At 32.1% G+C, this 60,948-nt stretch overlaps 8 protein-coding genes across 15 annotated transcripts in view; 3 read left to right on the top strand and 5 right to left on the bottom strand.

Moving 5' to 3' along the window:
* Positions 1-2,990: 2,990 nt before the first annotated feature.
* On the bottom strand, positions 2,991-6,693 carry LOC106761215 (probable folate-biopterin transporter 8, chloroplastic). The gene is made up of 2 exons (XM_014644743.2): positions 5,745-6,693; positions 2,991-4,378 (listed from the first exon to the last, which is right to left on the bottom strand). Exons 1-2 carry the CDS (start codon positions 6,238-6,240, stop codon positions 3,243-3,245), a joined length of 1,632 nt encoding a protein of 543 aa, XP_014500229.1. The 5' UTR covers positions 6,241-6,693; the 3' UTR covers positions 2,991-3,242.
* Positions 6,694-8,391: 1,698 nt separating this feature from the next.
* On the bottom strand, positions 8,392-11,531 carry LOC106759892 (F-box protein At5g07670). Its single transcript, XM_014643272.2, has 2 exons — positions 10,136-11,531; positions 8,392-9,041 (listed from the first exon to the last, which is right to left on the bottom strand). Exons 1-2 carry the CDS (start codon positions 11,290-11,292, stop codon positions 8,777-8,779), a joined length of 1,422 nt encoding a protein of 473 aa, XP_014498758.1. The 5' UTR covers positions 11,293-11,531; the 3' UTR covers positions 8,392-8,776.
* Positions 11,532-17,123: 5,592 nt separating this feature from the next.
* On the top strand, positions 17,124-19,037 carry LOC106760638 (QWRF motif-containing protein 7). Its single transcript, XM_014644055.1, has 5 exons — positions 17,124-17,786; positions 17,979-18,212; positions 18,457-18,546; positions 18,666-18,776; positions 18,951-19,037. Exons 1-5 carry the CDS (start codon positions 17,124-17,126, stop codon positions 19,035-19,037), a joined length of 1,185 nt encoding a protein of 394 aa, XP_014499541.1.
* A 1,472-nt stretch (positions 19,038-20,509) lies between these two features.
* On the bottom strand, positions 20,510-23,914 carry LOC106759821 (cell number regulator 6). 2 transcript variants are annotated; one of them, XM_014643168.2, is made up of 5 exons: positions 23,812-23,914; positions 23,118-23,280; positions 21,927-22,041; positions 21,380-21,648; positions 20,510-20,912 (listed from the first exon to the last, which is right to left on the bottom strand). In XM_014643168.2, exons 2-5 carry the CDS (start codon positions 23,220-23,222, stop codon positions 20,676-20,678), a joined length of 726 nt encoding a protein of 241 aa, XP_014498654.1. In that variant the 5' UTR covers positions 23,223-23,280; positions 23,812-23,914; the 3' UTR covers positions 20,510-20,675. The 2 variants fall into 2 exon arrangements, with proteins under 2 accessions (XP_014498654.1, XP_022637253.1); XM_022781532.1 differs by lacking the exon at positions 23,812-23,914 and adding an exon at positions 23,377-23,406.
* On the top strand, positions 23,904-28,564 carry LOC106759820 (derlin-1.1). 2 transcript variants are annotated; one of them, XM_014643167.2, is made up of 8 exons: positions 23,904-24,020; positions 24,119-24,182; positions 26,221-26,356; positions 27,371-27,444; positions 27,533-27,626; positions 27,711-27,839; positions 27,974-28,134; positions 28,229-28,564. In XM_014643167.2, exons 3-8 carry the CDS (start codon positions 26,273-26,275, stop codon positions 28,464-28,466), a joined length of 780 nt encoding a protein of 259 aa, XP_014498653.1. In that variant the 5' UTR covers positions 23,904-24,020; positions 24,119-24,182; positions 26,221-26,272; the 3' UTR covers positions 28,467-28,564. The 2 variants fall into 2 exon arrangements, with proteins under 2 accessions (XP_014498653.1, XP_014498652.1); XM_014643166.2 differs by lacking the exons at positions 23,904-24,020; positions 24,119-24,182 and adding an exon at positions 25,801-25,918.
* A 2,408-nt stretch (positions 28,565-30,972) lies between these two features.
* LOC106762418 (U-box domain-containing protein 35) lies at positions 30,973-39,633 on the top strand. Of its 3 annotated transcripts, none has more exons than XM_014646320.2 (10): positions 30,973-31,380; positions 32,270-32,477; positions 32,930-33,051; positions 33,132-33,253; positions 35,267-35,457; positions 35,957-36,279; positions 36,674-36,775; positions 37,025-37,453; positions 37,758-38,510; positions 39,191-39,633. In XM_014646320.2, exons 2-10 carry the CDS (start codon positions 32,279-32,281, stop codon positions 39,371-39,373), a joined length of 2,424 nt encoding a protein of 807 aa, XP_014501806.1. In that variant the 5' UTR covers positions 30,973-31,380; positions 32,270-32,278; the 3' UTR covers positions 39,374-39,633. The 3 variants fall into 3 exon arrangements, with proteins under 3 accessions (XP_014501806.1, XP_014501808.1, XP_014501805.1); XM_014646322.2 differs by having other exon boundaries at positions 32,247-32,477; positions 32,972-33,051; XM_014646319.2 differs by having other exon boundaries at positions 32,247-32,477.
* A 450-nt stretch (positions 39,634-40,083) lies between these two features.
* LOC106762464 (ceramide kinase) lies at positions 40,084-54,631 on the bottom strand. 4 transcript variants are annotated; one of them, XM_022781529.1, is made up of 12 exons: positions 54,245-54,631; positions 48,596-48,754; positions 48,339-48,506; positions 48,148-48,240; positions 46,966-47,058; positions 45,627-45,852; positions 44,974-45,067; positions 43,448-43,597; positions 42,290-42,391; positions 41,252-41,632; positions 40,554-40,620; positions 40,084-40,486 (listed from the first exon to the last, which is right to left on the bottom strand). In XM_022781529.1, exons 1-12 carry the CDS (start codon positions 54,416-54,418, stop codon positions 40,340-40,342), a joined length of 1,854 nt encoding a protein of 617 aa, XP_022637250.1. In that variant the 5' UTR covers positions 54,419-54,631; the 3' UTR covers positions 40,084-40,339. The 4 variants fall into 4 exon arrangements, with proteins under 4 accessions (XP_022637250.1, XP_022637251.1, XP_014501877.1 ...); XM_022781530.1 differs by having other exon boundaries at positions 48,596-48,715; XM_014646391.2 differs by having other exon boundaries at positions 40,084-40,477; positions 54,245-54,630.
* A 1,113-nt stretch (positions 54,632-55,744) lies between these two features.
* The window catches only part of LOC106762710 (COP9 signalosome complex subunit 3), a 6,034-nt gene continuing 830 nt past the window's right edge, over positions 55,745-60,948 (bottom strand). The window contains exons 3-11 of the mRNA XM_014646748.2: positions 60,064-60,310; positions 59,474-59,531; positions 59,299-59,388; positions 59,046-59,111; positions 56,877-56,966; positions 56,588-56,746; positions 56,388-56,509; positions 56,120-56,192; positions 55,745-56,042 (exon numbers count right to left, since the gene is read on the bottom strand). Coding sequence (XP_014502234.1) covers positions 55,977-56,042; positions 56,120-56,192; positions 56,388-56,509; positions 56,588-56,746; positions 56,877-56,966; positions 59,046-59,111; positions 59,299-59,388; positions 59,474-59,531; positions 60,064-60,310 — 971 coding nt within the window. The 3' untranslated portion in view covers positions 55,745-55,976. The remainder of the gene's footprint in view (positions 56,043-56,119; positions 56,193-56,387; positions 56,510-56,587; positions 56,747-56,876; positions 56,967-59,045; positions 59,112-59,298; positions 59,389-59,473; positions 59,532-60,063; positions 60,311-60,948) is intronic.

Raw genomic sequence — 60,948 nt, 5'->3', positions numbered from 1 at the left:
CTGTGCATTTGTCTTCTTTTATTTGGCCACGCACATCACTAAAGTGGTCCACACTATTACTTCATTTTAAAATTGTCTTTTTTTTTTCATTATTATTTTTTTAATTTAAAGACACATTTTCCTACTATTTTTTAAAATATTTTAAGGATAAACTAATTTTAAATGTCCATTTGTTGTTCAAGTACACGATTTCAAATCACTCAAATTAATTAACTAAATTACATATGAAAAAATAATATATATATATATATATATATATATATATATATATATATATATAAATAAATCATGATAGTTCGATTCGCCACGAACCGAAGGTTAACAAGTCTATAGTTTTATGAAGGTTTAAACCATTTAGTTGTTCCTATTTTCGGGAGGTTTTCCCATTTTGATCCCCGTCTTATTAGAATCTCCAATTGAGTCCCTATAAGTGTTAATTTCAATCAATTAAGTCTCTGCCGTTAAATTTAGTTAACGGGATTCACTTTTTTGCACAGTTGGAAGGATGACTTGTTAATTTCTGTAAACGTGGCCTATTTAGAGTTGAAATGTAGCATGAATTAGAGTTGAAATTGATTGAAATTAGCACTTATGAGACTCAATTCATGCCACGTTTCAACTCTAAATAGGCCAAGTTTATAGAAATTAACAGGTCATCCTTCCAGCTGTCCAAAAAAGTTGACTCCGTTAACTAAATTTAACGGCAGGGGCTTAATTGATTGAAATTAGCACTTATAGGGACTCAATTGGGGATTCGAATAAGACGGGATCAAAATGGAAAAACCTCCCAAAAATAGGAGCAACTAAATAGTTTAAACCTTTTATGAATTTGTCCATAAATTGATCGATCAATTTATAATAAGAATTAACATTAAAAATAATTACATTTATTCTAAGTTAAATCATCACCATTTGGACGGTAATTAAATTAGTATTATATATATATATATTCATAATGTATAAAATTAAATTTAGCATAATTATCAAATTTTAATCCATTAAAACAGAGTGATAGAAATATTACTCGGATATATTTATAGGTTTGAAAAAAATTAAAATAAAAATGGATATATTTATAAATGAAAACTTAAATAATTAGTTCTCTATTTATTAAAAGTACAATCTTTCCGCGACTCGTTTTCTCCATTTCTTTCTAAAATTGTGATAAAACTATTAATAATTATTCTGATTTGACTAACCTTTAAGTCTATTCAATAATTTCTTTTAGATGTACCACCATGCATTTTATTCCAGTAGCGATAAGAATATATTTTTCCTTTTGATTTAACTCATCTTGATGTTTAGGGTTTTGTTTTAAAATCTATTCTTTTGTACAAAATTATTTGTCCCATTAAGATATATTATAAAAAATATGTCTAACGTATTTCAAATTTTTGTGAATTAATTTTGAAACCAAAAACATAATGACATGTTAAAATATCATAAAAATAATTTTCAAAGTATTGTTATCTTAATAAAAATTGAGATTTCTGTACAATTCTATAATGATAATATATCAATAATCATGAGCATTCTTTATAAATCCAATATAATATAATAAGACAAAATATATTGAAATTTATAGACATTATATTAAAGATTCTCTGGACAAAGATTTAGTAGTTAGATTCATGTCCCTCCATGACTTTAGTTAGCATACTTTTTATTAAGATACTTTCTCAAAGCAAATTCCAGTCATCAATATATTATTGATTACTATTTCTATAAAGATATAAAGTTATTAGCACTCTGCAAAAATAATTGATTTGTACTATACTTAACTGTATTATATTATATTAAAAATAACTGATTTATTTTTAGTATATTATTTTATAGTTCAGTTTTTAAAAACTGAAGTTATAATAGTTACAGTTAAGTGTGAGAATTGTATCTACTCTTACATCTTCTCTAATTCCAGTTCAACTGGTTCAACTAAAACTTTATTTAATAATAAAATATTAATAAAAAAATTATTCACATAAAAGTAATAATAATTTTTTAAGACAATTTGTTTATCACAAAATTTATATTTTTTATCAATAAAAATAAAAAATATAATTTATATTTTTATATTTTTTAAGTTATATATATATATATATATATATATATATATATATATTTTATGTTAGTGTATGATGTTATTTTTTAGGGTTAAATATGTTTTTAGTCCCTATACTTTTGGGCGATTTTGGTTTTAGTCCCTCTTTCAAACTATAGTACAATTTAGTCCTTCAACTTTAGAAAATTCTGGTTTTAGTCATTTTTATCAAATTTTTTAAACTTTATTTGCTGTTTCAAGCATGTTACATTATAGCATTTGGATTGTTTATACTGTTTGACATATTTTTGCTTCAATGTTAACTGAGAAACGCGTTTGAAACAGCAAATAAAGTTAAAAAAATTTGGTAAAAAGGACTAAAACCAGAGTTTTCTAAAATTGAAGGACTAAATTGTATTATAGTTTGAAAGAGGGACTAAAACCAAAATCNAAGAAATATAAATAAAATAGAAAATAATAATATTAAATAATAAAAATCAATTTATTAGACATTTATGAATAAAATAAAATAAATATTAAAATAATTTTCAATTAAAAAGAACATGTTATACTATTTAGTTTAAAAATTAGTACAATTCAGTTTAAAATTAGTATAGTCAATTCAGTTTATATTGTAATTTAGTTAAAATTAATATAGTTTACAATTTAGCTAATAATTCAGTTAGTATAATTTATAATTCAGTTAATAGTTCAATTTAGTTAGTATAGTTTACAGTTCAGTTAGTGTAGTTTACATTTCAATTAATAATTCAATTAGTGTAGTTTATAATTCAGTTAATAGTTCAATTCAGTTCATACTGTAATTTTGTACAATTTAGTATAGTTCAGTTTAGTTTAATAAAACAAAAGACAATTTTTGTCTAAACTGTTTAGTTCAATTTTTGTCTGTTTGTTCAATTTGTCTGAACTGTTACAGTTCCATTTTTAGTAATGCAGTACAATTCAATTTGATTTGCTCATCCCTAAAAGTTACACAACAAAACATTTGAACAATATCAGCGAGATTGCAGAATCAAGAACTAAACATTGAGCAAAAATCTTAGTTTTGTGGCAGAAATGAACCATCTTTTGGACCATGACGATGATGAATTTGTGGCAGAATTCTAGTACTACCATTCATCATTCATTGCATAAGCATTGAAGCTGCATAGGTAGGAAGAGATTTGCTTCAGGTATGTGACTTTCATTCTCTCTCACGTCTGTAGATGTTAGCAGAACCAAGTACAACTTTTCCAACTCTTCTGTTTCTACGTGCCCTTCTGCTCATGCTTCTTTTCCTTCTCTTTTCAAGAGGTTGTGAAATAGGCAAAGAATGAATCCATCTTAATGGCACTAGAGCTGCAAGAAACTGTGCAAGAATTCCCATTGTTAAACCTGAGAAATCACCAGATGAAACACCAAGACAAGAGGCCAATCCAACACCCAGAAAGGCACTAGCTATTGATGACAGACACAGAGCTGATGCAAGGAAAGCTGTAAGAGATCCTTCACACCCCTTTGGACATAAACTTGCAAATAGAACTGAGAAAGGAAGGAGCTTGAAATGAGCCACAATTTCTGCTAAACCAGAGAAGCAAAGAGCAAACACCTCATTGGGAATTCCCCATTTCAGATTTATCTGTCTAACCAAAATGAGATCAAGAAGTAGAGATGAAGCATATAGAATCTGCACAATGCCTATCAGCTTTCTCATTGAAATTTTTTTCCAGAAACGGTTGTAAAGCACAGTTCCTGAAAGAAGCAAAAACTGGCCAATCACCCGAGACAACCCGATTACTGTAGGATCAAGATTTAGGCACTGTGTCTGATAGCAGAATATAGAACCTGAAAGCATTGGGACCATGGCGATTGACCCAATAATCCATACAAGAGGCTGGAAAATGCTCTTGTCACTGATAGCAACGACAAGATCAGAGACTTGTTTCTTGATGTTCTCTGAGATGGATTGCCTAGAAAGTTTTTTACCTGAAAGTTTTGATATGCCTAAAGATTCCTCTCTTGTTGAGAGAGAAATCACTAAGTGTAGAGACAGTAAGGATGAAAATATTGCAAACATTGTTCTGGGAGGCATTTTCTGTAAGAAATAACCACCAATCAAGTTGCCTAAGATTCCACCTGCTGCTAATGCCATGAATGCATATGCCTGCAGGCCACCAATTTTGTGCTTCTTGCCATACTCTGCTACAAGAGCATCCTGTGCTACTTCTGCAATGGATGCTCCCAAATTACTAATAAGCACAGAGGCAATTAAGTAGGGAAGCACTTCCTGTGCAACGGGGACCAATGCCAGCAGACTCCAAGAAAGAACTTGCAGAAAACCTGAAGATTGAACCAAAAAGATTTTATTAAACTTTTTAAATCTTTGGGGGGGGCAAAAGCAGAAACTAATTCAGAAGGAAATATCTAACCTTCATACAAAGAAAAAGAACAACCTGAGTTGCAATAACAGAACAAAACAAACTTATAGATTTCGTTCTAGAATCTCAAAACTCATGAATTAGATTTTCACTTTCATGATTCATAACCTGTGTTTGGTCTATCTTATTTAATACATTTTCTTACCGACCACAAAATTCCTATGACCTAATCAGCATGCTAGAGATAAGAGATTTAAATTCTGATCCTGGACTTTGCACTTGTTTGCTCTGTATTCAAACTTATCTCACTTCACTCATAAAGCTCAAAATAACCAAAGAAAAAATTAATCAAATCTTACAAAACATCAATATTCCCATAGTCATTCAAAATACCTTAGATATGCATACAAAAGAGAATGATAATGAAATTAAAAGATATATTCCAACTAGTGGCTGCATACAGAAAGGTCAGGATCTCCTTGGTCTGTAACTACTGCTTTTATAGCACCAACTGAATTACACAGAAATTAAAAGACACAAGCTTGCCAAATAAAACAAATAGATAAAACATTATTCACTAGGAAACCAAAATTACAAAAACTTCAGGCCACTTTGATTCTCTTCTCCCTCTTTTATTTAAAAAACTGGTTCTTAAAACAATTCCTTACTACTCAGTAATCAAATTCCCATCCAAAACCAAAAAATAAAAACATATAGGAGATTTTTGTCTTCCTTTACTTATACTTTCCTAAAGTGTTCGAGTGTTTAAGGGACAAAGGCTTAAAAAATAGAAAGGCGTCGAGGGACAAACCCTTCCAAATATGCTCACAAAACAAACAAATTTTACAAAATAGCAAAAGTTTTTCTAGAAATAGCAAATAAAAAAAAAATGCTAGCAACACACCCTTTAAAACACACTATCTATTGTTGACTAAATTCTTTCCCGTAACCCCAAAATTGAGTCTGTTTCAAAAAGAAGTGTTGTCAACTCTGTTCTACAAAACATACACGACCTTAATGTTGTTTCTACCCTCTTCCAATCTGAGTTACAATTTTAATCATAATCTAAATGAAACTCTAATTCTAGTAAAGCATCTACGCAAGTGTATATACAAACAACAAAACATGGCTAACAAGTTACTGGTATGAGAAGAACTCAACTCAACTCAACCCTCTAAAAGCAAGGTCTTAGATTCAATCCTAATGGTAGCTAACCAGGAATTTTACGTGATAAAAGTCATCCAGAAAACTAGTGAGCAATTGGTAACATTAACACGATTGATTACACATAAAAACAAACAACATAAAGACATGATGGTTAACCATACCCCCCATGGCAAGATAAGGAATTCTGCGAGCCCCATTGATATAGATAGCATCCGAAAGGATTCCATAGAGTGGCTTAGCCACCATGGGGAGGTTGGCAGTGTTCTGCACGAGCTGCAACGTGGAGGGGTGCAAGTTGAGGTTAGTAGCCATGTGAAAGTTCAGTGCCAGCCACGGAAAACACCTGAAACCTTGCACCCAATAACCCAACCCACACAGCAGCACCAAGTATCTGTTCCCAACATCCTCGCTCTTTTTCTCCTCGTACCTCTCCTTAACCACAACGCGCCTCGGCATCACCGTCAACATTGGTCTCTCATTGACGGCGTTGCGCCTCGTCATCACCGTCAATGCGGGTCGCTCATTGCCGGCGTTGCTGGTGGGGTTGCCGTGGTTCAGGAAAAAATCCACAGGTGGCAGAGGAGGTTTTGTCCGAGGTATGCGGAATGATGGCATGTTCCGCACCAATGGGTTCTGGGAAGAAACAGCGTAAATCATGGTTTCGGGATTCAGAACTTCCCAGTGAAAAGGAACAATGGCTAATGTTCTTGCTTATGTTCTTGTTCAGCAGGGATAAAAAAAACCAGCCACCCAGTGGATAAAAAACCAAACTTTGAAAGAAAAGAAAGAAAAGCTTTTACATTTTGTGATTAACACATGATGATTGTAGAGTTGAAAGGGTGAGCAAGAGAAAAGAGGTAAATGGGTAACCTTTTGTGTGTCATGGTGTGTGTATGGTTTGAGTAAGTGGAACAAAAGATGAAAGTGGTGAAAGAAAGAATATATACCAGAGAGGAGAGAAGGGGTAATGGGAGAGGGATCTAGAAGAGTGTATTGTGGGTTTTTTCTAGGAAAGATTAAGTCTTTTTATATTTATTTATGTGAGTGTCGTTTGTTTTTGAGAGGGTTGAAGAGGGTTCCAGGTTTGAGATTTGGTTGGGAAGTGAAGGATGATGACAATGTAGAACAAACTGGTATGTGTGTGACACTGTGATGTGTTGTTTTCTGAGGGATTTGTGTTAAAAATTGTGAGGGTTTTTTGGGGTCCCAAGCGTGTGATGGAAGGGTTTGTTTGGTTGTTTGTCTGGTTTTGTGTGGTGTGGACGTGATTATTGATGGGAAATCTGCGGCAAAGGAGTGAATTCACGGTTTTTGTCAGACTGAATGGGACCGTTTTGTGCAGTGCAGATGTTTGTTGTTCTTATTTTTATCAGTAACAGGTGTTTGGTTTTTCTTATTAAGTTATAACTAAATTAGTTAGTTAGTTATATTTAGCTGACACTAACACTAGATTAAGTTTTTAATATTAATTAACATGTTTGATTCTGTTTAGTCAATTAAAAAAATGCAGATTATATTAAAAATAGGAGTCTATTATGAAGTTTGATTCTTAGATGAGTTAGATCATGTTTTCAGGGAATGACAATGATGTTATCAAGGTAAAACATTTGAAGATTTTAATCTTTATTTTTTATCTTATTTTAGCTTATTTTTATAGTGAATAAATTGTGGAATGTTATTAATTCCACTGTTCTCTTATTAGTAAGGTGTATTCAAAATGTGATCTTAGGTGATACAAAATAAATGGAAAATGTAACAAAATGGGAATGGGTCATACGACAATTTTGATAATAATTTAAAAAAAAAAAGTCTCTTTGGTTAATCCTATTAAGTATATTTTAGATAAAAAAATATATATAATGGCAATATTCGATTTTCTTGAAACAATGTAATGTAAAATCCGCATAAAATTTAAAACATAAATATCAAAATTGGTCTTTTATTTTTTATTTTTTCACTAACATTTTATTTTAATTTACCTTCATACTTACTTTTCACGACCTAATTATTTCATATTAATAGGACAATTCTCTCAATCGATATCAAAAGCTATTTTACTATTCATTTATTTATATCCGTAGGGCATGAATTAAGTTTACAATATTAAATTTTCCTCCTACGTAATTCAAATAATTTATTTTTTTTAATATATTGTCTAAATATAATTAATTCAGTACCAATATTGTCTAAATAATTTATTTTTTAAGATAAATTTTGTGATAATTTTAATTATTTAAACTATTAACTTGAAATACAAGTTTTCAGAGAATTAATTCCATGAGAAAGAGTTCAAGATTATTGGATTGAAAAATTAAAATTTCAGAAAATTTTAAACATAAATTGCTAACTTATGTGTTATTTCGTAGATGTTTTGTTTGGATAAATCAATTAAAAGTTTTACATCTAAATTAAATTATTAATTGGGTAGGATAATTTAATTTATTCATTATGAAAAAAAAAAATGAAAGATACATTTTACATGTTGAACTTTATTAATAAACCTGAACAGAGTGATTTAAATCCTCTAAAATACAAAATACCTGTTAAAAATTCCTGGTGCAGACAATGATTATCTTGATAATTTATCTTTCTGTACACTAATTGGAGTTCATATATAAGACAAATGGATTATCATTAAATGTCAATGATGGTTTACTTAATCATCCAAAGTTCAATTACTAATCACATCTTCAAAAGCATCCCTTGCAAACTTTATGACATCCAAAATATGCCATAGGCCCACATACAACGGTTGCAATGCTTCTACCAAACTCAACAGTTACTCATCAAGAAATGAATAAATAAATAGAATCTATGAAACAAAGGGGTCCAATTCTCAACTTGAAGTCATCTGTGTGTTCTGCATACATACAATTACATCTTTGGTTATGTTCCTTATTCTAGTTGCAGAAACAAAAGAACAGTAAAAGCTGCAGAGGAACATGTTACCCTATTTCAACATGGAATCAAGTGGGTTGGGCTTATAGGTAATTACACTGTTGGTGAAAGGGTAGAAATAGAAGTAACAATCTCCCCTTATCAATGATATATTCTAGTTATGAATCATCTAAACTAAACTACGTGATCACAAAATGGTACAAATTTCACTATAATCAGTGAGTGAGAATATATATGATATGTTCCTAATACCATGGCCTAGATTCTGCTACACAGTGAATAAGGATGTATCATATCATGTTCTCTTAAAAAATTTACCACCTTTCTTTCCCATGCCAATGCCCATATCAGAAGGGAACAGGTATTTTGTATCTGGCCTCCATTTCAACTCTTTCAGAGTAGAAAACAAGGTTGCAAGTTCAGGAGAGATATCACTATCCTTTATATTTTTACATGACTCTACTCTAAGGCACTCTAGCTCTTTCCAATGCTCAATTACGGACTCCAAACCTTCTGTTGTAAGCAACGAGCATCCTTCCACGTAAAACAATTTCACCCGCCTGAAAATAGACCAGTAACAACTGTAATGTAATTAACAAATAATCTCAGTTTATCGACAACACATCTGTATAACTTATCCACTAAGGATTGCATAACTGTTCTTTGATGATAAACAATTCAATGCTGCAATAAAGTAAAGATATGTTATATGATAAATAATTTAAGCATAAAGATATCAGTACTATCTGTGTCTTTGATGCTGCAAGAAATCGTACGTTTTAAAATAAAGTGATCCCCGATTGAAGATCACAAAAAGGAAAACTTTAAGATAAACTCTAAAAAGTAATATAAACTCCTGGACCACAATGAAACCACAAGTTACAAGTACTTATTTTCAACTTCATAAAGCTTTAAGATTTCTCGCTATAGACGATGCCATGCTAGTAACACAATTTTACACCTACACACTACAAAAATTTCATCAATTTGACTTTATTGAAGCGGGAAAATGTTTAAAGCAGGAAAACAAAAGTACATTATCCATAATTTAAAAAGTGTCGATTTAATAAACTATTATAATTCAAAAATTCAAATCAACATACATAAATTTTAAAAAATGCTATAATATATATAAGCTTAGTATACTACAAGAATTCAGCTAAAATATATAAATTTTAAAGTAATTATTACAAAAAACAATAATTTTACAAATACACGACAATCCTTCCTAATACTGGCAACCCATTTGCAGAACAAGAACTCTTTACCCTGCTCAATGCATTTTAATTCAATCCTGATTCCTGTCTTTGTTTTCTCATATTACAATTTTTTTAAAATTTTATTAGAAAAAGGAAAACCCAATTTTACCACGGGGCAAATCCATTTGCACATTTACAAATTCAAATTCAAAGGAAAAATTAACCTGAGAAAAAAATTAGGACAAAACTTAGATCCAGTTTCTGAAGTGTTTTTCACATAGTTCTCCGATCAGAATAATAATTCCACTTCAGTTACACATGTTAGCATTTAATGCAAACAATCATTACACTAATTACCGAAATAAAACTGCAATTCTAATTGAAAAGAATTGAAAACCTAACAAACTGCATCCAAGTTGAAAAGATAATAAAAGATCCCCAATTAAATACATTACCTGCAAACAATAGCCAAACTCAAGGTGCTATTATCCAACCCCCAGCAATCCTGAAGAACAATGTCCCTAGCATTCCTACACACCGAAAACAACGCTCCCACGCCATTCCTATCCCTTAACTGGCATTGCTGCAAATGCAACCTTTCAAGGGCCTCACAGCACCCCAAATGCTCCTCCAATCCAGGACTTCTATCAATCACTTTACACGACTGAATCCTCAAAGTCTTCAAATTTTCGCAAAACGAAAGCCCCGCGAGCCACCCATCATCCATCCTATGATCAACAATCACCAACTCCTCCAACATCACACAGCACTGCCCAATCGCCTTAACCCCATCGAAACTCCCCTCACACCCAACAAGCTCCAACTTCACCAGCCTCCTACACCCCTGCGCCAGAATCGTTAACCCAATATCCGAAACCACGGAATCATAGAACCCTTTCAAACTCCCAACCAATTTCAAAATCTGCAAATTCCGACACGCCGCAACGCCGCGCAAGACGGCGTCGTCGCACCGCTGCAGCTCGAGCTCCTGCAGCGTGGCGCACTCAGAACCGACAGTCGAAATCCCAGCCTCGCTAGCACCGGCGACCTCGAGCTTCCGTAGATTGGGGCAGCCGCCCGAGAGCGATCTGAGACCCGCGTCAACGGCCTCACTAGGCAACAGATTTCCCACGCTCCACGTGGAATCCACGCGCAGCGAAACCTGCTTGTGACTCACTACAATGTTGGCCAAGTCTTGCGGTGAAGCGAACGAACCCGGAACCAAATCGACGTGGTTGAGGTTCGGGAAGCGGTGGGTTAACCGACCCGAGAGCACGAAGTTCCAGTCGAGGACCCGCAAGGTTCGGACCAACCGACCCTGGAGGTTCATCCAGCGCTTGCAGACGAGAGAATTCGAGTTTCGCTGCGAATCAGGAAGCTTCTGGAAGATTCTGATGAGAATCTCGTCGGAGAGCAGCAGTGTTCGGTCCATTAGTATCAGCGTGGAATTGGGGATTAGGGTTTTGGATTTGGGGTCGGAGAGGTGCATGGCGAGGACCATAGGGTTGAGTGGTTCAGCTACGGCGGCGGCGGCGGCGGAGTTGAGCCAGGGATTTAACGGTGGCTGAGGAGCGAAACTAGGGTTGGTTTTGGAGTTGGAGTGAAACGACATCGTTTGGAGGAAGAGGTGGTGGTGTTAAGAAGCTTCGCATTCCCGATTATCAGTGAAGGGGAGCAGAGTGTTGTTGTTGTTGGGGCGTGTTTGGCGTTCGGCATTGTTTGTGTAGCTTTCTCCCTATAATCTATATCTATATCTTAACAACCTTTTTTTTCTTGTGGGTCTCTATTTTCTTTTTATTATTTTCCAATCATTTTCTTTTTTTTCTTTTTGTTTTCTTCTTCCACTACAGACAAATTTCACCATTCTTCCTCTTTTTTTCCTTTTTTTTTCTAATTTTTAATTAATGAATTTACCAATAATGACACTAAAGTTATACCAAATTAGTATATAATAAGAGTTTTACAACATATTCATTAAACTCACCTTACTATATTTTTTACCATATTTTCAACTCACCACTTTGTTATCTTTTGATATACATCTTCATAAATTTAATTTTTTTCTTTATATTTCATGTTGTTTATTTTCTATTTAATTACTCAATTTGTTCTCTACCATTTAATATGGATTATATTTCCTTTTAGAAATTGAATTATTGATATGATTATGAGTACACAAACAATAATCAACATCTACAAGCTAAGTTACAAGGTACAAAGTTCTAATATATGTATTTCCTTTAAGAAAATACATAGGTTGGAGAAATTAAATTAAGATTAATATTTTTATATGTGATTATAAATCTATCACATGTCAAGTGCTATCTAATTATCTAATTTGTAAGGTTGGGTTACAAATAAATATATATAGGAAGAAGAACAGTTTATAGATATTGAGTTTATTGATTATATATATGTTGATTATGTATTAATTAACATGGGAGAGAATCGATTACGTAATATATATATATATATAATTAATAAATTCAGGTCCTTTCTCTATATATATTTCAAGTTTAATAATTTTTTAAAAATTTAATAAATAAATTTAAGACACAGGTGTTTTTATAATAATTGCAGGTTAAATATAACATTTCATTAAACAATAATAATTTATTAAATTATTCAATTATGATTAATTATATTGAAAATGAAAAATGGAAATGATTTTTTTTTTCAGATTTGGTCTAACCTTTGTAAATTTTATTCTATTACCGTTAAAATGATAATAAAATAAACATAAATATTAAATTTCAATTTTATTAAAAAAAATAATTTGAACTGTATATCCATTAAATTGTTTCCGTATCATTGTTATAAAAATGAGATTTTCAAATTTTTTGTAGGTATAATGTTTTTGTTGAAAAAAATTAAATTATATAAGTATGACTAATTATTTAAATTAATTTTTTACATAAATGTTTTACGTAATTAAACATTGAAAAATACATATTAACCCTTATCTCATTCATTTAAATCGATTCATTGAACTTTAAATTATCTATTAAAATTAACAATAGCATATATCTTATATCAATTAGTTATGTAAATAAAATAGATCAAACAAAATAATTTCTCAAATATGTATACATTATTCCAAATTTTATATAATTAAGCTACAACTTCATTTAATTATAAATTCATTTAATCACTAATTTAATTCAACATTTAAATTTTGAAGTTTTATTATAATTAAAAATTTTATTGTATTTAAAACTTATAAAACAAAGTCTTAATATTTATTATAATTATAAATTTATTTAAATACTCAAAATACTAAAAATATATTTAAAATATTATTTTTTTAATTAATCAATTTCTTTAATTTTTCTTTTTAATTTAAACAATGTGACTGGAATTCGATTGGACAATGATATTTTAACATCATTTTTTGACACTATTTTGACACTGCACACGTGTTAAGATGTGATTGGACAATTTCAAATTAAAAAAGTTGAGGCACGGATATATTTGGAAGAGAAAAACCAAAGTTTGTTTTTTAATTTGAAATCATCCAATCATATTTTGACACGTGTGCAATGTCAAAATGGTGTCAAAAAATGGTGTTAAAATTTTACTTTCCATTCTGTAAAAACCGAATTCTAGGTTTGTAGTGTAACATGTGTTAACTTTGTGTTAAATATGGTATGTGGGCATTTTTTGGTGCAAAATGTGGCACCTACGAAGAAAATTTTGTCACTGGTTTATAGCCACTCTGTAAGTCAAAATAATAATAAATATGTACGGATTCAGTTATTTGTTATAGCACTAACCGTTATCATTAATTATATATTATATAATTCCTTTTTTTATTCACATTTTTTTAATTTTACCTTTTAAGTGATTATTTTTTTAAAAAAATTAATCATTTTAAAAATAAATAATGGTAAAAAATAACTATCCGTTATTCTAATAATGTACTATGATCATGTTTCTATTGTTGGTAGGAACAAATTAAGTATCTTGAGTTTTTGGAGTTGTTTGAAGATTTTTAAAATTGCTTGGTAAGAAAGTCAATTATCTTGTTTTAGAACTTTAGACGGTTGTAAATTGTGGGATCGTATGTTTATTTGTATGAGATTGATTGAATTACTAGTTGAATTCTTAGTAATTTATATGTGTTGCATTTGTTGTATATTGCTTATAATTTGTTTGAATTGGTATTGAACTGAAGGACTAAGAATTTGACTATTTGAGCAAGTTGGTATGCACTCCGACATTGGAACCTGTTTTTGAACCAAATATTAAGTCAGAAATACCAATTTGATCATCTGGACAAATATCTGTTTTCCCAAATCACATATATGAGTTGGTTGTTTTCTTATATGGTGTTGAGTGGTGCTAGTATGGCGTTGAACACAAGCTTGGTTATGCAAGTCTGGAAACAATTTTTTCCAAACCACTAAGCGCCTATTTTTATCGTTGAGCAACCATTTTGCGAATGGTTTGAGGCTAAGCGATGACAAGGCATCGTTGAGCGTCACTTTTCACTACAGGTTTGAAACCATTTTACTTTATATCATTGAGCGACAAAATGATGTCGTTAGGCGAGACATTTTGCAAGAGGAATGACGTTGAGCGTCAGGACTGTTACTGATCACAAACCTTTTGCAAAAGGTTTGATGCTAAGCACTCTCTTTTGCAAGAGGTATTGCGCTAAGTATTACTATGAGCATCAATGTGTATTTCTGTAATTTTCTGATTCTTTGATTTGTTTGAAGTGGATTACCATGGATGTTTGAAATAAAATTACAATGTACTTGTTGTATGTCTAAGTATACATGGTGTTTATTCATGTATTGAGATGTGATGATGATGGGTATGGTATATGTGTTGGCATAATTCCCTGGACCTCTTAGGGAGATTCTGCGGTGATGTTTCAATAGTGTATGTATTGATGTATAGATTCCATATTGAGAGTTATCTTGACACTCTAATAACCATCCAATTTTAAGTAGAGAAGGGGGAGGTATGTGATTATAGAGGAGCAAAAGGTCCTAATTTAAGGGTTTTACCTTGGCCAAAGGTGTTAACGGACTAACCCTGTGCGTGGTAGGATGAAACTCATTGACAATGACTTTGTAGAGTTGTAGAGGTCACCACAATTGCATAACTTGCCAGAGTCTGATATCAATATATGTATCTAGATGATTCAATCTAGTATGAATGATTGCATGTCTTATGATTTGTTGACATGAATGTTGTTTGTGTTAATATCTATATAAATGTTGTATTATTTGTCTTTGTGACAATTATCTTAACAAATTACAAATAGAGCAATGCAAGACTCACAACAATCATCATAAATTATAAAAAAAGGGACAACCTTAGCGGACTATTCTCCAAAGTGAGGTAGAATATGGAATCCCCATCGTCATTGATGTCCCACTTATCCTACAATGACGTGTGTGCATTGGGACAACCTTAGCGATCTTTGCTCCCTATGATGACATGCTAGCAAATGAAAGAATGGTGAGACATTACAAACCAATTGCTCGGTTGAGAGTGCCATTAGAAAGTCCTAGAGACGCCAATGCCGACACCTATAATCACTCTTAACAATGCCAAAACCTCACTCAAAGTTGGGTTTTTGAAGACCATATTGAGTGAAAAACGAAAGTATGGGAAGTTGGGACATTGGAAAGGAAGAATTTAAGGCAATTTTTTAGAAAATGGAAGATTTTGAGAAATACAAGAAAGAGGAAAATCAAGCTTCTCATCAAATCGAAAATGGAAAAAATATCTCATTTGAATCTGAAAATTTCATTTTAATTCTCCCACTTAATTATTGATAATTACATCTACTAATAAGCAACTGTGATAATCATATTGACGAAATTTACTAATGGATAATTGGTTTACAATTAGTCAATTTACTAATCGACAAAACTTTTCATCGATAAATTTAATATTTCTAATAATACAAATTGATAAAAAGTAAATTAATTACCAATAGATTTTAATTATAAATAACATAGAAATCATAGAATAAAACAAACTTATTTTGAAATAGAAATTATTTAGATAAAAGTTCTTTCCAGCTACCTCTAGCTAGTAATATCTTCTAGAAAACCATAAGAATTAAAATTTGATGACTTTGAGAGAGAAAAGAAAAGAGATGCAAATTGGAAAAGGGAGAAAAAAAAATGAAATTAAAAGAAGAAGGACGAGAGAAAGGATGATATGGGCTTGGCCCAATGGCCTTACATTTCTATCGCTTTTAATATAAAAAATGAAAAAAAGAGTACCTAGTCATTTTAACCGTCTTCATATATCTTTTATTTTGAAATGTATAATTTAAAATATGAAAAATATAAAATATAAAATATATTTTAGATTGTATCGCAATACAATTTTTTTTTATATTGTATACAAAAACTTGTGTATTCTAGATTGAATATTATAGAAAGAAAATTGTACATTTCAAATATAAAATTTTACATTTTTTAACTTCACAATTTAAAACATAAACATTTACGCAAAAGAAGAAATTCAGGAAGAAATTGCCAAGAATGTTGGGAGGGTTTATAAGGAGAGGCCGAGAACTACACAATTTTTTTTATGCACTTAATTTTTTTTTATCTTAGATAACCAATTTATCACAATAAATTACGTGTTTTTATTTTATTGATTTGCTTGTTTAAAACGAACCAATCCTAAACTATTATCATGTATGTTGTAAAAAATTGTTAAAAGAATATTTTTTTATTTTTTTTCCTCTAACACTAATTAGACAATAATAACTACATAGAAAAATGTGAGGATCATAAAAACCAATATTTTGAAGGACTATTAAATGTTAACAACTTCTTTTAACAATTTTTTAATAATAAATTATATGTTACTATTTTATTGGTCCATATATTTGAAATAATCAATAACTGACACATAAATTATTGTAAAAAAATTATAAAAAAAAAGGCTGTTAGAAAATTATTTTTCTACTGCGAAATCACTAATTTCTGACCACAAATTTTTGAGGAAACAAATATTTTTTTTACAAAGTCAAACACGTATAGGTCGAATTAAAAATATTACTACCCATCCACACGACTCAAGTCATAAAGTTTATTTTAAAAGTTCAGAAAAAAAAAATGTTTTTGATCGTATTAAACAAATTAACTAATGATTGCTTATTCATGAATTATATATTATATACAAATTATTAATTATAGATGAAAAAATAGTATATATATTAAGACATTTCAACTTCCATAGTATACGTGCAAACACTTTTGCATGGCGTGGAGACATCTACGTATTCAACGTTCTTCCTACTTAACGTGCTTCCAACTTCTAATTAACCTCTCTATTCTATCACACACACACACATACATATATATATATATATATATATATATATATATATATATGTATGTATGTATGTATGTATATATATATATATTTTGAATGATATTCGTACCAAAACCATATACACTATCAATGGACAAACCTTTCCACAGTTGTTCTTGCCGGAACCACCTCACGGTGGTGCCACCATCACCTCGGCTCGTCCGGAGTCGAAGTGGCAATGGCTCTGCCGCCGCAGCTACAACTACTCCGGAGAGAAGTTCTGGTAGGTTCAGCTCTAGTGAAAGATTCACCATGACTGGTATACAACGTTCGAAGTCGACATCAAGAACAAGAACAACCAACGACAATGAAGGGAACAACATGAACCTAAAACCTACATCCAACAAGCAAACAAATACTAGGGTTCAAGACAAGAAACATAAAGATGACAGCTTTGGCAAGTTCTTGCAACGAGGTGTTAGCCCTGATAATAATAATAATAATAACGTTGGAGCTTCAAAGAGGAGCTCATCATCAGTAAAATCTCCTTCGGCATGGGCGCTTTCGCCGGGAAGATGGTCATTGGGATCTCCGATATGGCCTCAACCACAGACTAAAACATCATTTAGTGTTAACAATGGTGTTGGTGGCAGTGTTAATAAGGTTTTGAAGTACTTCAAGCAAAAGAAAGTGTCACCGGTGCAAGAGGAAGAGTACCATCAGTTTAGGGTTTTGCATAATAGACTTTTGCAATGGAGGTTTATCAATGCCAGAGCAAACGTTTCCATGGCTAATGTCAAGACTATGGTCGAGGTAAGTTCTTTCTGCATTTATGCTACTATTTTATTAGTAGTTGTATATTTAAAACGGATCAATCAGAAACTAAACGATGTATAACGTAGACGATTGTAAAAAAATTGTTAAAAACATATTTTCTTTTATATATATATATGTAAATATAATGATTAATGGTTTTAAAATACAAATTTTTGTATATTATTTCAGATACAATTGTTTGCAGTATGGGTTGGAATTGTGAAACTGAGAAAGATAAGAACAGAAAAAAGAGTTGAACTGCGAAAGGTGAAAGATGTGATGAAGCTTTATAAAATTCTGAATGGACAACTGTATCTTCTGAGTGAATGGGCTCAATTAGAGAGAAGAAATCAAGAATCTGTTGCCAAATTGACAAGAAAATTGTCAGCATTCTCCAACATAATCCCTTTGACCTACCTTAAGGTAATGTTCATTATGTTTAATTATGTTTTTAATTATTTTCTAATATTTAGAACAATTTTGGTCGAAATATTGAAGCTAAAGTGATTTTCCTATTTGATTTTCAAGATAAAATAGTCATAAAAATATATATTTTATATATTTTTATATTTTTTCAAAATAAAAAATAAAAAATAACTAAAAATAATATTAAATAAATGTAAAAAAATTAGATATATCAACTAATATTTTCTTTCTTTGTCGACAGGTAGACACAGAATCCATTTCTGATGCACTGAATTCAGCCATTACAGTAATGGAGAATTTGGAACCATTGATCACAAAATACCACACAAAGGTATATATATATATATATATATACCTTTTTCTTTTCTTTCATTATCATTGCCTTATTTTTATTCAAGAAATAAAAACAAAATAGATAATTAATTATAGAACTTGTGTTATTCATTTCAGCAGGTTGAAAGAATTCTTTATCAAATTACAGAACTAACCACAACCTTAAAAGAGGAAGAAGAGTACTTACAAGAACTTCTCATCCTTCTTCCAATTATTTCTACTTCATTGGTAACCTTTCACCCTCCTAATCACTTTTTTTTTTTTTAATTTCTTAAACTTTAGTTTTGTAAAATTAAAATTTATTATTTATTAAGTTTGTTATACTACTGCTATTAAATTATTATTTGATTATATTAATTAAAGAAAGTAAATAATGATTTTGATTGATTTCACATACTACAGGAGAATGAGAAAAGCATTGGAGTGCATCTTATTCAAACAGCAATGGAGTCCAATACCACAAACTATATCCATGGCATTGCTTATTGATGTCTCACTACAGAAGGACCAATATTTTATTTTCCCTGTACTTTTATTTTTATTTTCCATTTTATGTATTTACTTTTTAATTACAAAACTTGGCCTATACTATAACTTTTTTTTTTTAATGAAAACCAATGATATACTTAGAAGTAATGTTGATAAACTATAATGATAAAAACTCATGAGTTTTTAATTTATAGTAAACTTTGCTTTATTTTTAGTTTTGAAAATGTTCAGTTTTGCTCAATGTTGACTATTTAAGTATTGTTTAATATGATAACTTGAAAATTAAATAAGTACATATTTTAATTCATTAAAATGTCAAAAGGAAAGTAATAAATAAAAATATTCAAAATATATTGAAGGTAAAAGAAATAATTATACTTTTGAGCCTCTTTATCAATGTTTCTCATTATTTTAAACACACTAGATTTTCTTAGTTCTTTTATATATATATATATATATATATATATATATATATATATATTAGTTTTATTTTCAAACTTATTATGTAATAATCGTCCATGTTTTCAAAATAGCAAATCAAACAAAATTACAAATACTTAAAAAAAAAGGGGGACTAAAATTGTAAAATGATAGACCAAAACTGTAATTTTATAAAATGTAATTATCAAAACTATAATTAAGCCTAAAATATTTTAATTTCTAACACAGTTGTCTCCAAAATCATACTAACAACCTTTTTAAATAATTGACAGTATATTTTATTACATAAAATTTCACAACAATTGAACTTTTTAAAATACAGTGTAAACATAATTATATTATATTATTTTCTTAATGAATTAGGGGTCGCATTCGAGTTAAAATATGCATATTTGTCTTTAAGGATCTCATTAAGTTAAACACGCAATTAATAAAAAAACATTGAAGTAAGGAAAATGATATTTTAACATCATTTTTTGACACTATTTTGACACTGCACACGTGTCAAAATGTGATTGGACGATTTCAAATTAAAAAAGTTGAGACAGGAGTATGTTTGGAAGAAAAATACTAAAGTTTGTTTTTTAATTTGAAATCGTCCAATCACATTTTGACATGTGTGCAGTGCCAAAATGGTGTTAAAAAAATGGTGTTAAAATTTCATTTTCCTTGAAGTAAACACTTTTTAACTATATTCTAGATTAAGAAAGGAAAATGATATTTTGACACCATTTTGACACTATACACGTGTCAAAATGTGGTTGGACGATTTCAAATTAAAAAAGTTGAAGCAGGAGTATATTTGGAAGAGAAAATCTAAAGTTTGTTTTTTTAATTTGAAATCGTCCAACCATATTTTGACACGTGTACAGTGTGAAAATATTGTCAAAAAATAGTGTTAAAATATCATTTTTCATTAAGAAATTTTGTTTCAAATTACTTAATCTTACTCGATCTTTGTAGTCTAATTATGCAAGCTCACGAACTACCCTGCAATGTTCTGATTGAATTTGAGAGGACTCACTCCGAAAATAACACCAAACATTAGGATTTAATGTGTAAGGTAAATATTATATTGTTTTTTCTGATGCCGTAATAAATAATTTAACATTTAACTACCTTACCTTGTACTTATAATGTTGCCATAATTTGTAGGGAAAGAAGATGAGAAATGTAAAAATGGTGAACACCAAAACCCTATACAACTTGCAGTTCCAAACCAGTATGGTCATGGTTCTTGTCAGAAGAAGAAGAAGAGGTTTCAGGATTATCCTTGTTATCACCAGACTTCATCTCTTGAATGGGAGGAGCACTTACAATGGTTGTCCCTGAGAGAGCATTTTCAGAGAGCCTTCCCTTCATCTCCCTATGCTCTTGACACAAGGCACACCAGTGCATGCAGCAGTGTACACAACATGGATCACAAGGTGAGTTCTGCAGACATCAAAACCAAAACAGTGTTTATGCTCTGGGGAAAACATAAAAGCAAAAGGAGACTAAATTATTAAGAAAACACAAACTACATGTTACTAGGTAACACAAGCATCACAATGCACTTTATATACAGAATTCTATCATTAAGAAAACATAGTTTTCCAAACAGCATGGTTGGTTGAAGATTGCTGACATTTGACACTAAAATTGTGTTCATAAGGTTTTCATTGCTATAGATTACACATCATCAAGCACATCTGTGTTTCTCTTTGAACCAATGTTGTTCAAAATATGCATGTAAAAAAGGACTTATGGCATCATGTTTTTTGTTTTCAGCATCTAATGAATTCTACATTACAAATCTGCAATAAGAAGAAGCAATATTCTCTCAGCAGATCAACATCTGATACATACCATTCCATCTTTTATGTTTTCTTGTTCAGTTGGAAAAGACATTCAACACATACCTTCAAGTGATACTTCTTCTGTAAGTTTTGCCGAACCTGACCAGTGTAAATGCCACACATCCACCAGGTAAAAAACAAGCCTTCAAGAATGAGAAATGATGTCCCTGGATCAATGTAACCATTAAAGATCGCGGTTGCACTTGCCAGAGCAATGCCACCTTCGATGAAAATAGCATGACAAACGCATGGTCCAGTCCAAGGAGTTTCTTCATGCAAGCTTTCTACATTGCGCCCAAATAATACACAAGGACAAAACAGTCCTGTCAAACCTGCAATGAACGCTAAATAGCATAACAACCACAACTTTCTGCTTACTCATTGCAACTATGAATGCTTCTAATATAGCCATTTAAGTAACTCCTCCAAATTCTAGCGCTCGGCGTGTTCACTCTCAACTTAACATATTAAATACGAAGAAATTTTGATAATAAGGATTGATTAGTGCTCAAAGGAATCATATGACACTGGATTAGTTTTAGTTTCATTAGAACAATTTGACTAGTTCGATATAGATAACATTTGACAGCTTGGTCATGCATTAACTTACAATTTTCCCTATCTTCAGCGCATCCAAAGATCCCAGTCATCCATGCTTCATCAGCAGGAGGTGTATAGCTTTCAGGCAATGGCTGCCCACATTCCATGCACTTGTGAACAGCCAACTGCAAAGAATTAAAAACCATAAACAAATAGCTATTCACTAACTTGTATCAAAACTCACCAAACAAAGTGCAAGCAAAATCTTTTCAAATTTTCATTTTTGTTTTCTCTTGTAATGTTTCAACAAATTTCACATGGTTTTAAACACAGCCTTTCTCCCTATGATAAGATGCAAATGGAATACTAACCCCTGTTTGGAATTCTAAAAATTTTAGAAGTTCAACCTGATAGTTGAGATTGCACATCAATTAGATATTAGTGGCTCCAAATTTCCAATAATGATATACACAGCAATTTTGGCTTTTACTTAGAGCCTTGATTTAATTTTCAAATGGGTAAAAGTTCCAAACCAGTGATTCAAAACACGCTAACACAGATTCAGGACAAACAATACACAAATTTACTTCAGAATTCACATTCCCAACACACACGACATAACAACATTATGTGTGAACAGAATGTAAACTGATTATATGACATCTTCAATCAAGCATCTGCAACCTGATCTCCCCGCCCAATTTCACATTCCACTTCTGCATCTCGAGAAATGCAAACGCACACAACACAGACCACTTTCTGCTTTCTTCATTCACACGACAAGGATTCATGAATAAGCAAAACTACACTAATATTGCACCTAAAAACCCTTCAGCAAGGTTTCCTCATGAATATTGGGAGATTTTATAAAACAGTTTTGCTAGTGCAAATTATCAGCCAAAAAATCAAGGCTTTATGGTCCCTGTGATCACAATTGCGACTACACCAGCCAACATTAACAAGGTTTTCTCATGATATCTCTGTTAGTATATTTAAATAAGAATTTGCTACCACAATTTGGTCACATCACACCACAAAGGTTTTTAGAGAGTCCACAACCACAATTGCAACAACATCAACCCACATTGTCCACAATTTCCCAAAATATTGAGGATCATCCCAAAATCAAGACAGCCACTGCAATTTAAGACCATGCCATTGCCAATTCTACAATCAGACAACAACCCAGAATCCAAAACAAAAGAAAAACAGAAAAACTCCTCAATGAATTCGAGAAAAAAAGGCGGGTATGAATCCAAACCTGAGGGACCTCAATTGGCTGATTCAGTTCACCAGGCGTGATATCTTCCAAAGGAACTTGATCCTTCTTCAGCTTTACGTACTGCGATTGTGTCCTGTCCCCCATCTGATCTCAAAATACAAACCAGACTCACAAAGAACAATGATAAATCAGAGGAAAATGCCTGCGTTGGAATGTTATGATAAATAGAGAAAAATCAGAAATGTAACTTCACAGTTCAAGAGATCTAAGGAAATTGGGACATGAAAGGAACACCAACGTTGGATAATCCGAACCGAGAAAATTAATCAGGAGTAATCTACAAATTGTTTTATACATTTTAATTATTTATTAAAGATTTAATAGTTTTAAAATTACAAAATAATATAATTTTATTACTACCTTCTAAAAGAAATCAGTACCCCAGTGCGCAAGAATTAAAAAACATAATTGCAAAATATAAAAAAAAAGAATTAATGATAAAAACCCATGAAATGTAAAATGTGATTAAATCTTTTCATCATTATCTGTAAGGGGAAATGAGAACTCGTGATTTTTTATTTTTTTTTATAATTTACCCACTCTTATATAAATCTCATTTAGCATCCTCGTAGTATAATAGGGTAATTTCTACATATTTTCAGTATTATTGATTCTTGACCCTAAAATTAATGTAAAAAACTTCTGCTCAGAGAAATTTTCACTATTCACTCACCAAGACAGGGCCGTGAAATTGGAGGGCTGTGAGGTAAGAGAGAACGAGTACACGTCCCGCATCGACTGAATAACGTAGTAGCTAGTAGTTTATAAGTGTGCGGCTTCGACATGGGTTTGTCCCTTCGGGGACATCCGATAAAATTGGAACGATACAGAGAAGATTAGCATGGCCCCTGCGCAAGGATGACACGCACAAATCGAGAAATGGTCCAATTTTTTTTTTATTTTAATTTTCCAACTCTTCTGATGTTTGCACAGTTTTTCCTTCATGCTTATGTGTTCTGTTTTTGAAAGTTGTATCTCAGCAACATTTATGAAGTTTTGGAGGGGAAGAACTGCACCAATGAAAGGAAATAAATGAATACTCAGGTAAATTACTTTCTGATTTTTAGTTCGTTTATGTGATGTGATGAAAATAACTTCAATAGGGTGGAGAAATGGGAAGGAATGGAAAGTGAAATTTTAAGTTCTTTATTCTCTTAGATACAGAGCAAATTCATAGATTAATAATAAAGCATGTCAAAACATTATAAGCTCAATTTAAGGCTTTCTATTTGATGCAAGAATAAGCTATCATCCTTAATATTGTGATTATGACACTCCTTATTATGATTGAAACTAAGACATTAGGAGTGTCCACAATTAAATTGTCCTTCATACATAAATTAATAATAAGATATTATAAAAGATTCGGGTGAGTTTTATTTTAAGATTTTGGTTGAAGGTAGTGTTACTCTATTATATGAATTGACAAAATCTTTTCTTGAAAGATCTGTCAATGATGTTAGAATGACGATACGAAAGAGATACACATATTTAATAAGTTAAATAATATTGTCGGAAAAGATTGATATCATATCACTTAAAAGGGTGTTCCTATAGTTGTTTGAAATTATTAAACTAGAAACCATTTAACCAACAAAGAAATAAATAGATAAAAATAAAGCAAAACGACATGAGATTTATACTGGTTCGGCTCAAAACGAGTCTATATCCAGTCATTCTCCAGTTATTTGAGTTGGAGGGAATTCCCTAATCTTTGAAAGTTAAGAAAACAAGATTCACTCAATGTATTCTCACCGTACTAAAAAACACAAATACTAACCTAAAGAAGTTATACACACACTTTCTAGGAATCTTGCCTACCTAGTTAAGACTAACACAAGGAATATAGAACATGGTTCACCACAAGTACAAATTTCATAATTAGAGAAATTGCAGGTCTTTTGGTTGATCACTCTTTTTTCTTTGGATCCTTAGAGACCTTGAATTTCTCCAAAGCAATGGTTGATGCCTCCAAGATTGCTTTAAGAAAGCTCAAAACGTGTTCTTGTTTCAATTTGATCAAAATCAGAATCACACACACACACACACACANATATATATATATATATATATATATATATATATATATATATATATATATATATATAACCTTGGTACAAAACTGGTATATTTAATCAATTATATTATTTGTATAATTAAGGTTTATCGACTGTTTTAATCGATTAGGTTCTTCTCTTAATTGATTAAAACAAAGACCAAATGTTTGGTGTGCTTCGGTCTTATTTTAATCGATTATGTTATTATCCTTATCAATTAAATTTTTTTCACAACTTTAATTGGTTAAGAAATATGCTTAATTGATTAAAATACTGACACAATCTAGATATGTGGAGTTTTGATCCTAAGAGATTAACAATATAAGAGAACACATAAATTACATTTTACAACAACAAAAATTAGTTGTAGCGATGAAATTAAGACTAACCACCAAAACAATCTTATGAAGAAAAGAGTGAAAAGAAATGAAAAAGGAAACTTCTTCGAACTAAAGGATGAAGATTGAGGGGTGGAAATAGTCAAAGAGTATGGACAAAGTCAATAAGTCAATCATGAGAAGACAATTAGGCAAAAACAACTTTGGAGTGTCAACCGGTGTGGGACTTTAATGATGAATACTTCCAAAAGCATTGTTTCCTAACAATACCTTTTATAATTAATGCTCACTCTAGTCTTTGAAATTTTCAATTCCTTCACTCTTCTTAACCTTCAATTCTTGCTTTGCTAATACCAATTTCCTTCAACATGTCTACACCAGCAGAGTACTCTCTCTCTCTCTCTCTCACAATTTTTCTTTCTCCTAACTCAAGCATGAAGAATTAAAAAGGGCAGCTGATCATAATCTACACATAGAATTTTATTTTATTTCACATGACATATGCATGGTCAACTCAACTTCTATGCTTTTGTATTGTGCTATATATCATTCACATGCTAAAATCTCATCTTAGCATGCTTAATTCTTTATCTTAGTTGTATCTTATAATAGCAATATCGGTACCAAGTATTTTTCTGAGAGAATGATGAACAGTAATTGATTAAGATTGTTCCTCTGCTGTTTCAGATACTATCGATCTCTACCACCTGTGAGCAAGATCTATGGAGTGGCCTGTTTGATGACCACTTCTGCATTTTATCTGCAACTCTATGATGCATGGAACATAGCACTTGATTATGGAGCAGTGTTTAAACGCCTTCAGGTTTTGTAATCCAAAAACTGTTCTTAATTCTCATCTGCAGCTATAGGATATCTGAATTTACTTTAGTTAGTGTGCATGATTTTGTATACTCTTCTTGTCATATAAACATGTTTGCTAACTTCTCTAGTAATTACTTCAAAAGTCAAACCTAAAGTAGTTTCTGAATATTTGACAGAGCAAAAATCTCTAAAGTGATGTTGTACAAAAGTTAAACTCTAGATGTTTATGCACGACCTTGAAATCATTTCAGAGTTATATCTGGGATATACTTCTCATAATCTACTAGCACTTAAACCTTAATAAGTATTGTGGATAAAAAATCCAAAAAGTGAATCTAATTCACAATAATCTAAATCTACATTATTTTAAGTCTACCTAATGGATTTATCCTAAACTTAGATCCATATTTTTTTTACTTTAAGTTTAATCCATTTAATTAGATTTGGATCGAATGTTGAAATGAGTTGATCTTTGTCAAAGATAGAATCCAGTAATCATGGATCCATAATCAAGTCAAGTTGACTCAAACTCAGGTAAAATTAAGTCAATAAAGACCTAAATTATGTCAAATTGATCTAAACTTGATTGATTCAAGTCAATTATGCTAGATATTGGGATAATGCACTCCAAACCTAAGTCAAACCGAGTAGATATGAAGTGTATCGACCTAGGTCTAGTTCAAGTTAAGTTGGCATAATTCATGTGTAGTAGATTTAATAGTTAAATATATCTTAATAGATTTAATTTAATTAAAAAGGTGAATTCAATCATAGTCCATTTCAAATTGGATTGAGAAAAATCTTGATCTAGTTTAGTGATCTAGAATATAGATCCAATCTATTTATGAAATCTAGATTGACTAAAGATTGGATTTTGAAAATACAATTCATGATCATTCTTGATATTAAGCTAGTTAATGAACTTTAAGCTATAAACACTTAGTAAAGAAGAATAAGAGTAATTTGGATAAACTTTTCACCAATTTCTTTGACATATTTGCTTATATATTTATAGGTTTGGAGGCTTATCACAAATTTCTTCTTTCTTGGCCCATTTTCGCTTCCATTTGCTGTTCGTCTGATAATGATGTAAGCTACTATAATTATGCAACTTTTTACATTTCAGTGTAAGATGGTTTGAATGATAGAGTTTTTGTTACTGTTTGAATGTATGCAGAGCAAAGTATGGTGTTTCATTGGAAAGAGGACCCTTTGACAAGAGAACTGCAGATTATGTTTGGATGTTCATATTTGGTGCACTCTCTCTTCTGGTATATCTGTGTTACTGTTTTCATCTCTTGATTTTGCCACTGTTGATCACAAACAAGATTTAGATATGTTTTTCATCCTCTCAGGTGATTTCAGCAGTGCCATATTTCCGGTTTCCATTCTTGGGAGTTTCGTTAGTTTTCATGATCGCCTATGTTTGGAGCCGCGAGTTTCCAAATGCACGAATCAACATCTATGGTGTCGTATCATTGAAGGTACTATCAACTTCCATTCTTCTATGTTTCATAATATCATCATCACATAAAAAATTTGTCGTTTAAGGTTTAGTTAATGTTTTTTTTAGAATTAGTATACTTTAACCATTGATAATGTTTTTTTATATATGCAGGGATTTTACCTTCCATGGGCTTTGCTTGCTCTGGATTTAATATTTGGAAATCCTATAAAACCAGACATCTTAGGTATGCTTGCAGGACACATATATTACTTCTTAACAGTGCTTCATCCTCTTGCTGGAGGAAACTTCAAATTCAAAACCCCTCTTTGGGTGTATCCTTTTATCTTATCAGCTTTCAATTTTTTATGCATATCATAGTGTAAAGTTTGGTGCAATGTTGAGATTCTTAATTATGTATGATATCAGTCACAGAATAGTAGCATATTGGGGAGAGGGTAGACAGATAAATTCTCCTGTGCAATCTGATCCTTCTGCTGGAATTGTATTTAAAGGAAGAGGTCATCGTCTTGGTGGCACTCAAAGAACAGCAGCAAGAGACACTGCAGAGCAAACTGAAGGAAGTGCTTCTGCTTCCTCACATCAGCAGCAGACTCAGAGTAATGGAGTTGCTTTTAGAGGAAAGAGTCATCGTTTAAATGGATGATTTTCTAACATCATTATCATCCTCTTTTTCTGTAATTTTTATTTAACTATTTCCTGCATCTTATGTCTTTCATCCTAAATTTTGAAACCAACCATGTTACAGATATTTTTATGTTATTATTATTATTATTATTATTATTATTATTATTATTATTATTATTATTATTATTATTATTATTATTATTATTATCACCATCATCAAAGTCATTTAAGTTTATCACCATCTGTCATCATTTTAAGTATAAAATAATGTAGAAAGAATTTACTATTATTATTTTTCATTATAATTTTCAGATCACTATAATTGTTTAATACATCATATTATCTTTTCATCAATAATATTATTCTTTTGTTAAGTTGCATGAAACATGCACAAAATATACCGTTAATACCTTTTTCTTTTCTTTTCTTTCGAACAAGCATACATAGTGTAATACTTTTTTTAAAAAATAAAATATTTTTCAACAGAAAATTCAAGACTAATTTATTAAAATATTGAGATTTTTGGGAATTTTCTCTTTGGTGTTATTTCCATATATTTAAATATGTAATGATTCTAATATATTAATTTTTTAAAACATTTTATTATATCAAAATTAACATATTTTAAAAATATAGTAGAAGAATAATAAAAAATAAAGACGAAGTTAACTATTTTTTTTATCACATTGGTTGTTAAAAAATAACAGTTGTTAAAAGATATAAAAAAAGTTGCTTTAAAATAAAAATATAAGTTCTTTTCACTTTTGATTTCACATCACAAACTTGTATGATATTACTACTAACTAATAATGTATGAAAACAAGTTGTTGATTTTATTGTTTTTTTAATTGATCATAAAGAAAAGTGTAATTGTAACATAATTATTTTATTGGAATTTTGTGGTGTAAGCTATAAAAGTCAATCTCAGTGGGGTTTGGTGTGTCTGTTCTAACTATTTTCAACATATAAATTACTATAAAAAAAATCACTTAAACAAGTTGGGAAATTGACAAAAAAAAAAAAAGAATAATTAAATTCAAACACAAATACTTTGACCAAATAATTTATTTAACATAATTATTATTGGAAAATATTGGACATTTATCTAGATTTTCACTTTTTTTCTATTAGAGACGACAACGAAATTTCTAATAGTAGTATAATTCGAAATAACGTTAACGGATAATATTTGAATTAATTGAATAAATATAAATATAGATAAACCTTTTTCTTTTTAAATTGCATATACAGATGTGTTTTTATTTTTCTATCAGTCTCTGTTTTAAATTAGAGATATCTTTATATTTACAATTTTTTATAATTTGACATTGATTTTTTAGTAATATTACATTAATTTTATTTTTTTATATAAACATTTAATAAATATCTAGAGAAATAAGATTAAGTAGAAATTTTATGTCAGTTAATTATTATAAATAAAAATAAATAAGAAATCGTACTTTTAAAGGAAGCGAAGACTAAGTCAAATGGAGTTTTAGTCTTTTCTAATCATTGAATACGACAACGTTTGAATTTACACAGTTATCAATTTGAAATTAATGAAATTTTAATTTTTAGAATCATCAATTTGACGATATTTTTCTCTAATGTTAAAAGACTTTTTCACCAACCATCCAAAATTATCTATAATTTTAACATTTGTAACTTTCTTAAAATAATTTATTTTCTCTATTTATAACTAGTGTAAACTTGTTTGTTTTTATTTTTTTATATTAATAAAAAAATTAAAACATTAAAAAAAGTTATCAAAATGGTTCATACTTCTTTTTTAAAGATGAAATAGTAAGAAAATATTGATGAAAAACAAATACAAAAAAAATGTTATAGATGTACCATTAATTTTTAATTTTCTATCACAAATGATCTTAATAATTAGATAAATACAATATAGTTATTAAAAATAAAGCCATTTTAATAAAATTGTGTAAATAAATATTTATTCATTATTCTTAATCTATTAATAAAAAGAATATAATAAATTCTTAAAATGTATATAAAATAAAAGATAATGATTACAATATTTTTTTTACAATATTTTAACACCATTTACTGTGATTGGTCCACGTTGGTATTTATGATTATTATTATTGATGGTAAAATAATTTTGAACCAATCAGAAAATGATACATAGATAATATTAAAATGTTTTTAAAACAATATTGTCAAAATATCATTGTTTATAAGTAAATTGTGATGGAGGGGCAATTTGCTTTGATTTTAATTTTTTTTTTACTCTGACAATGTGTTGTTATAATTTATAACTTTAATGTGTATAGATTAATTTAATCAGTGATTATTAATTTGTGATATCAACCAGTGGTGTCAATTTCGAGCTCATAGACTAAATTAATTGACTTATAATTTTAATGATTTACCTTATGATATGATTCCAGAATATTCCATTTTAGTTTTGACAGTTAACAGAAGACAAGAAACATCATATTATATATTATTAAAAGAAAGTGGTTTTTTGGTTTAAACTAAAACAACATGTGTGAGGCGGCTGGAAAGGTTTGACTAATTGAGTTGATAATTGAAATGAAAATGCTCTCAAAAATTGAAAGTAGAAGCACCCTTTTGGTGTTAATGGAAATTGCTGTAAGAGTTTGATTGTATGAACAAAATCCTCGTCATGACAGTGACCTTTTATTTATGAGGTGGACATTGTCTGAAGGCAAGATTAGGTTGATGCATTTAATAGAAAATGTGTCTGACGAGACCATGAATTGCTGTTATTCACGTTCTTTGTTCTTTTATGTGTGAGAAAGACAGCCATGTAATGAATCTTGGGCTGTCTGGGTGGTGTTCTTGTTTGAGACCTGGGAAAGGTTTCATATAGGAGAAGCTTCTTCACCAACAAGGATTTTAAGCTTTTCACTGTTTCAACATTCAACTAAGCTGGGGTTTGACTGGTAAGTTGAAAAGCCTCCTATGGTGGTTTTTTTGTTTTGTTTTGTTTAAGGTTTGTTTGGTCTGTTTAAGTATACGGATTTCTGAACTTTTATCACACTCTTGTCCCTTTGTCCGTGTAATGGATCTTTGAAATTTCCTTTTTTTATCATTTAAAGTTGATAATTGCACACTGAGTTCTTTCTGGGGATTGTTTACAGAGTTGGGAATTTGGGATTATGTTTTTTTGACTCATGCATAAAGATAAGAACTTTGTCCTGTGAAATTCAGAAATTAAATTGTTTTAATTTGGAGCTTGAAACCCCTGTCCTTGATTTATCAGGTTATTTGTAAAATTAATGGAGGTTGCTTTCTCTTTAAAACAAAAATAGTTCCTACAACACTCATTTTTTTGTATATTTCTGAGATTTCACTGTATAGGTAAGTTTTACAGTATCAGTTATATATTGTTAGACAATTTTGCTTTATGATAATTGATTTTAGCATGAAATATGACACTGTAACCCTACTTTTTTCTGACCTACATAAGGATAAGATATATTTAGGAAAACTTCTCTATAAATGCTTCAAAAGAGAAGTAAAACAATAAAGAAAAAAAAAGTATTTTGAAAAGAAAAATTTAGCTTATGCATAAGCTAATTTATAAAAGTTTGATTTTAACTTATATATATGTTGATTTTCGCTTAATAGAGAAGTTCATTACATTTTCCTCTCTTACTTTCTTCTCTTAAAAATACTTATGAAGAAGTTTATCCTAGTAAGTCCTTAATGTGGTTTAGAAATTTGTTGCAAGTGTTTTGATATGAAGCTGTTAAACTTGATATTCTGATAGAACATTCATTTTGTTGTTTCTTTTCGGCTGTTACAGATAACTTACATCCTTCTTCGTAGGGAAGAGAGATGGAAAAAATTCTGGAAGCAGATGCAAATACTGTATCTCAGCGTTCCTCATCTTCTTCAGTTGTTGCTTTGGCAATCAAGGGTAACAAGAAAAGCAAATATGTGGTACAGTGGGCACTGAATAAGTTTGTTCCCGAGGGAATGATTATCTTCAAGCTGATACATGTTCATGCTACTATAAAAGGAGTTCCAACGCCATGTAATGTATTTTTATGTTTAATGTGTTCAATATAGTTTGAACTTTATGCATATATTACATTGGAAAACTTCTACAAGTAATGATAACTGCTTCAGTTGCACTTGTATCCTGAAGAAGTTTGTTTAGGTGGTCTGGTCTATTTGTAAAGGACTATCCAATTAGCAGTCTTGCATTGAGCCTCAAAGTTGGGGAATTTTCATATCTGCATAACTTTTGTCAACATGACAAAACTTTAGAACGTGATTTTGGGTCTTGTTTCTGTTCTGTTTTCATTTTAATATTTAAGAGTTTTCAGCTGGAGAAGACTAGTAATTAATTATATGGGTTACTTAAGTTTTTCTATAGAATAAGTAATTTGGTAATACACAAGTGAAGTAACAACTGGTAGAAGATGGATATGAATTAGCAGAAGATTATTTCGTTAGGATAATATAACATTTTTGTATTTCCAGTGGGAAATGTGATCCCTCTTTCACAAGTGCGTAATGATGTAGCAACTGCATTCAAAAAGGAAGTGGAGTGGCAAACAAATGAAATGCTGCTACCTTTCAAGAGATTGTGTGAGCAAAGAAAGGTCAGATATGATAGACCATGTAGATTAAATCAGAATAGTTAATGCAATATAGGATTTGTTTTCTGATACTGTTGGTGCAGGTGCATGTGGATGTTGTACTGATTGAATCAGATGATGTGGCTATTGCAATAGCAGAGGAAGTGGCTAAGGGTGCTATCACCAAACTTGTTGTTGGAGCTTCATCTCGTGGCATATTTAAAAGGTATTTGCTGATATGTTGATGCATAGTTCAATAAACAAGTTCTGCTAACAAAAATGATAAGTACTCAAACACTTCAAATGCTAACTATTAAGGGGAGAGAATCAAACACTTCAATACTCCACCAAGCATCACATACTACTTAGTGTAGGATTTGGACACTCTCTAATACCCAAATTTGTATCATAATCTAATCACACATGAGTCCTTAAATTGGATATTGGGATTTAGGAGGACTGTTGCTTTTACCATTAATTACTATTTGTTGGCTGATCACAAGTTGTACTTCATTTTTTTCTTTTAACTATGAAGAGACCAGGCTTCGTTCTCCTAACCTATATCACTGCATAGTTGATTATGAATATTTCTGGTATGAAAAATGCTATGAACATAAACCTTTTAAGCACCTTCTTTTTATTAGAACAAACTTCTAGGGAATCACAAAATTATGTGAAACTCACTTCCTATTGAATGAGTCTCATTTATGATTTTCAATAAATTTCAACAAATAATAGTGTGTTAGAAAATGTTTATTATAATACTCCTTTTTTGAAGTATGATAGAAACACTTGAGGTTGCTTTACCAATAAAATTCAAAATAATGACATGTATCTTACCTAGACATTTTACTATGAAATTAGGTGAAATACTCCATGCTAAATAGTGATTGTTCCCTAAACTTAATGGCTCTGTGGTCTCTAATTTCTCCTTGCACTTTAGCACTGATTTTGTCCCTTGTGACAACTTTGTGATCAGTGACAAATTTGATGAAATAGATGAATCAAATAAATAGGCAAAGGTGTCTATTAAAAAACACAACTATATTTGTAGATAACTGATCTTGTACACTATTTCACTTTTTTTCATTATTTGTTCAAAATGTGTAATCTCCTAGAGCATTACCATAGGTTTTTAAATTTTAAGGCCTGTTTAGAATGACTCATTCTAAAAGATTTTATTTTCTTACTTAATTGTACTTCTGATCTTCTAGTTTAGATTTTTGTTTTCTAAGTTTTCTTTGAATAAAGGATGTCCCTCTATTTTTTAAATTAAACAAATTTAGGCCTGTTGTCAAATTTTTTCTACCTGAAATTTCCAAAATATTAACTTCTATTCAAATATTTGGGGATTTGTGATGGATTTGGGATATGAACAAATTTGGAAATTTATAAGTCACATATCTAGTGGGAGCTTATTAAAATTTGAAGGGTTTAGTAGGATGTGAATTTAGGATCAAAAGAGAGAAGATTTGGAATTTTCTATTTTTGTGGAAATTAAATACTTAGGTAGTAAATTTTGGGTAAAAGAAAGTTTAGAACTATTTAAATGATTTTGTTTGTGATGATTTTCAGTTGGAAGTAAGAATTTGAGAGATATAAGTAGAAAGAAATTGAGAGAGGGACTAAATTATAACAATTGAAGACATTCAGATTGTCTGTAGGATATTTTCTTTTTCTGGTGTGCTGTAAGCACCTGAAAATTGAGAGAGGGACTAAATTATTGATCAAAAAGATTTGTATAAGCACCTGAAAGTTAGTATTTCTTCCAACTTTTGTACATGATATGGTGAACCATGGAAGCAACAAACTTTTCGTAAAACTTCTATGACCAAAATTTTGTTGCAGACTAGATTTAATGTCAATATTATGCTGAGAAAAAAGATTACCAATTCTGTGTTCTAATTTAGGATGTATATTTTGTTAAAAAATTTTAACTTTGCCGACAAAGTCAGAAGAGTTCTTCCTTCTTGTTTCTTTGTAGTTTGCCTGTACAACTCTGAATTGAGGTGTTTGAATTACCTGAACTTCAATTTGATAGATAATATTCATGATAAAAAACATTTCTGCGCTTCTCTAATACTTAGCTTATAGGATGATTTTTAAACTGAATTTAATGATGAGCCTGGAATATTTTACAGTTTGTATCACTGTTGAGTACATAATGTTTCATTTCAACCAACTATCTTGTGGTCTCTATCTGATTATATTCCCCCCTTTACTAATGTATTGTTTTCAGTAAACAGAAGGGTATATCTATGAAAATATCAGTAAGCACTCCAAGATTTTGCACTGTTTATGCTATTTCGAAGGGAAAATTGTCCATACGACAGTCAGACATGCCTATTGATGGAAACATTGTAGATGATGCTAGTGAAACCAGTTTGTCTTCCAGCAGCTCATCTAACTACACTTCCACTTCTCAGACAGGTCTACTACTACTAGTTACTTCTGCAAAACTATGGTTTAGAAATTTGTAAACCCTAAATAAGTTATGACATCATATTTAAATTCTTAAATTGCTATCATCATGTCAGCATAGGTACATATCCAATGCCTGAAAATTTCCAATTTGACATTCTTGTATTGCAGCATTGTTAGTACACAGATAGGCACCTGCTCATATGTACTCCTGTAAATGGTAGACATTCACATTATTCTTCAAATCGTAATTTCCAATGACTCCCATCTGGATTATTAGAAATAAGAAAATATAATAAGAAATCATCTATATTTAAACTGTGCCACTATATTTTACAGTTCTACTGTGATATTTAATTTTCACATTACTCACATTGCAAATAAAGGCAACACTATGGGGTGCTTGGTTTCAAAGATATGTTCATCTATTCTGAGAAATTCTAGCCTGTGCATCAAAATTGACTATCCCCTGTGTAGTATAATTATTATCATTTTTGGATGTATACAGAATCAGCCTCAGTTTCATCATATGCTGGTTTACACTCGTCTTCCCTAGCAACACAACGATTTCAAGCTCTTTCAAGTATAAATAGTGCACTTCTAAGCACAAATCCGAGTTTAAGTGACACTAGCCATTCTAGAGGCCAATCTCTAGATCTTGGGAGAGAAAATACTGCTACCAGCTCTGCCAGAAACTCAGACATTGATCATGCCTTAAGTCGAGTCTCTAGTTGCAAAAGCTTTATTTCTGATACTGAATCTTGGATGTATGATCAAAATTCTATAAAGGATGTGCCACTAGCAGCTACACTTCCATCACCTAATAGGCAGGTAATTGAAATTTCTTTCATCTGGCTTGATGAAATGGTACTGGTTTCTAGCTCATACATCAGGTGATGGTACCCTATTGGAAAACGTAGACAAATGTATACATGATTTAACATCGGATGATAAAGTGTTCATACCATTTTTTTTTAACTTTCGTTCTATCCTATACTTGACAAGTCTCCAGCAACACAAATTTTATCTTCACTAGAACCAGTTTTTTCATGCAAATGTAAAACTACAAAAATGTTGTGCACAATCCAAATTTTTATTAATATGTGCAACCCTTTAAAAAAAAAACTTTATGTTTCTTGTCATATAGCTATTGCTTCAGCAAATTCTAGCTAGATACAACTCCAATTTGCAAGTGAACTTTCTTTGTGGTCATTTACTTTATCAGGCAAAATTGAACCTTGAGCTGGAAAAGTTGAGAATTGAGCTAAGACATGTCCAAGGACTTCATGCAGTAGCTCAAAGTGAGAAAATTGAAGCATCCCGGAAGGTAACATCTGTTTTCTTATTGCCAGAAACACTTTCTTCTACCTAATAAGTACAATAATTTAATGGGACCCCTGCACCCTGGCATACCTAAGTTGTTTCCTTGTTAGGTTCTCTTTCTTTGCTTTGACATCCATAAAGATACATTACCCTATTATAGAAATTGGAAGATGAATTCACCTTCCATATGCGTACAACTAAAATCTTTGCTGGTATTGTCAAATGGATTAACATCATTTATTGTTTTGAACAGCTGAATGACCTTAGCAAGAGACGGTCAGAAGAAACCATAAAAATGAAGGAGATTATTGCTAAGGAGGAGAAGGCAAAAGAATTTGCAAAACTAGAAATAGAGAAATATCAGGATGCATCCAGAGAAGCTGTATATATGAAAGAATGTGCTGAAAGGGAGGCTGTGGAAAGGAAAGAAACAGAGTTGAAAGTCATCCGTGCCACAAAAGAGAAAGAAAAGTTGGAGGATGCTCTTAGTGGTAATATACTACAGTACCGGAAGTTTACATGGGCTGAAATAGTCTCAGCTACTTCATCTTTTTCTGAAGATCTGAGAATTGGAATGGGAGCATATGGAACAGTGTACAAGTGTATTTTGTATCACACAACTGTTGCCGTTAAAGTTCTCAACACCAATGGAAATCGTGAAAGCAAGCAATTCCAACAGGAGGTATGAATTCTATAAATAAAATAGCAAAGCAAAAATATGTTCCATAATATGAGATAAAAGAATAAGTATATAGCTTCAATGTTGCAGGTGTTTATAGCATTTTCGGTGGCAAGTTTGGATTTTCTCATTGATGTATCAAAGTTTATAGTCCTAATTCAAATATAATGGTTAGGGTTGGGCAAAAATCCAAATAGTCAAATCTAATCCATATTACTTTAAGTCAATTTTAACGGAACCAAGTTAATTATAAGACTGGAACTGAACCAGACAGCAATATTAATTTATATCTTTTCTTTTGTTCTAGTTAGAGATATTGAGCAGAATTCGTCATCCAAACTTGCTTCTTCTTCTGGGTGCATGTCCTGATCATGGATGTCTTGTATATGAATATATGGAGAACGGTAACCTGGAAGACAGACTGCTGAGAAAAAACAACACTTGCCCAATCACATGGTTTGAGAGATTTCGAATAGCTTGGGAAATTGCATCAGCTCTTGCCTTTCTTCACAGCTCAAAGCCAGAACCTATCATTCATCGTGACTTAAAACCTGCAAACATCTTGCTTGGTCGAAACCTTGTCAGCAAGATTGGTGACATTGGACTTAGTACAGTACTCCATTCCGATAATTTATCTACCATGTACAAGGACACAGCACCTGTTGGGACACTATGCTACATTGATCCTGAGTATCAAAGGACTGGCTTAATATCTCCAAAATCTGATGTCTATGCTTTTGGAATGGTGATCCTACAGTTATTGACAGCAAAACCAGCAATAGCACTTGCTCATAAAGTTGAAACTGCAATTGAAGGTGGGAATTTGACAGATATATTGGATCCAGAGGCAGGAGCTTGGCCATTTAAAGAGACACTAGATCTGGCTTTGTTGGGACTGAGCTGTGCAGAACTTCGGCGTAGAGACCGGCCTGATTTAAAAGATCAAGTGCTTCCAATACTTGACAGATTAAAAGAAGTTGCTGATAGGGCCCAAAACTCTGCTTCAACTGTTACTATTAAATCCAAACCTCCTAATCACTTTATCTGTCCAATTCTTCAGGTAATCAAATACTCCATATGTGACAATAAATTGATTTTCTATGCCACAATAATAAAATGTAAGACCTACTCTTTTGGGTAAACATATTTTAGTGACAACAAACCCAACCTTTTTCCTTATGATGAGGTTGGATACCTCAGATCAAAAAAATGTCTTTAGGTTTAATTACTACTTTGGTTCTTTTGCTTGTATTGTTTCTACATTTTGGCCTTAATACCTAAAAGCTAAACATTTCTGTTAAGTGTGTCCTAAGAGCTAAAACCACCACAAATTTTATAGTGCTTGTTAAACCACAAGAACTTGTCACTTTAGCAACAAATTTGTGATAATTTAATAACTTCCCAAAAAAATATGTAGCAGCTCTACACTGTTAATATCGATTTGTGATGGTTTCATCAAATGGTAAGACCAAAACAGAATTAAATGTTCACATGTAGAGACTGAAAGGTCAATTTTTTCGGTGCAGAGACTGAATGTAAAAACCTCAGATAGTAAAATATCAACTTATATGCAACGTTTTGAATGATTCCATCTGTAGATTCTGGTAAACAGTCTTCACAAAAACATAAGGAACATTCTGTCCATGTTAACTAGTTACCATCATAGATTTAGCCAAACTTTGTTATCCAACTGTCTTGTCAATGTCCTTGAAGATGTCTGTTGTACTTTATGTGATGCAGGATGTGATGGATGATCCTTGTGTTGCTGCTGATGGATATACATACGACCGCAAAGCAATTGATAAGTGGCTTGAAGAGAACGACAATTCACCAATGACAAACATAGCTTTACCTCACAAGCATTTAATTCCTAATTACACACTTTTGTCAGCAATTTTGGAGTGGAAGTCCGCAGAATCATGATTTCAGCAGCATTTTCTTTCTCCATATTGATATTAAGACCAATATTTCTCTGATTTAGGGTTCTTAGAAACATGTAGCAGTGTCTTGGATGCAGATATTTTTTGTAGTTGTAGGACCTAAGAGTGCTGTTTGATTAATTTAGGTAGATTGATTTTCAAGTGTAGATAGATTTGATTCTACTGTCTGACTCTCTGTACACTTACCCATGTCAATCTTGTTCTTAGTATAAATAAATAAAACAAGAATAATATTTTTTTGTATAGATTTGAGTTTAGTAAGTGTACTATAATGAATAAAACACTCATTTCAAGTATTTAATGCAGTTGGACGTGATTTTTTAATAAGAAATATCATGTTAATCATTATTATACATTATTTTGACGTCTTATACTCAAACTAAAACATAATTATCATTTATCATCACATAAAAATATTAATAAAAACCACAATAAAAAATACAAGCTTAAGAAATGTGAAATTGGTACCTATATATAAGAAGCGATTTCTTATATACTAAGTTAAAATAATCTTTTAGAACCACTTTTAATTCTTAAACCGTAAATTTGAGAGACTACTATATTTTTTAAAAAAAATAAATGAAAGACCAAAATGACATCTAAAATGTAAAGGTTCATAGAATGACAATATTAAACTAACTTCTATTAGATATTGAAGGTACAAGAACAATGACGTACAAAAGAAAATCATGATGTAAACAATCAAGCCTTCTTCCATTTATTGCAATTGCCAAAAGAAAATCATGAACGAAGCACAAAAAATATATATTCCAATGTATAAAAAATTTCCCTCCATAGTTACAAGTCCCAAACCTTCCACTTAACGGCGTAGTTACATTGGTAAATAGATATATACTATATACAAGACCATGGTGTTAACTATGCTTTCATCCTGGTTCCTGTTAATGGCATAGCCACAACAACTTAAAGCAAGTAGCTATGTCCACAATTAAACTTCGGGACCAGATGCAAACATGGATACAAGACCTCTAAACACTTGAGCTGAAAGTTGGTGTGCCTGAAAAATCTCTCCATCAACATTCCATACACTCTCATCGCCCGAAGAAGTGAAAGTAAATGCAGGGGTCTGCAAAAGCTAGACAAAATTAATAAAATTATCCATGGTCATGCTTGGAGGTGGTGTGGATTAGGGAAAAACCAACCTTATGATGTTCAACAAACTTAAAATTCAAGGGGCTTCCCCCTCTTCTTGTAAGTTGAGTCAGATGCCTGCATCATTTTGTAAAGAAAATAAAGAAGGATATTGTTACTAAATGTGTAACCTATATTTGATTTCTGTAGAAATAATGAGACAAGCATAAAATACAATCATTTAAACTATATAACATATATGAGAGCAGAGCGTATGAATTTTTAAAATAAAAAATAAAGGTTCCACATAAAAGAGTATCAATAAACTTTTTCATGTTTCAGTCTTCACAAACACGTCACATGGTTGTGCAAAAGATTATTAATCTATTTATTCTAAGACTGCCGGAGACAGATTTCCAGAGGATTTTTTAAGCAGTGGTATGTATTACACTTTACCAAGTACAAAATATCCCACTAAAAACCAGGTGCAAGTCATTATATTAAACAGTCAATGGATTGCATACATTTAATGTAAAATTATTTTTCAATTCAAAAATTCCATCAGCTCAATTGAGCAGATCCTACATGTAAAAAACATTCCGAGGGTTCAAAGATTGATGTGATATGGCATTGGAATGCAAGATTTCCAAACATAAGATAGATAAAGATTTCTTTCTTCGTAGCAAAGAACAGATTCAAACTTTACAACAGATTTACTGACTTTGATAATTTCACATGCATAATGTAGAAAGAAGACAGGTGTGTTTACCATAAATAAGATGCATGGGGACAGTCTCTGATCAATATAAGATGAAGGAAACCATCAGACAGGTGTGCATCAGCCACCAATCCATCCGGTGCTTTTTCATTTCTGCAAGAGATTACAGCAGCTCCTACACTAAGAAAATGTCCTTTGGATCTTGCCCATCTTGTTTCTTCTGAATTCAAATGAGGTGTGAGGCTGCAAACTCCAACAGATGCATGATTTGGCTTTTCATTACAAACATTGCAATTAGTTCGGCAGATACGTCTTTCTGATACGTGTGAAGACCTTATTGCCCGTATCAAATTACCCTGATAATCTCTTTTGGAAGTTAAATTGATTTCATCTGATTCAACATCTAGGTATGCTATTTCTGCCTCATATGACCTGAAGATATGCATGCAAAGGCCAAGTTAAATAAGCAAGATGTTAAGTGTCAATAACAATGGAACAACCCTATTAGTTTGTGCATAAAAAATGTCAACTATTACCACAAGAGATCTTTAACCATTTTTTTAAGCTTGTTTGATAAAAAAGATTCATTCTCTTCATAAAAGACATAGATCGAACTAACAAGGAGTGATTCTTTGATTTGTCCATTGAGTTGAATAACTCGGTAAAGACAAGTTTACGATCCAAATCAAAGGATTCAATAGAAAGAGTAACCCTCATAATACACCAACATAAACCGATTTCATGGTTACAGTCTTATATTCTAAGAGATAAGCAAACTGTGCATACTTCATCCAAGACAATGTTATGTCCCAAGAGTGCTTAAGGAAATAAGGCAAGTAATACTAAGAGACAACCAAAGACTCTCTAAATTATTCTAAAATACAATGAAGATCTTATTGGATATCTTTCATGTATGCCAACTAATGGAACCAACAAGAAAAACAACATATACTTTATGAACATGGCATCTCCAGCTGTGGTTCAAAACAAAGAAAGAATACACATTACATAGCTCCCATATAACAGACAGATTAAGAGAATAAAGTAAGAAAAGTATGGAATTCAAGAAAGGAATTTACTTAAGATTACCTGTGCTTTAAAAATACCATTGTTCCGGCATAATCATAACGTTTGGGACCCATCCAACGATACTTCTCACTCTCTGTGATGACATCACCATAAAATCCATACCTGATACCAATAACGTAGGATATAGTATTACTAAATCTCTATAACAATTAAGAATTAATTTGTAGTATATGCAAGATGATTATGCAGTACATGCCACAATGAGTTTTATATTGAAAACAGCTTCTTGATTGGACAAGAAAATTTTTAACTATTATATGCTAGAAAGTACAGCGTAAAGGCGGAAAAAGCTTCACACTTTATATCTCCATTTGTGAAACTAACCGTGAACATTGGCCAACTGAGTATGCAAATGATGCACATTTAAAGATGAATAAAGACAAACCTTAATTAGTTATCAAAACAAAAATGTCATTCAAGGTTTAGCAGTGCAATAAGGCTGGCAGATTAAATGTGTTTTTACTATATTCAGAAATGCTCTCCCCCCTATTCTCTCAGCCAGTGGTCACGTGCAAGTAAATTCAAGACCCATCCCAAAATTATATTTATAAATTGAGATAAAAAAAATAAATAAATAAAAAGAGAGAGAGGAGACATAAATATATTGTTCCTCTTTGAAAAAAGAAAATTAAAAATTCAATGCAGTTACTAATCATTGAAGATACGTGATTGGAGATCTTATATCGATTAGAAATATAACTATATTTAGTATACATATCGGTGCAAACTTCCCCTTAAGAACTAATTTTGTGAGGTTGATTTCCGTTTAAAGTCCACCTTCAAAGATATCTGAAAGGGAAAACCCCTTTGAAAATACCACCACAAGCTTCACACTATGCCAAACCTAATCACTGTGAGGGGAGCTTAGGACTTCAAAATAGGTTCAGTAAGGACCAAAACTCAAAGTATAGTTAGCAAACTGAAATTGTAAAATTTTAAGGAATCAAACTAACAAAAGCTTGTCAATTTAATTTCCTCAACTACCATACAGCACTTGTTGTGACCCTTAACAACAACAATTACAGACATTGGAAATGTTTGAATATTAAGCCACAAAATATGCTTGAAAGATAAAACATTTGCAACTAAAATACCCTAAAATCAAGAGTTAGGATTGTCTTCTTTTTATATTTGAAGAACACATAACAGAAGAATTACCCTGAAAAGGAAGCTGCATAGCGCACATTAGGTTCAACTTCAGAACTGGGAGTCATTTTCCACCGTACAACTTGAGCTATGTCAAGGTGCACCCTCTTACCAAGGACAATATGCAATGCAGAAGTAATAGGATCGCGAGTTCCAGTGGTACTACAAAATACATAGTGTTGTATTCAGAGTTTCACATAGCCCATTGAATTGTATCATAAAACTTTAAGGTTACACAGAAAAATATTTGCTACACAAATCTAAGGCGCATATAATTTTCAAATATAAATATTAGGATTTTATAAAAAAACGAGAATATCTTTAGTGTATCCTATAGACTATTTTAGAATATATCAAAGATCTTTAGAATATATTGAGGAATAAACTGTTATCTAATCAATGTATAAAATTGTTTCCTAATTTTATTATTTACCTCCTTTATTCAGGATTAGTAGTTTTATTGAAATGAGGCTTGTAATAGCAATACTACACTAGTACTTGTGTTTTGTAACAGTTAGCTATGATAGGTTAGCTACGCATTGGTTAGATAGGAGTTGCCTATAAATAACTAAGAGGGAGCAGATCGTCTTGGGAATTCTTTGGGACAGAACCAGGTCACTCAAATACTAGGAGTGTAACACGGTTTCCCATCAATAAAGGTAATTTCCATCTACAATCTGATCTAGGTTCTAACAACTCTACCTAATTATTATATTAGAATATAAAGGACCACAATACTACAAGATGTAGTGACAAGTACAGTACAAAAAAATATCAATCTAACATCACTAAATTATACAATCTCAATAGTATGCAACTTCTATTTATGGATAGATCATCATATAACATCAATATGCTCTTCCAGGCATTATGAATAGTTATGGAGGCATCTGTATTTGCTAGCAAATCAGTGAAAGATAGCACTGATGGAAATAAGTCTATAGTTAGGTTAATTTAATGTCTACATTCAATGTATGAACTATGTAGTAAGTAGTCAATCCCTTATATTTGGTTATCATGGTTAGGCTTCCTACATTATAGCTGGTATATATTGATATATATGCTGCTCCTGTGACTGACTGAGGAACTAGTTTAGCAATTGTCTCCATTTTTTCCCAAAATGAAAGAAAAACATGGATACCCATAGATCCATCATCCTCTAATGAAAAAATTATGTCCAGTTTCAATGCATGTAGTGCATAGGCAATCCTTTCATTTAGTGACCATAATTAAGCCTCCTTGATTATAGATTGTATTTACTATATGACGAATAATATATGTTCAGCTCCCTGTGTGAGATTGTGACCCTTAATTTCCAAATCCAACTGTTAAAAAATACATTTGTAACAATTAAAAGTAATTTATGCAGCACAAGGCAAAATGAAATTTTGATAGAAGATATTACAAATTGGTTTGGTTTTAGATGCATGAAAATCAAAGCAAGATTATTCTGTATAAATATATTATTTAAATTATTAGATGACATACATATATATCATCTCTAGTGCAGAATGGAAAGTACGAAGGAAAAAGGTTACCAGATTACAATGGCATCAGTTGAACCTGCAGGAATAATCCCAAATCTAAACCATTCATTGGGAACAGGAAATTCAGCAGCCTTATCTTCGGAATCTTCAAAACCACATAATAACCAAGCATTAAATGACATTCCTTTTTTTCCTTTTCTGTTATAGTGGCTATGTGCTTCTATAAAGTAAAGTACAGATGTAAAGGAGGGGAAATGGTGGTTGCAGAAATTAACACTACAGTGTCACTGAAGTATGGAAACTGATATGTTAACTAATAGAAATTATACAATGCAATTAATGAAGAGTTGGAATGATGACTATAAGTAATCCAGCACTGACATTATTAGGAGTTGATGTACCATTGGAAACATTAGGGTCTTAGAAAGTAGTTGAATGCTTATTTACAGTCTTTGTAAATATAAATTGTATTTTCTTTTTCCTGTGTATATATACAAATATGCTATGCACAAATCAGTCAAGCAATTCACAAATTACTTTCTTAATTTATCCTCAAGTCTCTAGTATCTATTTTCATGTTTCCCAACTCATTTCAGTTTCAAAGGTGATATCCAAAACAATATGTACATGAACAAGTCAGCAACTCATCACAATTACAAAGCGTCTGTTTGGGAAGTAATGGTGTACAGAAAAATTAAACTCACTCAGATTTGAGATTCTGGATCCAAATTTTTTTGGACTTGAAATCAGAGGAAACTGGTCTTCCATTTTATTTGAAGTCTCCGCAACAATTTCATCTTCCTCATTAACCAAGGCATCACCATTATCTTTAACCACATGAACAAAATCTGAAGGAGTTGGTGGGTAGGGAGCTTTAAACCTGGGAGAAAGAAACCCATTAAGGATTTCATTGAAAAATCCATCACCACCCTGGAACCACCACAGGTAGAACAATATAATTTAAAAACTGAGGAAAACCATTTGAAAGCAACTAGTTGAAAAGTGATTAAATGGATGCATCTAAACTATAAAGGTTTGAAGCTTGATAAACATAAAATCTCATGAACATATCAAAAGAATGGTTGAAGTATTAGATCATAACGAGAATATGCATGAGGTTCTTGGATATTGTGCTGTAGTGCAAGGCATTATAATAAAAATCAAATTCAAATGCCAATCTTGATATTGTACAAGCTCATCATATTAAAGCATCTCTTGACACTGTACCATTTGGTAGAGTATATTAGATCAGAAAGCTAAGTTTTTCATATTCATTTATTGGAGGTAATATGAATTCATTGAAGAGGAAGAAGCAAAATTTTATTGCCAGATGCAATGCAGAGACTGAGTACCAAGGTAGAGCTCTCACTACATGTGACCTAATATGCCTAAAACATCAACTCCAAGAATTGTGTTTCTGTGAAGACTAAAGGAATCTCATTTGTTATAAACCAAGCAAGCCTGCACATTGCCTCCAATGCAATCTTTTATGAGCAGACTAAGCATACTGAGATTTATTTCAATTTTATTATGAGAAGTTTATATATGGAGAAATTACTAGTTCATTTGCTAGTTCTACTAAGAGCATTTAACAGATATTTTCACCATGTCTCTTCAAGGACTGAAAATAGCAAACATATATTGCAAGCTTGATGCATTCAGCCGATGTGCTCCAAGTTGAGGGAAAGTGTTAAGATATTACGTAGATTATAGAAATGTATTAAAAGGTATGACACAGGTATTAATTAATTGACATTGTTCCTATTACATGAGATTTGCTTTTTATTTATGTAAATAACATTTTTAGGAGAGTTGTACCTATGGTGGTTATGATCATATTTCTAGAATTATCGTGCCATTAGATTGACCTCCATTCTTATCCTTTGAACGGTTTAATCAATCATAAATTTACATATTTTTCAATCATTTCCTCAGGTCTTAACTATATCATTATGAGATTTATCAGCATAGTGCAATAAAGTGTTACACAGTTATTTCTGGTCCAATTCTATCAGAATGTAAAGAAGGGAGTTAAGTTCTTACAACGGCTACAACCCCATCGTATGAGTTAAGCTCCATATTTGTTATAGAAGACATCACATCAAATGCCTCTCCTGCTTTCTCTGTCACAATCACCTAGCAAAGAAAAATAAACTTATTACAAGAATACAGATTAATTATCACAAAGATAAGTTCTCCTTCTTTAATTTGCAGTATCTAGAGCAAACAAAAACAGTTGTGGTGAATAGTTTATGTTAGAGGCGTATACTTGCAGACATAAAGGTAGGGCAGTAACTAAGCTGAGCAAAATTAAAATACAATCACCTCAAGCTAATGCAATCAAAATATATTAATCTTCCTTGTGCTTAAACAGATAGAGTGCAAGTCAATAAGATCATTTGAAGAAACAAATTCACACAACATTGAGCATTACTTCATTCTCCCATGACCTCCAATATATTATTACATTTTCTAATCTAATAAATTTCTTTTTGTTGATTATCAACAAAATCATGTCATTTTTTTGTTATGGACAAAACTTACATATTGTACTTTAGGTACATAAATTTGGAGTTTCACCTTGGCAATTTACATTTTATTAAACACATATGTTTCAAAAATGAAACTCCAAATTTAATGGGACAAAAGCACCAACTATAGTACACTATAAATTTTGTCTTTATGCTATTTATATTATTAATTATTAAATATACATAACAGATCAGACTCCATTTAATCAAGCACCGAAATTGACCATGTTCTTAATCAATATCTACCATATACATAAACTTATTTTTTTAAACATATATAAAATGCAATTAAAACTCAACTTTTAAAAGAACAAGCTCAAATAAATCACTGGTGGTTTTATTTGTTCACTTCACCGGTCTAAGCTGTAGATTGACCGGCCAAGGCAAGCACAACAAAAAAGTAAAATTATTTTAAAAATGAGTTTAAAATTAGAATATTCATCTTTGTGAACTTCGATTAACTATTAAAACAAAATCCATAAGTTAACAGCATGAAATTAATGGAAATAGGGTTTAGTCATTTCTGTTACAACAGTGCAGAACAGTCCAAACAAAATATTTTAAAAGCTATTGAGCAAGGAGTTGATGGCCCATTAGAAGACATGGAGAGGAGTTAAACATTACATAAACATATCATCAAAAGTTTATCAGGAATTATCCATTTAGGATATCGTCCGAGATTCTAAAGTTTCACCTTTGTTTCTACTCTAGCGCGAGAGAATATAGGAGCTACAGCTTCCCAGGTTCTACAGCCATTACCTTTACCGCTCCTTGGATGAACAAAAACCTAGTGAATCAGAAATTATATCTGGGAAAAGTTCATTTTAATTAATCAATAAAAGTAAAATGCAAAATTGTAAATCTTTGACCAATAATAGAGCATACCAAAAGATTCTTTGGTCTTCCAACTTCTTGTTTCAAAGAAGCATTAAGTTGATTAACCCACTTCCGACACACTTGCAAATTTGTATGACCAAAAGTATAATCAGCCAGGATACACTGAGAAGGTTGATTTTTGCTCCTTATAAAACCATGCACAGTAAAGCGGAACATCTGCATAAGTGTAAGGTAAATAGAATGAAACAGTACAAACCTCTAAAAAGAAAAAAATTGCATAATCGTGAACAAGAACAAGAGCAGACCTGTATGTCTTCACCCAAAAGTAGACATTCAGGAGCAGGAGGGAGACTCGATATGTAAATTGAACCATGACCGTTTAACTCAACAGCATATATCTCAGAAAGTTTGATTTCAGTAGCAGCCTTAGGAAAATATTTAACGCGTAAGCAAGTTGAAATATCCTGATTCGTTGAACATTTAAGAAAAAATAGTATTAGAAAACCCAAACTATGTGCTCAATTTAGTAATTACAGTTTAAAAACTATCCACTGTGCATATCAGCTCATATTATTGCAACTAATTATAAATATAAATATACACACACACACATACACATATATGTTTGAGAGTAAAAATAAAAAAATAAAACTAAACACAAGAGAAGCTCTGTCATTATTAATTTAGATATGAAAAATTATTAAAAAACTACTTTGATAAGGAAATACATTGTTGTTACTCCACTATGGTAGTATTTCCTCCTACTCTGCAGCAAAGAGTGTGGCCTTTGGCTGTAGTAGAAATTTACCCACTATCAAATCTAATAAAATGTGACTATAAAGCTGTCTTATTTTATATTATATGCCAAACTCTACTGCAGTTGTTAAATTTCAATGAGAATTACCCAATATAATTTGTTTATGATTACGTATGAATCTTTGTGAGCATTTGCCTATTTAATGATATTACTGCCCACAGGGAATGTATATGTTCCGTCATTTGTTACAGATTAAGGTCTGCGTTTGCAACAGAGAAAGACAAATGTATTTTCCTGATTCTGAGGATGTTCCTGGTTGTTTTGTTCAAATGTCGATAGGAACCCAATTCATATAGGTAGAAATTTGTACTGTAGATTGAAAAATAACTTTGACTAAAGAGAAATGCAATACCAGTACATAAGTTCCTCAGAGAAACTATTTATCTGCCAGATAAAACAATCCAAAATTCTTCCCCGTATACATCTCCCGCTACTTTGTATGTAACCACATTTCCCCCCTTATCTCTCTATAACTAATTTTTCCCTCCTCTATTTTCCACCTGAGTTAACTGGAGTTGGCAATGGATATATGGGCATGCAGGTACCCCATACGAGGTTGTCATGATTCAATGGAAATTGAAAACATATCAATGCCACCTCCTTTAAACTCTACCTTGCCCTCAAGGAAGAGGAAGGAAATTGTAATGTAATACATGTTGCCACTTCCCAACCCTATGGGCAGAAGGAAAAGTGACACAGCTTGAAAATATGCTTCCTCCCAAGAAGCTTATTCCACTGGTCAAGCCTTCCAAGAGATGAGCTATTCAATAATTGTTGTCCCATTATCCTTGAGGCAAAAAGAGAGAAGAGTCTCCTTCACTATATTTGCTTCTTCCCATGTAGCTTCTTCCATTGCTTGAACCTTCCAAAAAGGATAAGCCACTCAATCACTTTTTTCCCATTACAGTTACTCCCGTTGCATGCACCTACTATTCAATTAGACTCCACAGTTTTGTCACTGTTTACTCAATTATGTAGCCAGAAAAAGAATTTCCTAAATGTATACGTCATGTAACTCTATTTTGTGAATCCTTCCATGTAAACCACATCCAAACATCAGCCCATGAATTTTGGTTTCAGTAATCTCTGCATTAACATCAAAATCCAATGCTTCCACTATAGAGACTTTCTCCAACATAGCCAAATTGATAACTGGTGATGAAACCAAAAGCGTAAGAATACTTCTCAAAGCTTATAACAATCCCAAATCCGTAACATTCTCTACTCTCCATTCAGTAACTAGGATGAATTTAAAATTTTCACCCGATTTCAAATCAAATGCACTAGAGCCCAAGTACAACATCTTAGCAATATTTTCATTCATAAAGGTTGGTTTTGAATAAATGGTGCACCTGTTAAAGAATGAGATGGTTTTTTTAAAGTGAGTGATACTTTACCAGTTCCACTACAACTATTAGACACACTATAGCAATTTGATTGCTCGTTCAATAGCTTCCAAGACATTGGATTGTTCGTTGTATGCAGTTCTATTTCTCATACAAAAACCATTTAAATGACTAAAGAAATGAACCAAGACACTAACTCAATTAAGTTGCCAATATTGTCATTGTCAAACACAACTTTGTTTGGATGCATGTGGTTAATAATTGCCAAAATTCAGCTGAACAAATCCCTCTCTCCATCAGGTCTTGACTCACTGCGAAGTAATACCTACCATTTGTTCAAGCTTCATTGATGGGGTCTCATGCACCACAACAATATTTTAGGCCTTTCGCAACCCATCCTCTCTTCCAAAACCATAAATGTGGATACACTTGGTTGAAATTAGATTGACCTTTTTGCATGAGTATCCCGAAAGTATGGGATTTAACTCTTTAATTTAAGGTTTAAATACTATTTTGGTCCTTATTTTCATCCAGTTTGGTGAACGTGGTGCTCAGTTTTTTTGCGCGTTCAATTAGGTTCTTATTTTGGTAAATTTGGTTCAATTTAGTTATTTTCTATGATACTACTTAAATTGTTGACGAAAGAGCACACAAAGCAAAATTGTTTGCTTCACGTGTGTTGTTTTTGCTTACGTGGCCCGTCAGTAAAGGAGAAGCTCGGCTATGAAGCTCAACCAACAGAGGAAAAGCTCAACTAAGAAGCTCAGTCAGTAGAGAAGAAGCTCAACTGAGAAGCTTCAACCTTGCACATCCTCCCTCCACTTCCATACTCAACTTCTCTTCCTTCACCATGCCGCTGCTAACAACTGCATCTCTAGCACCACCTATCACTGTCTTCCCTGACCTACTTCAACTTTTGTTTTCGCCAAAACTCACGAGATCCCTCCATTGTCGTTACAACAGTGATTCATCTTCTCCTCTTTCCCCGTTACAATCACAATTGTTAAGAAGTGGACATTAAGACCAACTCATCTCCACAAAACCGGTTTGTAAGATAAGATTTGCACCCATATATATATATATATATATATATATATATATATATACACACACACACACACACACACACACACACTTTAACTTGGTCTTATCTCTAGTCGATGTGGGACTTCCAACACACCCCCTCATGCCGAGGTATATACATCTTGTGCGTGAGACTAGACAATAATAGGTGGTCGGATAACAAGTGAAACAATATGTCCAACAAACAACAAATATCGCTAGATAGGCTCTAACAATGGCTCTGATACCATGTTAAGAAGTGGACTTTAGACCTAACTCAACCATATAAAATCAACTTGTAAGGTGCGGTTTCCACCCACATATATACTTTAAATTGACCTTATCTTTAGTCAATGTGGAACTTCCAACAACAATTCATCACGAACAATAACAAAAATTAAAATTGAATAGGAAAGGAGGAATGGGTTCAATGAGATAGAAAAGGTGAAACACAATGGTGGTAATAGAGGCCATGGGCTTCATTATTGCAACCATCGATTCAGAAGATTGAAACCCTCACGAAGGAGAAGGAATAAAGAGAAAGCATTAGATAGAGTCAGTGATGGCTGCAGTTGCGAGGGTCTCGTTGTCAAAGTGGGGGTGATTTGACGATGAGCAAGTGGTGGTTCTAGCTGGGTAACAGAGTGAGGCAACAAATCCAAGTGCCAATGGTGGTATGCCTTTGTAGAAGAACGTGACAAACTACTGACTTGTTGGCCGAGCTTCTCCTCTACTCTCCGAGCTTCTTAGCCTAGAAGCTCATCTGCTACATAAGAAAATGCAGCACACGTCATGCAAACAATGCTATCCTATATGCTTTTCAGTTAACAATTTAATAGAAATCATGGAAAAAGACTAAATTGAAGAAAATTTGCCAAAATAAGGACCTAATTGAACGCGCAAAAAAAATGAGGATGACATTGAACAAACTGAATGAAAATAGGAATCAAAATAGTACTTAAGCCTTAATTTAAGAAACCTACCCACTCTACAAAATACTAGTTATGACCCCCTTTGTATTTGTCCCAATTCAGCCTGAACCCTTGCTCATTCCAAAAATTTGGTGCTATCATGTAATGACATAATAGCATGCATCTTCTCCTTCCCCTCCATCACCAAGTAGTGCCTTCCACCATACCAACACCATAATTTCATGTATCTATTAGAAGGTTCAAGTTGCCCTTAGTATCAAGCAACCAAAGTGTAAGTTGAGATGATGACCATCCATTGACCACCATTAGAAGCAATTCGCAATTTAGTTGTGACTTGTTTTCCCAACAATGTCTTCTTTTGTCAATCTAGGTTTACCTTCATTTCTTGTTTTCTGATGATCTACCCAATGGACTAGTCTCATCAACACTCTTTTTTGCACAAGATTGGGACTTGTCATTTCAACCCCTAAAGCCATTAGCATTTCGGTTTTCTTCCTCTTCATTTCACCAGGAGTATTCAAGTTTATCTCAGCCTCCTCTATAGTGAATCCCTTAGCAAAACTACAACTACCATTATGCATTTTCTAATCATAGTGGCAGGAAATGACTCCCAATCTACATCGAGATCACTTTAGCACCATGACTGAACCACCAAAGTGTGGCTTCACTGCACTCTTCATACTCATGAACTCCCATCGTAGCTCATTGCATAGTTGAATTTCTTGCTCCCCAAAGAACCTTTCAGCACTACCTATCCACCCAATACAATCCATTCCCACAAAGTGCGGCAGCTCCACCACTCACGTGTTCTCCATCTCCATAAACACTAGGTCTCTCTTGAGCAATCCAACACATTGGACCAATTGATAGGGACCCAATTCAATATACGTAAATTTGTACTATAGACTAAAAAATAAAGCTATTACAGAAGAGAACCCCCTTTAATCCCAGAGCATTAACTCTTCAGTGAAAATTTCTCCGCCTAATAACAAACAACAACCCAAAATTATTCCCTACATACCTCTCCCATTCCTCTTTATATAACCTCATTTCTCCTCTTTTCTCTCTATTACTATAACTCTAATGGGTCATGGGCATTGGGCATGGTGGTACCCATACTGGATTGTACTGATTCCATGGAAATATGAAACCTATCACTATCATACTTTGTCTTGCATAAAGAGCTGTAAGAAATCTGATCACAAAAAATTGTTTGTGTTGGCTTAAACATAGGTGATCTTAAACTCACTGTTATCAAAACAAATTTTGGATGCTGCACTTCACCCCTCCTAGTATTATCCTGTAGCAATGATGTAATGACTCCCTTAGCGGTTCCTACAAGCTTCATGGGATTTTAACTCAAACTTGCGTTCCATTAAAACAGCCAAGCCAACATATCCATTCCTTACCAAACTCAAGCTCTACCACCAAAGCTCAGACCCCATTCAATGAATACATTTTATCAAATACAACAACTACATGAAACACGGTCACGAAAATTCAGAGTCAAAACCAATATTCAACGGCAGTTCCCAACATGCGGTACGGATGCTGCTACAAGATACCTATAGCAACACATGGTTCGTCAATTTTTACATAATTACTACAAGACTGTTCAAAGAAAACCTGGTATGTGGTACCACGAATTCAATACACAGGACTATTGATAGAATTCTGAAACTACGATTCAACATAGTCTACATAAGGGCGAGATCAATCATGAACCCCATCTGAGAAAAATGACAATACAAGGCAGATATTTTCACAAACATGTTGAAAGCAATGAAATGGACTTACATTATCCAAGGATCCCACCAATTTCCAATACAATCGGTCTGAGTGGAAGGTGACGGTGACCTCCCCAACGTGATCCAACAAAAAGGTGGAGCTCAAAACCGAAGCTTCACCATCAAAAAGTGAAGCTGTGAGAGACGTATCCCCCACATCACAATCGTTTCCTTCTCTCTCCATTCACAACGGAAGAAGAGTCAAGGAAACGAGTTGATGTATGTTTAACCGAAAATTAAAATTTCAAAGTTCTGGAAAAGGTTGAAAACTTTCAACCAGGTGAAAAAGGCTCGAATTTGTAGCGTTTGGAAAGTGCAAGGAAATTGCAGAGTAAAATCTTTTATTATGGTTTCGTTTGGTGTTCTGTTTTTTTCCCAACGCAACTTGTGAGGGGCAAAACCATTGACTCGATTTAGCGCAAGCATTCGATTGACCACAAATTTTTACACCAAAATTGAACTGAATATTCTTTTTCCAAAGATTGCATACCAACCGTAGATGCTTTTAATTACTTTTGTTTTTTTCTTAATCCTAGAAAAAGCATATTTAACTTAGCTTTTAAAATTGGTATAATGTTGAGTTTCCTGGAATTACTTTTTCATTAAAAGATCAAACTGGCAATAAATAAATAAGAAATTGTTTTAATATTAAGTATTATGATATTAGAAACTAATATGTTTAATTGAAAATACAATTTTTATACGAAAAAGAGAAGGTGATTCATATTATGGAAGAAATTAGACCATACGAAAGATTATACGTGATTTACATTAATCAAATTTTATATCTTTGTTTTACTTTATAAATTTTAAATATCTTAATTTTATTGACATTATTATTTCTAGTATAATAATGGATATCTCAATTTTAATTAATCATGTGTTCTATCTTTGTTTTACAATACAAATTCTAAATGTCTCAATTTTTTTATATTAAATAAGAAAACATATGTTAACATCATCATTTTGACACAGCTCAAGTATCATTTTCCAACTGGTTTGTTAATTATTTTAGAAGCCTTGATGTAAAAATGTTTGGATGAAAATATAATTGTGTGATAGTTTGTTTCTTCGTTCTTCTTTATAAGTTTGAATAGAGAAAACCTAGGTCACTTATCAAGCTTTTGTTTTCAAATTTATGTACTTCATTTGTTGTTTCTTTCTTTTGTTCTTAGTTACTTTTGAGACCGATCATTGTGTTATTTGTTTATTTTTAATTACTCTATCTAAACAAAATATTTAGAAAATAAAAAAATACAAACAATTCAAATATTATTCATTTCAACTTGCTCAAATTGAAAAAATCCTATATCCAAAAACTAATCCTGTCACAAACCATTTCTCTGTTGTTTCAAGACCAAAAGAAGGATTTACTTCAAAATAAAACCAATTATTAAAACATTTCCTTTTTTTTATTATGCTGCTGGAAATTCCTTTGCATCCCTTTCAAGATAAAAACGAGAACGGAGGATATCGTTTCCGTTCAAACGCTGGGTCGATGGAGCATAAATGAAAGTGAAAAGAATGAGCATTAAATTTTATATAGTTAATAAGTAGAGATAATTCATGATCCTCAGCTAGTTCACGACAGAACAAGCATTCTTCCATTTGGGAGTAAAACACTACCCAGTTCTCAGAAGAACTGGAGATAACAAATAAGATAAAGAAAAAGGCTGATGAACCAGAACTAGATCTACTTGCATCATTCATAGTCTCGTACATATAACCTTTATTGCCTGGCCTTAAATGTTGAACTTTTGTGGAACATCAAAGTCATCGAAGTCGTATCTTTGTCTCTCTCTTCCGGCCTGTGTACGCAAGTTACGCTAAGTTCAAAACATTTTACAGAAATGTTAAGATAACAGAACAGTTGACGAACACACACCTTTGACAAATACAACTGATCACATGAAATTTGTTCATCCATTGCAGTTAGCTTCCTTGATAGTGCCATTATTCTGGCCATATATTGAGAAAAAAAAAAAAAAAAAAATACATCAGTACAAGAGGAAGGATTATAGGCATAGTTCACTATGAAATTAACCGTTAAAAGTAACAAAACTGAAAACTTGTCATTTCAAAATTTGAGATGAAACATGTTAATTGACTATTGGAAAGTAATTGTGCTAAACGAGCTTTTAACATCAATATACCTCTGGATTGATGAATCAATATGCTCAATCATCTCACAGGTTTTATACTGTTCAGGATCCTCCAAGAATCTCACCATTCCATCCTTCTGGTTGATAGTAGCATATATCTCACCATCCTGAATCTGTAGTTTGGGAGTATGTTGTTAGTGGTATGTTAATGCTAAAATGAAAATGTCAATGTATATCAGTTGGAGGACCACCATTTGTAGCACATGCATTTCAGCTTCTTTGGGGCTATTTAACTGCACTGTGTTTGCTATATCTTGGAGAGAAAGGGTCAAGTATGTCTGGGTCAATCTTTGAATATTCCGCTTATACATGGATGATACAACCTGCTTAACCAGTCCAAGGTTGTTGTCCTGAAACAGAAATTTGCATAAGAAATCTTGATAAGTAATTGCATAACGTCACAACTGGAAGTTAAACGATGTACTGAGCAACAGTCAAAATGCCCCTATAAATAAGAATTGAATATGTAAAAGAACCCACAGATTCAAACTTCTCCGCATTTGTCTTGACGAAAGCCTCTAATTCTGCAATTTTTCCATTGCCATAAGTATTTGCCAATTCAACATAAGGCTGCACAAATGGCAAAGGGATTAAAATAGGGTTAACAAAGCTCAAATACAGAATATATGCATGGAAGCCAAGACAATGTGCGTTAAAGTAATCACACAATATTGCTAAAAGAAAGTTACACGGCCATTCATGTTGATGGTACAAAAAAGGAATTTTAAATAAGTAAATCCATGAATAATTAAAAAAAAAAAATCGAGAATTGCATAAGACTTTACCCTATAGACAACTCACGAAGAGTAGGATATACTAAAGTAGGCAGAATCTTGTAGAGGTTACTCGATGTAAATGACAGATTCCGAAATGGGAAAATGTACTTTAAGCCCTGTACTTTATGTCAAATTTTGTAATTGTCCGTACACCTTCAATATATGAATACGTTTGAAAATATATGAAATTAGTCTTTCCTCATTTTTAAAGCTTAAATGTTTAGTGATGATTTTTACTGCCACAGTTGGAAGAAATCTGGGAATTCAGTTTTTCCTCGCATTACCTAATTACAAAGTCAGAGAACCCAATCAACCTGCTACATAAGTAATATATATTTTATACCATTATGTATCTTGTAATGAATGGGTCAATCTTTATCTTTACCTGCCGTATCCGGTTTGCAAAGTATGCACTGACAGTATACCTCATTTTACTTTTGTTTACATATACACGCACGCACACACACATGAGTTAGCTTTTATTTACATTAGGTGTAAAGTCTAAAAGCTCGTATCAAACCCAAACCTTTAATTTAATAAAATCTAATGGTTGATACCAATTCACTTAGTGAGTCATGTGTTACCTATGCATCGATTCAAAATGGTGTCTTTATTTCCTTGGAAGGAAAACATGCTAGTGTACTTAAATCTGAATGTAAATCAAATTAATGGAAAGTAAATACATAATATGACCTACTTAGATGAACTGATCTGAAATACGGTGTAAGCCTTTTGACTTACACTTAGTATAAACTAGAACCTAAATATATGAGTGTTTACATGCATACATTTTGTATTTGTGTGTCTTTATTGTTCAATATTATGTATATGTATTTCTTCTCCTTATATTTTTATTAACATTTTAGCACATCATACTATAATAGTATGTTTAATTTGGTTTTTATTGCTATAAGTAGTTTATTACTATTTTTAATATACCATATATTATACTTTATTTAGATTATTATTCTTTTTAGTTTATTATATTATAATAGAATATAAATAACTGCCCAATATTGTAAGTTAAAAAGTGACCAATTTAAAAAATATAACAGAAATGTTGGACTCAAATTGATGGCCAAGCCCCAACAGATGAGAAAGGAGAAAAATACACCCTAAAGCCCTAGGGAAGCACGACCCATCCATTTCTGTTATAGCTTGCACCACCCCTTATAAGTGAAACATTATCTGACCAACCACAAAAGGAAAGCTGCAGCATAATGGAGAGAGCATTTCCTGACAACAGATTTCAGTTGGACTTCAGAAGTCGGATGGCTAAAAAGTCCCAGTAGCATGATTGCAGCCACTCCAACAGCAACACTAAAACACGTGACAGAGTCTGTTCGTGTATCTCACCGCTACTCCACCCTGCCCCTCCACAACAATAGTGACCAGGTCACTATTGATAACGTAGGCTGAACAATGTCCCTTCCTTCTGGACTGAAGAAAGATTATTCAACTTGGACCAGAAGATAATTTGATATGGGGAGAGTTATACAATCAAGGGCTGCATAGAAAGGCTGCTCCAGTAAGTACATAAAAACCAGCCTCGGGTGAAGAGAGCAACACCAAATGTCAATACCTTTCCTTCTGACTTGAAGACAAGAAAGCTTCTTAGGAGGGTGGTGTTGATGAAATCTATCTACCCAAGCAGACCGTGATTCATTTAACCCGATGATTACTGTGTCAGGAACTATTCCTATCTTTCTAAACTACAATAAGACAGTATATTTTCTCTTAATTTTCATTATGATCACACTTACTAAGATAGAAGTTATTTATATCGATATTTTGCATATAAAAAAACCAACTTGTACAATTTGACCTTCTAAATTATAAGACAGTATCTCAACCAACTAAATTGAAGTCATACCTGACAGAAGTTCTTTAGGTTCCTTTGAGCAGCAGAAGAAGAATACTTAGGAAGACTGGTAGAGAACTGCCAGAAAACAAATGGCAGGTCATCACCTGATAAATTATAAATATAGCACCTCAAAAAATAAAGTTTAATTTGGTCAAAACGAGAAAAACCCTATACAAAGAGGGTTTGTCATCTGACAACATTGTTTAGGATCTGATGCATAGGAAACATAACAAGTGTAACCTCTAAATAATTAGACTTATACCTGTCCATTACGAATGAGAGAAACCAGTATATACTTCTTGTACGCTTCAACAGCTATAGCATTAATGACAGACATGGGAGCAGTTACAACCTGGAAAATATAAATACTGAATTAAAAGGTCGATACGAGAACAAACCATGAAAAACACAAGTTATAGATTATGTAGATTGCTTACATTATGCAGAAGGTCCAATGCTTTTTGAAAGCGCTTCATTCCAATGCATATCATTCCTCTGTCAGAAGTTCAAAAGACAGACAATATGCAAAATGCTTCACTAAGAGCTCATGACCAGAAGTATGATCTAAAGTTATTAAATATTTACAAGTATTCAAAGTACTTGTCAATCTGATCCATGTGCACTTCAGTTTAACTATGATAAAACTTGAGATAAATACAAAAGAATGGAGAATAAATTTGAGTAGCAATGGTGGGTGCCAGTTTAACATCCCATCCTCATCTCTGAAGTAAAAAGACATCCTCATCACCATTTCCTATTCTCTTCCCTTCCCTGATACCCTTTCCACCCCTTTTTATTTTGCATTTTTCCCCTTCCAACTCCCAAAATACCCAAATGAATTGACATGGGAAAATCCTACAACCCCACCACTACTGTTAAAAACACAGAACATTACCTACACCATATCTAATATAAGTGAGAGAAATTCAATAAAATATTACAAACAGAGAAGAAATTACAGCACATTCTATCAACTAAAACACAATGCTAAAAACACAGAAAGAAATAGAGGAAGAAAACAGCGCACCCATAATAACAGTAGAGAAAAAGGTCTCGTGGATGGTTGACTTCAAAAACATCATCATCCAATATGGATAAACCAGTTTTGTAGCACTTTGACAACAAGCAAAGCAAAAGAAACTCTGAATGTAGGGGAGTTAAGTGCTCTGCAGAGACCTGAACTTTCCGAAGTGCAATGAACAAAGGAGCCACACCTCGTATTGGAGCTTCCAACAACATCACTTGATCCTTCAACCTCTTACACACAGATAAAACTACAAAATTCCGAAAGGAACAGAAACACAAATATTTAATTGAAAACCGTGAAACAACATCAACATCATACTAAAGCCTCTGCTTCCTTCAATCTTTCAACCTTCTACACACACATAAAACTAAAAAATTCCAAAACAAATTCAAAAACACATCAATCAAAAACCAAGAAATAACATCAACATCAAATTAAAACTCATTCTGTAGTAGATCCTTCAGCTTTTTGAACATGCATAAAACTACAAATTCGGAAGAAAATACAATCAACATTAAACAACCAAAGCCAAGAAAGAAAATCAACACCAAAAAATAAAATCTTCCCAATCTTCATCTGTCCCCTCTCTTCTCTCTCCGGTTGATTAATCTTGACTCACTAATTATTTTTCCTCTTTCCCAATCAAGAGTTGTTAGTGAGATATAGAATGGATGGGTGAAGAAGTGGGATGTTAGGTGGGACTCTTCTACTCCCTATCTCACATCCTCAACTCCTATGCTACGTGGGACTTTTGACAGAACAATTTCCATTTATCTCTCAATCTCTCGCAATGTTTGTTATTTATTTCTCTTTTAACCAAACACTTACAATCTGTACTCTATTTCCCACCTGTGCCCATTCATCGTTTATGTTTCCATCTAATCT

Source organism: Vigna radiata, chromosome 5 (genome assembly GCF_000741045.1).
Source record: "Vigna radiata var. radiata cultivar VC1973A chromosome 5, Vradiata_ver6, whole genome shotgun sequence".
In the NCBI taxonomy this organism is placed as follows: domain Eukaryota; kingdom Viridiplantae; phylum Streptophyta; class Magnoliopsida; order Fabales; family Fabaceae; genus Vigna; species Vigna radiata.
The sequence above is the reverse complement of the archived record's forward strand: the minus strand, read 5'-3'. Positions and strand labels throughout refer to the sequence as shown.

Excerpts from the sequence above, each read along its gene's own strand:
- LOC106759892 (XM_014643272.2), bottom strand. The coding sequence starts at position 11,292 with ATGTCGTTTCACTCCAACTCCAAAACCAACCCTAGTTTCGCTCCTCAG. Across the intron at positions 9,042-10,135 it reads AGTTTGGCTATTGTTTGCAG|GCGGGTGAAATTGTTTTACG; the intron begins GTAATGTATTTA and ends GTCTATTTTCAG.
- LOC106762464 (XM_022781529.1), bottom strand. The coding sequence starts at position 54,418 with ATGGAGAGAGAAGGAAACGATTGTGATGTGGGGGATACGTCTCTCACA. Across the intron at positions 47,059-48,147 it reads GCGCTAGAGTAGAAACAAAG|GTGATTGTGACAGAGAAAGC; the intron begins GTGAAACTTTAG and ends TTTCTTTGCTAG. Across the intron at positions 42,392-43,447 it reads TATGCAGCTTCCTTTTCAGG|GTATGGATTTTATGGTGATG; the intron begins GTAATTCTTCTG and ends TATTGGTATCAG.
- LOC106759820 (XM_014643166.2), top strand. Across the intron at positions 27,445-27,532 it reads GCTGTTCGTCTGATAATGAT|AGCAAAGTATGGTGTTTCAT; the intron begins GTAAGCTACTAT and ends GAATGTATGCAG. Across the intron at positions 27,840-27,973 it reads ATGGTGTCGTATCATTGAAG|GGATTTTACCTTCCATGGGC; the intron begins GTACTATCAACT and ends TTATATATGCAG.
- LOC106762418 (XM_014646320.2), top strand. The coding sequence starts at position 32,279 with ATGGAAAAAATTCTGGAAGCAGATGCAAATACTGTATCTCAGCGTTCC. Across the intron at positions 32,478-32,929 it reads AAAAGGAGTTCCAACGCCAT|TGGGAAATGTGATCCCTCTT; the intron begins GTAATGTATTTT and ends TTGTATTTCCAG. Across the intron at positions 33,254-35,266 it reads TCTCGTGGCATATTTAAAAG|TAAACAGAAGGGTATATCTA; the intron begins GTATTTGCTGAT and ends TATTGTTTTCAG.
- LOC106761215 (XM_014644743.2), bottom strand. The coding sequence starts at position 6,240 with ATGATTTACGCTGTTTCTTCCCAGAACCCATTGGTGCGGAACATGCCA. Across the intron at positions 4,379-5,744 it reads TCCTTATCTTGCCATGGGGG|GTTTTCTGCAAGTTCTTTCT; the intron begins GTATGGTTAACC and ends TTCAATCTTCAG.
- LOC106760638 (XM_014644055.1), top strand. The coding sequence starts at position 17,124 with ATGGACAAACCTTTCCACAGTTGTTCTTGCCGGAACCACCTCACGGTG. Across the intron at positions 17,787-17,978 it reads ATGTCAAGACTATGGTCGAG|ATACAATTGTTTGCAGTATG; the intron begins GTAAGTTCTTTC and ends ATATTATTTCAG. Across the intron at positions 18,213-18,456 it reads TCCCTTTGACCTACCTTAAG|GTAGACACAGAATCCATTTC; the intron begins GTAATGTTCATT and ends CTTTGTCGACAG.
- LOC106759821 (XM_014643168.2), bottom strand. The coding sequence starts at position 23,222 with ATGGGGGACAGGACACAATCGCAGTACGTAAAGCTGAAGAAGGATCAA. Across the intron at positions 22,042-23,117 it reads AGCCAATTGAGGTCCCTCAG|TTGGCTGTTCACAAGTGCAT; the intron begins GTTTGGATTCAT and ends AATTCTTTGCAG. Across the intron at positions 20,913-21,379 it reads AGAAGAAGTATCACTTGAAG|AACTCACCTTGTGATCCATG; the intron begins GTATGTGTTGAA and ends TGATGTCTGCAG.